Source organism: Rhinolophus hipposideros (assembly GCF_964194185.1).
Source record: "Rhinolophus hipposideros genome assembly, chromosome: 21".
Classification (NCBI taxonomy): Eukaryota; Metazoa; Chordata; class Mammalia; order Chiroptera; family Rhinolophidae; genus Rhinolophus; species Rhinolophus hipposideros.
The window spans coordinates 37,032,878-37,104,966 of NC_138067.1; the positions used below are offsets into that span (position 1 = coordinate 37,032,878).

A 72,089-nucleotide genomic window follows, 5' to 3' on the forward strand; every position below is an offset into this window, starting at 1 on the left:
ACAATCTTTTTTGAAATTTTAATATATGGCGGTCAAGATGCTGGAGTACGAAAACTCTGTGCTTGCCTCCTCCTACAACCACAACAGAATTACAACTAAACTACAAAACAACACCATTGAGAACTCCGTGAAAATGGGTTAAACAGAAGTACCACAACTGGGTGGGAGATCAGGGTAAGTGGGATCAAATATATGGTGATGGAAGGAGAACTGATTCTGGGTGGCGAACACACAATGGGATTTAAAGATGATTTAATACAGAATTGTACACCTGAAATCTATGTAATTTTACTAACAAATGTCACCCCAATAAATTTAAAAAAAAAGAAAGATAAAAGGGGAAAAAGATCTAACCCAAAACAAAGAAAAAAAAAGAAGTAGCACAACTAAGGATATGAAAAAAAAGCCACATCAAGACTGGTACAATGGAGGAGATGTATAATGGGATTGGTCCCATACCCACGCATGGTGGTTAAGAATCAGGAGGAATACCTCAGTGTGGAGGACCCCATGAGGAGAGAGTGGTCCCAGCCTCACACCAGACTTCACAGCCCAGGAATCCAGTACTGGGAAGAGAAATCCCCATAACTTCTGGCTGTGAAAAACGGTGGGGATTGTGACTGAGAGAGACAGAGGCCTGCTGAAGTCCCAGGCGGTCCTCTTAAACGGCCCGCGCGAGCACTAACTCACTGATGGACTCACTCATGCTGAGCTGAGCACTGCGGCAGCAGATTGAAAGGGGCCTGGGACATACAGGGAGGAAACGAAATGTCTAGCTTCAGGTGAGGTCAGAAGAGCATCTGCCAGGTGCCACTGTTCCTTCGTTGAGCCCTTGCCCCATACAGAGGGCACATGGACACCATTGTTCTTAGGTTGAGACTGTTATTGCCCTTTGGTTGAGCCTCTTCCAAACACAGCACGAAGGCATGGACACGGGACAAGTCTGCCTCTCCATCAACCGGGCTAATAAGTTCACCCCACCCTGTTGATTCCAAGACCACACCCCACCCTACCTGTTGGCCCACCAAAGGTGATTCCAGAGACTTTTCCATATAAACGGCCCCGTCACAACTTGTGCTGCAGACTTTCCTAAATTCTCTCAAAGGTCCACTTCATATGCCCTGTATTTCCTCCTAAGTGGCCCCAAGCCCAGCACTAGTGGCAGCCGGACAGTTTGTGCTTAGCCTCTCCCAAGCACCTCCAAGCCCAGCACAAACAGCAACCTTCTGCAGATCACTTTGTAGCTCTTACCACGTGGCACTGAGCTGAGCACAGGCAGCAGCTGTAATTGGTCTGCACCGGAGGTCCTTCCAAAAGGCCACAGAACAAAAACACCCTGAGCCCAGCTTCAGACCCCACCCGAGCACCACCCAACAACCTGAACAAATCACACACCCAAAGCATCAACTCAGCAGGCACCAGTGGCATACTAACGTAAAAACTATTCCATGGGGTCAGCTCCTGCACAACAGCTCACCTAATGTAGTTCCATCCATTCCACACAGCCTTAGGGTCAATTCCTCCCACTGATGTGCCAGAGCATTCAAGACTCAGCAATAGTGGAGCACAAACTATCCACACAAGGGAAACACTTAGAGCACCAGGGTCAGATGACCAGAGAGACTATGTGACTGGTTCCAAGAGGACAACTCCTACATGAGCCCACTCTACCAACACCAGGAGACGTACCAGATCACCTAATACATAGAATCAAACACAGCAAGATAGCCAAAACAAGGAAACAAAGAAATATATCCAGATGAAATCACAAGACGAAACTCCAGAAAAAGAACTAGGGAAAAAAAACTAGAAAGCAATCTACAAGATAAAAGTTCAGAACAATGGTGACGAGGATGCTCAATGAACTTACGGGAAGAGTAGATGAATTCAGTGAGAACTTTAAAAAAGAGACAGGAAACCTAAAAATGGACATAGAACATATTAAAAAGAACCAGCCAGAAATGAACAATGTAAATGAAATTAAGAATACATTAGAGAGAATCAAGAGTAGATTAGAAAAAGCAGAGGAATGATTTGGCCATTTAGAAGTGAGGTTAGCAGAAAACACCCACCCAACCAGAATAGGAAAAAGAATCCGAAAAACTGAGAAAAGTTTCAGGGGCCTCTGGTACAACATCGAGAATACCAACATTCGCATCAGAGGTACCAAAAGTAGAAGAGAGAGAACAAAAATTAAAAACCTATTTCAAGAAATAATGATGGAAAACTTCTCTAACGTGGAAAAGGAAACAGACATACGAGCCCAGAAAATGCAGACAGTCCCAAACAAGCTGAACCCAAAGAGGCCCACACCAATACAAATAATCATCAAAATTACAAAGGTGAAAGACAGAGAGAATCTTACAAGCAGCAAGAGAAAAGCAGTTACCTTCAAGGGAGCTCCCATAAGACTGTCAGCTGATTTCTCAACAGAACCTTTGCAGGCCAGTAGGGAATGGCATGGAATATTCAAAGTGAAGAAAAGCAAGGATCTACAACCAAGATTACTCTACAGGCAAAGCTATCACTTAGAATTGAAGGAAGAAAAAGAGGTTTCCAGACAAGAGAAAGCTTCCTTTGGCAAAAGAGTTCATCACCACCAAACCAGTATTACAAGAAACGTTACAGGGCCAGAGTGGGAGAGGGAGAGAGAAGAGGAGGAACAGGAGAACTAAGATCAAATAAATGAATAATAAAAGGATAACAACTACATACCTATAACCAATTACTTTCAATGTAAAAGAATTAACTTCTTCAATCAATAGAAATAGGGAAGCTGAATGGATAAGAAAACAAGACCCATACATATACTGCTTCCAATAGACCTATTCCACATGAAAAGACACACACACTGAAAGTAAAGGGATGGAAAAGATATTTCATTGAAATACAAACAAACAAACAACAAAACAGCTGGGATAGCAATGTTTTTATCAGACAAAAGGACTTTAAACAAAGGATATAAAAAGAGACAAGGCACCAGCAATTCCACTTCTCGGTATTTATCTGAAGAAATCCTGGATGGAGAAAATGGAGAGAAGGCACTGGGACAGAGGAGAACTATTCTAACGAGGTAACCATGACCATCATTAGATGAGGAAAGAAACAAGTAGTTGAAAAAAAGCTTGCTAAGCAGAAACATCAGAAGAAGAGAATTAAAGTTTTGCAGTTCTAAATCCACGGATTTTAGGAGGAAAAGTGGACTCAGCCTGTCACCCGGGATAGGTTTACCTGAGAAGCAGCCATTTTGTCCTCCCTCCACCTCCTTTGAGTAGTTCTCTCAGGCGATGTTAAGTTGAGGAATCATATCTGCATCTCGAGAACGTGCCTTCAGAGGCACCAGCGCAGCACCTTCATCTGCTTCATTCACAACCACAGGCAGAAGGGCCTTGAAATGCTGAAAAGGCCACTGTCTCCTGTCCTGCAGGAGTGATGCGTGAACAATGAGCTCCACCAAACTGTGTTTTTTCTTTTTCTGCTTCCCATATTCTCTGCTCCAACAGATTTGCACAGATTTCACTACAGCAATGAGAATGGAGGGTCCTCTCCTGCCCCTCCCAAACCCAACAGACCAAAGCCTGCTCTCAACTCTCACAAATGTGTCCTCCAGTCCTCCTGCTAATCCTGGCTGGTCTCACCTTAGAATAGTCTGGACCATTTAATTAAAACAATGATTCTCCGCCCACACACTTGACCAACTCTGTGGGGCAGGGCGCAGGTGATGCCGTTATTTCTGAAAACTCCTCACATGATCCTAATAGGAAACCAGATGGGAACCACTTGGCTCAGCACTCCTTCTGAAGCTTTAATGTGCGTGTAGTTCCCTTGGGAAGTTATGGTTCTGCAGGTCTGCAGCAGGGCCCATTAAGTGCCCTTTTTAACTGGTTCCCTGGTAGTGCTGACCTTGATTCCTGTTTTCCGTGGCACTGGCCTAGATACCAGACTCAGCACTCCAGAGATCTTGGAGTAGTGTGAGGTGGTAGACTGGGAACTCATAGCTTAGGAACATTAGCTTAAGTCACTGAACTAGGTTCTGTTTAAGCTCATAGGTGTTCGTACCAAGTGCTCACAGACATATCACAATATTGTTTACTAAGTACCAGTGGATGTTTCAGCATATGATAAAGAGTAGAAAGAATGCACAGCTTACAAGGTTTTTCTCACAAAATATGGTGAATGATTAAACAAAAAATATCTCTTATGGTAAAACACATTTTGCCATCTATCCCCCTTGAAATACTCCCCCTCGCTTCAAACACACTTACCCCATCGTTCTTGCCACTTTCTGAAGCAGTTCTGGAAGTTCTCTTTCCTGAGTGTCTTTACTTCATCCTCTATCATGACAAAACTGTTTCACAAATTGCTTCTGGTATGGCAATTTCTGTCAAATAAAAACGTTACGGTGTGTCCTCGTCCACCTGATTCACCGTACCTGGCACCGGGAGACTTCTGACTCTTCCCCAAAGTCAACATGACCATGAAAAGGAAAAAGTTTTGAATCGATTCAGGACATCGAGGCAGACACAACAGCATAGCTAAAGACACTCATGAGAGAGGACTTCCAGAACTGCTTAAGGAAGTGGCAAGAAGATGGGTTAAGTGTGTTGGAAGTGAGAGGGAATATTCTCAGAGAGGTTAACAGCAATGTGTCTTTTACTATAATACATTTTTCTTAGTTTAAACATTCACTGTATTTTGTGGACTCACCTCCTACAATCTAAACTAGACACCATATATTTAAACAGGAAAACAATTTGGGATTTTTAAAAATCTAATGACTTCTACAAAGTATTTAAAAAGATTTAGACTACTTCATATTTAGAAAAGAATCGTAAGAGCTGGTTATGAGATGCCATCAAAGTTTATTTCAGAAGTCAATGATTCTTTACAAAAAGCAGAAATCCAATAGACTAGAATTTATCTAAATATGCTTTCTTAAAAAAACAATGAATTAAATGGAAAAGAGGTACTAGAAAACAAGTAAATCCATTTAAAAGGACAAATGAACACAACCTTTTAAACAATCCTTGAAAACACAGCAGGTAGTGACAGACTCAGTCTTTTTTTGTCCCAATCCACCAAACTTAGTCCATCCCAAGAAATGAGAACAGACCCAGAACTGAGAGACAAGTCTCTCCCACATAGCTTAATAAGGGTAGCAAATGAAAGCAATCTGCTCATACAAATAATTACAAAATGCACAAGCCTTAGAAAGTTTTGCGCTTTTTCATATCCGTGTGACTGAGACAATTTTAAATTAAATAGATATAAAGCCACAAGGCAATATATCACAACTTAATCATCCCCACCCTATAAACTCTCCACTCTTCCTGACCTGGGTTCCCCTTCTTCCTCCACTACCGTGTATTTCTGATTATCAATCTGTTTATGTCACTCTTGCTTGTTTCTCTCAACTGTTGTCCTTTCCAGTTTCCCCCTCTCCTCCCCTGCCCTTTCTTCCTTTTTCTCTATTCCTTTCCCTACACCTGTCCCAAGAAACTCTTGAGACCTATTTCACCTTCAGTTGCACTTCTCTCTCTTCCTTCTGATTGATCTCCATCACCATACTTTTCTGGTTCTTTCTTCCCCCATGCCTTTGTCCTGCCTGGTCGGGGATACTTCTTTCCTCTTCCACTGCCTGCCTGTGCTCACTGGCACCCCCAGCTGGCTAAGCTCTCAGTGCTGTTTCTCCCTCTGCTCTGTCATCCCTATTCCCCCTTTCTGTTGCAGCATTTGCCTCCCAGGCCTCTTTTTCCCCTAATTACTCTCTTCACCGAAACTGCCTGCCCTTTGTTGTCCCCACTTCTGCTGACCAAGGGACCCTCTCCCTTAGTCACGTTCTGACCAAGTCCCTTGACAGATTCTGCTCTCTGTCAGATCTCTGGATGGCCTCCCTTTTCCCTTACCTATTTTTCTTTTGTCTTCTTTCTTGAGGAGGCATGGAAGGGGGGTGAGGGTGGGGAGTGGGGCAGATTATAATGGTGGCATCTTATCTTCTATTAATATTTTGAGATTTAGAGCTCTGGTATGATTCGACTTAACAAGTGTAATTTAGCTTGGGACTTTTTGAAAGCTTTCTTTTCTTTCTTTTCGTCGCCTCCTTTCTGGCAAACCTTAATGAGTGTTTACAGTACCGGTACCTTTGCTATGCAGTTGCAATGGTTCTGTTTACTTCCGCCAGGCAGTCCCCGTGACTTGGCAGACGTTTTGCTCTCTGGAATCCACCCTTGGCTCCCACTTAAGTCTACATTCACATATGCAAAGTTGCAATAACCAATTTCACCAATTTAAGCTTCCCCCACCCCAACGGACAAAACCAAGCTGAATACAAAATTCCACTACAGACAACAGCAATTTACATCCTGCTGAAAAAACAGAAAAAGGCAGATGAAACACGCAGTGGTTTCCGGCAGCCTCTGCCTTCAGTGTTTGTACCTGTCCCGTGAATTCTTCCCCCACCGACGCGAGCAGCCACAACACGCTTCCCGGGTATCGGGGCTCCTATTAAATGGGGAGCTAGGGAGGGGGTCTCAGGAGCGCAGAAGCGAGGGCGTCCGCGGAATCCCAGGCCAGGGCGGAATCCCGGTCTCTGCGGAGCGAGTGGGAAGCGGAGGGAGGGGCACAAAGGGTTTGAGTCCATCTCCCAAGTCTTACATGGCGCAGGGCGGGAAGGCTGGCCAATGGAGGGTTCTAAGCACGAAAACGCGGCAGGCGTGGTCTAATGGTCCCAGAGCAGAAGGACACAGGCCAGGCGGCCTCAGAAAGATTTTCACCGGAAACGCAAGGGCCCCAACTCGCGGCTGCAGAGAAGCGGTCAGGCTCGGACCTCTCACCAAGAGGCGGTGACTCACCGGTTCCGGGCGCGGGTGTGGAAATGTCGAGGGGTGTGGGGATTTCAACTTCCGTAGCGACCGCCAAGCTTCCCGTGTGGACGACTGCGGACTGAGACGCTCACGTTTAAACCAGAAAGACCGAAAGTCACGGACGCCGCCGCGACAGCCACTCGGCCACACGCGCTTCCGGGTCTACGGGAAAATGTGCTAAGGCGCCGGGAAAAGATGGAGCGCAAGGGGCCTGGGCGGAGCACTTTGCGCGATGGGCGGGCGGTGAACGGTGGCGAGAGCAGGAAAGAGACCGCGGCAGGGCGGGCAGGGCCCGAGCTGGGCGGGAGGAGGCGGTTCCTGGGGCGGGGCTAATAAATCGGGAGCCGGACGGTCTTGGGGGCGGGGCAGCGAGGGAGCGGAGCCTGGGCTCCCTGCTGTCCGGCTCTGAGGTTGCTGCTGTGCTCCTGGTTTTGAGTCCGTTGAACGTTTCGTGTCCATTGAAGCTGGGCTGTTCTCGCCTATTTTAAGTCGATGGTTAAAATTGTAACAGTTTAAAATACAAGCTTAGAGTTGTGTGGGCCGTTTAAGTTGAAAACGGAGATGTCTGTGTTTTAATAGGTTGAAAACGGTGTAGACAAAACTTTTTGCAAAAGTGTTGACTCGTGCCTCCCAGGAAAGGGGACTTTCGTGTGGAGTCGATGTGGGACAGGGTTGGATCCAGCAACGTCTCCTGCAATTCGAATTTAACTCAAGCAATTTCATGAAGAAACGAGTGCAGTTGTCTGTGTAAAGAATGCAAATTTGAATGTGAAATTCTACACTAGCCCAGGCATTGAAGGGCACCAACCATTCCATTAAAAAAAAGTAATAACTTTCAAAAAGTAGATTTAAATTGCCTTGTTCTTTATACTTTTCATTCCACTCGTGAGGTAAATGATAAACGCAGAAACCTTCAAGATGAAGTTCTGTGACATTATTCGTCAAAAATTTTTAATACATTTTCCAAATCGCTTTAAATTTATCCAGGGGTAACATAGCATTTCATTTAAAATTGCTATTACAGTTTACTTTTATTAAGTTTTGTTTTTCCATTACAGTTCAAATTCAATATTATGTTAGTTTCAGGTGTAGAGTGTGATGGTTAGACATTAATATAACATAGGAAGTGATTTCCCTAAAAGTCTAGAACTCACCTGGCACAATACATGTTTATTATATTATCGACTATATTCCCTATGCTGTATTTCATTACCCTGACTCTTTTGTAACTGCCACTTGTGTATCTTAATCCCTTCACCTTTTTTTACCAAGCCCCCAACCCCCCCCCAATCTGGCAACCATAAGTTTGTTCTGTATATCTATACATTTGTTTCTGTTTTGATTGTTCATTTATTTTGTATTTTAGATTTCACATATAAGTGAAATCATATGGTATTTGTCTTTTTCTGCCTGACTTACTTCACTTAGCATAATACCCTCTAGGTCCATCCATGTTGTTGCAAATGTTAAGATTTCATTTTTATTTTTATGGCTGAGTAATATTGCATTGTATAAATGTACCACATCTTTATCCAATGGTCTGTCAACAGTCACTTAGGCTGCTTCCATATCTTGGCTATTGTATATGAAATGTCCTTCTTTAAGTCTTGTTATAGCCTTTGTTTTAAAGTCTTTTTGTCTAATGTAAGTATTGTTACCCCAGCTTTTTTTCTTTTTTCAATTTGCCTGAAACAAACATCTTTTTCCATCTTTTTGCTTTCAGTCCGTGTCTTTCAATCTGAAGTGGGTCTCTTGTCGGCAGCATATGTATGGGTCTTGCTTTCCTCTCCATTCAGCTACATTGTGTCTTGATTGGAGCATTTAATCCATTTACATCTAAATTATTGATAGGTAGGTAGTATTGCCTTTTTATTATTCCTATTTCTCTTCCTCCTCCTCCTCCTCTTCCTCCTCCTCCTTCTCCTTCAGGAAGTCCCTTCAACATTTCTTGTAATACTGGTTTGGTGGTGATGGACTCCTTTAGCTTTTTCTTGTCTGGGAAGCTCTTTATCTGTTCTTCAATTCTAAATGATAGCTTTGCTGGGTAATCTTAGTTGTATGTCCTTCCTTTTCATCACTTTGAATATTTCATGCCAATCCCTTCTGGTCTGCAAAGTTTCTGTTGAGAAATCAGCTTATAGTCTTATGGGAGCTCCCTTGTAGGTAACTATGTTTTTCTTGCTGCTTTTAAGACTCTTTTTGTCTTTAAATGCTGGCATTTTAATTATGATGTGTTTTATATTGGCCTGCTTGGATTCATGTTATTTGGGACTCTCTGCACTTCCTGGGCTTATATATTTCCTTTGCCAGGTTAGGGAAATTTTTCATCATTCTTTCTTCAAATAGGTCTTCAATTCCTTGCTCTCTCTCTTCTTCTGGTACCTTTACAGTGTGAATGTTGGTATGCTTGCTGTTGTCCCAGAGGACCCTAAAATTCTCCTAATTTTTTTTTATTCCTTTTTCTTTTTGCTGTTCTGTTTCCTGCTACCTGATCTTCTAAATCACTGATTTGATCCTCTGCTTTATCTAATCTATTACTGGTTCCCTGTAATGTGTTCTTTATTTGTTATTGTATTCTTTATTTCTGACTGGGTCTTTTTATGTTTTCTATCTCCATTCTATGTTTCCTATCTTTGTTGAAGTTCTCCTTGAGATCATCGAGCATCCTTCTAACCAGTGTTTTGAACTCTGCATCGGTAGATTACTTGTCTCCATTTTGTTTAGTTCTTTTTCTGGAGTTTTATTCTGTTCTTTCATTTGGGACATGTTTCTTTGTTTCCCCATTTTGGCTGCCTCCCTGTGTTTGTTTCTATGTAGTAAGCAGAGCTTCTATGTCTCCTGGTCTTCGTAGAGTGGCCTTATGTAGTAGATGTGCTGTGGGGCTCACCTGACCTGTGTGCTCCAGGTGTGTTCCTCGCGTGGGTTGTGTGTGCCCTCCTGTTGTGATTAAGCCTTGGTTGCTGTTTGCATGTCATTTGGAGGGAATGACCCTCTGGCTGATTGGTTGTGAGGACTGGCCATGACTACAGTGGAGCAGTTGTGGTACAGGGGCTGACTCTACAGAGCAAAATCTGCCTCAGCAGGGTTTGGTGCCTGCCCAATTCACCCCTTTGGTGTGTTGTCCTTGGAGACAGCTAGGTGATGCTCCAGCTTATTTTGAAGCTGGCCACTGGGTGCATCAGACCCAGGACCACCGGGGAGGGGACCCACTGCAGGTCAAGTGCAGCCACAGCCTGTGCTCTACCCAGGGCCATCCAGCAGGAGCAACAAAGGAATTGGCAGATGGCTGCTGCCTACACTGTGCTTGGAAGTGCTTTGAGAAGCCAATCCACAAACCATGGCTGGCTGCCGCTAATACCAGGCTTAGGGCTGCTCAGCCAGAGGTATGGGACACACTGAATCCAGATGCTACTTGTCTGGATTCTGCAAACCTTTGAGAGACTTAGAAAAGTCTGCAGTATGACCCAAAGCAGGCAATTTGTATGAAAAGCCACTGGAAGAGGCTTGGGTGTACCCCAAAATTGAGTGGGGTGGGGTTTCAGGGAATCGGGGTGAATGAGTGGTGTCAGCCAGCTTAATGGAGACTCAGATATGGCAGCCACCTGTGTCTGCATATAGAAGCAGGGAGGGCTCAACAAAGACAGGGTCTTATAATTTTTGCTCCAAAAGACGCATTAGAGCTTACTGTCTGGCGAGGTCTTATTTTCAAGGAAACACAGTACCTCTCTTGTAGTAACTTTCTTTAGCATTCTGGAGATCAAGGCTCTTTCATTTTCAGTACTGAGTAATTCTGGGGCACACTTCCATTGTTTATTCATGCATTTCCTTAATCCTGGTGTGCATAGAGCTGATGGAGCATCCAGATGGGACCTAAACATGAAATGTTCTTCACTGATAGCCCAGGACTTGACAACACCCCACTCCAATGGGTCTCTTGGATATTAATGGCTTCCCCTCTTGATGTCACAAAAGGACATTTCCAATAGTTACAGGACATTAGTTCATGGTGAGAATCATTCACACTGTATAGCAAGCCAGAATGGAGAGAGTGAACAGTAACTCTGGGACCCAGGAAAGAAGTATTCTAAAGAGCTGACCTTGACTGTCATAAGAAGAAAAAAAGTAGTTGGAAACATATTAGGTAGGAACATCAGAAGTAGTGAAGTAACAAGTATGTTCTAAATAAATGTCATTTCAGGAGAGAAAAAGGACACAGCTCCTGTCATGAGATTTGGCACTTACTTGAGAAACTGTCATTTCTTCCTCTTGAGAAGAAACTGTCATTTCTTCCTCTTCCTCCTCCATCTCTACTTATGTTGAGAGGTCATGAGAATATGGGAAAGGCATCAGCAGAGCCTCTTTACCTGCTACCACCACACCCACAGGCAGAAGGACCTTGAATTGCAGAAAAGGCCACCCATTCTATCCTGTCACAGGAGATGCAGGAACAATGAGCTCATACATGGAGACCAACTTGTTTCTTTTCCCTCTCCTCAAGGGCCCTCCCAAAGAACACCCACAAATTCTGGTACAGCATGAGGACTGTGGGCCACACTGACCTACTCCTTCCAAATCCACAGAGTAGTAGATCCTGTTACCTCCTCTTGGACCAGAGTCTACACTCAATTCTCACAAATTATAAAACAGCCCTCGTGCTTAACCCTGGGCTCACCTTAGAATGATTTGCAGCACTGATTTAAACACTGATGCTCTACCCAGACCAATAGAGAAACTGTGGGGGAGGGCACATGTGATGATGTTTCTTAAAACACAAAGGATCCTAATAGGAAACCTGAGCTAAGAACCATTTATCTAAGCCTTACTTCTCAAGCTATAATGTGCATGTAAATTATCTGATGTTCCAAACCACTGTCAAATAAATTGATTCTACAGGTTTGAAGTGGGACCCGTGAATTGGCATCTTTAACAAGTTCCGTTAAGTGCTGATGTTGCAAACCCTGGACCCCATTACCTGTAGCACCACACCAGAGAAAGCAGATCTGAGCCTTTACACCACCTTATCCCAACACAAATACTGTCGATTCCCAGTGAAGTCCACCAGTCATTGCTTTGAAAGATCATATTTTTTGCTGGCCCTTTAAAGTTTACAGAAGGATAGAGAAGGCAGTGATATCTGAGCACTTTACCTTTCCTTCTGAAGGTATGTTCAAATATACTCACACCTTCCTCCTTAGTTATCTCACTCCTAAATTATATATTTAACTAAATATATTTATGTAGTGCATTCAGTGTATATCAAAACAATGAAAATCAGTTATGTAGGCTCAGAAGAATGGCATGTGAAAAGTATAGGATGAAAACGTTTTAGATAGTGATTCAAAATTCCAAAAGTATGGCCTGTAATTATACTTTGGACTTTAATTTACCTTTTGTTAAGCAGAGTCCCCTCATGTTGGATGGTGAGCAGCAGTTAGAGAAAAGACCACAAGCGAAACTTAAATAGACAAGTTTATTATTCACAGGCCCTGGAGGAAGTGCACAGCACACCTCAGGGGGCTACACAGGGAGGCCAAGGCAGGATGCAGGCAGAGTGGCAGGACCCAGGGCACATGCATTTATTAGGATCCATAGGAAGACTGCTTTGGTGTTCTTGAGCTTAGTCCAAACCAGTCAATTCAAACCAAAAAGAAAAAAGTTTTGGTAAGCTCTGCAGCAATCTTATCTAAGGAACATACAAGGTGAAGGCCTTGAGGTACTACTGCTCACAGAGGCTTCCGGAGAAGTCATATTAGGCATTTCTATTTCCTTGTGACTCTGTCCAGTGTATGTACTAGTGGGAGATGGGAGTGTCAGACAGTGTATCTAAGTCTCCTTAGATACATAAAGTAAATGCCAAGGAAGCAATATTATAATGTATTTTAGCTAAACTGTTAAAAATACTCTTATATCATCTGTATTGTAACTATCACAATATCCCAGTAGGTACAATAAAAAGACAAAATATATAAAGAATGAAGAAAATCTTTTCACATTATGTAAGGTTTAAGGCCTCTGGGGAAAGAGATTGCTAACAATGTCATTCCACTGCATTACCAAATGATATATCGTTACCTACAACCTTGAATAAGGTGGGATATTTTGATTTTGGTGGCAGGATAACACCACATTCATTACACAACTGTATAAACATTCAAATTCATTCAGCTTTATTAATTAAAATATATTATGGTCACACACAACTCTATCTAAATAAAGCATTGCAACCCCACTGGTTACACTGGTCATAATACACACTACAAGCATTTAAGAAGCATTTCTATACTTTTTTTTTCTTTTTTTTTTCTTTTTAATTGGGGAACAGTGTGTTTTCCCAGGACCTATCAGCTCCAAGTCAAGTTGTTGTTTTCTATCTAGTTGTGGAGGGCGCAGCTCACTGGCCCATGTGGGAATTGAACTGGGGATCTTGGTGTTATGAGCGCTGCGCTCTAACCAACTGAGCCAACCAGCCGGCCCCATTCCTATTCTTCTGATAGAATGATCTGAGAACTATGCTTCCTATGGTTTTCAAGGCTAATTGTTTAGTGACGATAGATATTCAAGAATTTTATGTACCTAAGGATGACTTATCTATACTTTTCTCAAATATTTGTGAACACTTCTTTATTTCAACCACATCAAATAATATTCATGACTTTTATCTATAGCCACAATGAAGATACATCAGGATTGTAATGAACTGTCATGTTTTATTCCTCAAAGAGAAATTGATAAAACTATTGGAAATTCAAAATATTCCTATCTTACATTAATGCAAAGAAAGATGCCCTGAACACCTACTGCATGGTGACTTACATCAATGTTCTAAGTCAACCACAAACAGCATCTTCATTTAAAGTTTCTTCATACATGTGTCTTACATTGTCCTCAATCTTCCATGGAAAAGCAGATATGAGTGAATCCCACCTGACACACAAGGGCTCTCAGAACTCTGAGGCAGCAAGAATCAAACCCATGACTCACATACACAGTAGAAACACAGGCACAGCATGAAGTGATTTGAGAGTTGAATCACATTAATATTTTCTTTTCAAAAAATCTCAAATATAAAGATACATTGTAAGTAATTATACCTATTCCCTGATACTTTGAAGTACACTAACAAGTGAGTTATCTAAATTTTTAAACTTTGGATTATTCTCTATAATAAGTATTCTGCTTTAAAGTAATATCTAAGAAGTGTTATTGACTTACTGCTTTTGACTGTGAATTCTGATATTTTAGATTTTGTTTTCTATTTAATACTTTCCCACATTTTTTAATATCTTTAAAGTCACTTTCCAGCATGAACTCTGGGAGGTTTCTCTGAAGTGTATATTTTGAACAAAGGGCTTTCATTATTTATTGCAAATGTAGAATTTCTCTCTAGTATACATTCTCTCACATTGAGTAAGGCTGTAAATCCAGCTAAAGGGTTTCCCGCATTCTTTACAATTTTAAACTTTCTGTCCAATATGAATTTTAATATGTCGATGAAGATGTGAATGTTGAATAAAGGCTTTGTCACATTCTCTACATTTATAAGGTTTCTCTCCAGTATGAATTCTCTCATGTTGAGTAAGTTTTGAGCACCGGTTAAAAGCTTTGCCACATTCCTTACATTTGTAAGGTTTCTCTCCAGTATGGATTCTCTGATGTCGAGTAAGGATTGAGCTCTGGTTAAAGGCTTTGCCACATTCTCTACATTTGTAAGGCTTCTCTCCAGTATGGATTCTCTGATGTCGAACAACATTTGAGCTCTTCTTAAAGGCTTTGCCACATTCTCTACATTTGTAAGGCTTCTCTGTGGTATGAATTCTCTGATGTTTAGTAAGATATGAATGCCAGTTAAAGGTTTTACCACATTCTTTACATTTATAAGATTCCTCTTCATTACAGATTCTCTCTTTGAGATTGTATACTAGACTGAAAACTCTCACACACTGATTACATTGGCAAGGTTCCTCCCTAGTATAAATATTCTGATATTCAGTAAGATTTAAAGATTGATTCAAAGATTTGCCACCTTCACGACATTTATCTGTCTTCTCTACAATATGAATATTCTGATGTATAAGAAGATTTGAGCTTTGAACAAACAGTTTCCCACATTTATAATGGTTCTCTGGAAGCTGAATCCTCTGATGTTTATGAGGATTTGATCCTTGGTTAAATTTTTTCCAAGATTCACTGAATTGATAACTTCTTTCTCCATTGTGTGTACTCTAGTAATCATGGAAGATAGAATGGCCTTTAGTGAGGGCTCTCATTACACATGGAAAGTTGTTCCCCGTGAACTATTCTGTGATACCTACTGAAGCATAATGGTTGCATAGAAACCCTCCCGGGTTTATGAAAATTACAGATTTTGGAACGAGGAGGAATTATTTCTCAGTGGAACAATAATGAAGCCTTGGTTAAGGGCTTCTCAAACTTATTACATTTAGAATTTATATCTTCATTTTTAAATCTCTATTAGAAATGTTTGCTTAAATGTTTAATTGAATTCTATATTTTAAATAATTTAAATCATTATTCTCACAATGGACTAAGTCACATCCCAACTTCCTTTCTAACACTATCTTTAAAAAATTGTTTTTCATCTTTATTTTCAGAAACAGATTATTCTGAAAACATAACTGATTTAAACTGGGAGTTTTCCAAAGATGTTTTATATCCTTGTTCTCTTTTGGCAACACTGATTTTATCATGGGGAATTTCCCATCATAACGGTCTTTCTGCCCTTCACACTCCCCTTCATATTCCCAGTCTTTCACTAAGTGTAAATTCTCAAGGTCACACCTTCCATATCTTACCAGTAGCATTTGGTGAAATGAATCTTCTATGCCTGGCTTTGGCAACAAGCCCAGGGTGTCATGAGGAGACATATCTGAAAGATACCAAATAAATTATCACGGTTACTAAATTCGGGTAAATATACTTTAAATTCTAATGTACAAAATTAATATTGATAAGAAGACTTCAGCAAAATGGCAGAAGAGAAAGCACCAAAACTTCACTTATCCATAGAGATGTGAACTTATCAACAATTACTAACCCAACTGTCTTTTTGAGTATTCTAGATGCCAGTTAAGAGATCACAGCAACCCCAGGAAAGCATAAAATGAGGAAGAATCACATCAAATAAAGAAGAAAAGTTGCTTACATTTTCCCCACAATAGCTGCTCACCCTTCCTAGCATACATAAAATGACTGAGAGAAAACTCCCAACTCCCAGTTTCTTCTCAGGAGGGAAATAGATGAGTGTACTGTGCATCCAATGATCTGGCTTTTTCAACTCCCTGAGGGACTTTTTAGGTTTTGCATGATACAGAGTGCTAAGAGAATGGCAGTACACTGTGAATACATTGTGGTGGCTACTATGAAAAAAGGTTAGTAATTGTTCAAACATCAGCGACTAAATACTAAAGGCAGATATCGAGGACAGGGCAATATCATGGGCTCTGAAGAAGAAACAGAAAACATTTTAAGGGAAATTACACAGAGAGAGAGAGAGAGAGAGAGAGAGAGAGACAGAGAGACAGAGAGACAGAGAGACAGAGAGACAGAGAGATAGAGAATATACACTCCTGGGACAGATTTGACAGGCTTTAGAATTTCTAGCACAGTTGATTATTATTTGTGTTATCCTGTGCAAAGTAAGCTTATAAAGCCTATGACCAGTAGCTGTAAAATTCCCAAATCTAAACAAAAGATTGCTAGACATATTCACTTGAAATTCATAAAAAACAAATTGGGTGGCTGGTTTGCTCAGTGGTTAGAGTGCAGTGCTCATAACACCAAGGTCACCGGTTCAATTCCCACATGGGCCAGTGAGCTGCACCCTCCAGAACTAGATTGAAAACAACAACTTGACATGGTGCTGATGGGTCCTGGGAAAAACACACTGTTCCCCAATATTCCCTAATAAAAATAATTAATTAATTATTAAAAAGATAACGGCATATAAAGAAACAAAAACATGGTCCAATCAGAGGAACAAAATAAATCTCCAGAAATTGGCCCTAACTTAATGGAGATCTATCAATTACCTGACCAACAATTCAAAAATAACCATCTTAAAGGTGCTCAATTGGGAAACAGAGAAAATAGATAAACAACTAAATAATATCAGGAAAATCATGTGTGACCAAAATGAAAATGCAAGGAGACAGAAAATACAAAAAAAGAACCACATAAATTAGGAGCTGAAAAATAAAATACCTGAATTTAAAAATACACTACAAATGTCAACAACAGACTTTATCAAGCAGAAGAAAGCATCAGACAACTTGAACACAGTTCACTTTCATTTATCAATTTAGGGAAGCAAGAATAATGTGGAAAAGTGAAGACAACATAAGGGACTCATGGTAAACCAACAAGTGGACCAATAAACACATTAAGTGGACCCCATAAGGAGAGGAGAGTGAAAAGAAGCAGAAAGCTTATATAAAAAATTAATGGCGGGTGGGGGGAGGGAGATGAGGGTAAGGGGGATCAAATATATGGTGATGGAAGGAGAACTGACTCTGGGTGGTGAACACACAATGGGATATATAGATGATGTAATACAGAATAGTACACCTGAAATTATGTAATTTCATTAACAATTGTCACCCCAATAAATTTTTTAAAAAAAAGAAAAAAAAGAAAGAAAAAAAATTAATGGCTTAAAATTCCCACAATTGATGAAGAAACACATACTAATTCAAGCACTTTCCTTAATTCTAAGTAGGATGAATATAAAAGTATCAACAGACACATTATAATCAAACTATAATGATCACAAACAAAAAGTGAATCTTGAAAGCAGAAAAAACAGCTCCTCTAAGATTATCAGTGTGTTTCTCAGAAGAAACCTTGTACAAAGAAAAGCATGGAATAAAATACCGAAAGTGCTGAAAGAACAAAAGCTATCAACCCAGAATACTTTATCTGGCAAAAATGCCCTTCAATAGGGAGTATAAAGACTTTCCCAGATGAAAAACCCTAAGAAGTTTCTCACTGTTAGACCTGGCCTAGGATAAGTGATAAAGAAAGTCCTTCTAGTGTAAATAAAGGTATTCTAAACAACACAAAGCCATGTGAAAATATAAAGTTCTCTGGTAAATGTATATACACATATACATATACACATACACACTCGTGTGTGTGTATGTATGTAGCCACAGGATGCGGAGTATATCATAGTGAAGATAATCAATGGTATTGTAACAGCTATATATGATGTCACAGGGGTAGTAGATTGGGGGATTATCACTTTGTGAGGGGTGTAAATGTCTAACTATTGTGTTGTTTTGTACACCTGAAACTATTATCATAACTAAAGAGGGGAGAAAAGAAAGTTTAAAAAGCAAACAAACAAAACCATTGAGCATTAACCAAGAAAAAACACTAAACCAGTCATTAAACAAAGTAGGGGTAAAATGATACAAATATGCACATAATTTTAATGGCAAAAGGCACATGGCTGGTTCGTATTTAAATTAAAACCCCCATGGGTTGAGAACTGTCATGCACTTTCTTATAGATAAGTAAACACCAAAAACGCAATTAAGTAAGTTTGGGGAACCTATCATAAAAAAGGAAACACAGTATTATGGAATTACAAAACAAGAATAATAGAAAATTTATCCCCAAGAATTCGGAGTACTATGTAGATGTGCTATTAAAAAAGACCCCTTCTGGGGTGGCTCGTTAGCTCAGTTGGTTAGAGCGTAGTGCTGATAACACCAAGGTTGCCTGTTGGGCCACTGTGAGCTATGCCCTCCTTTAAAAAGAAAAAAGAACTCTTCTATAAAACTCTAATTTCCAACGGTGACTGTGCTCCCACGAAGAGCAAGCATTTTGAATCACTGGCATGTGCCGCACAGCAGGAAAATTTCACAAAAAAGGCACAAGACTCATTCATAAATAGCTCTAATAAAAATGTTTAATAAATATTTAAATAACACTAGAAAAATTTATTACATTATTAACATATTTCTGCTATTCTTACACAAAGTGTAGGCTGTAATGCATCCCACAGAAAAAAACCCCACTCATTTCTAAATAAAGGAACAAGAAAGTTGTAAACTATGAAGAGAATCACTGATCTATAAAATTAACCTTTGAGATTAAAATATGCCACCATTAAGATACATGTTGAGGAAAGTAGATGAAAAACCTATTACTTTTACCTGAAGTAAACTTACATTTATGAACTCAACGTGTTAATAAGTATGGGTGGCAACTAATTATCTAACTCACTTACAAAAGGTGTACACTTGAGCATGTTAACATCAAAATTTTTTAACCTAAAATCATACATGAGGGGCAGCCGGTTAGCTCAGTTGTTTAGAGCACGGTGCTCATAACACTAAGGTTGCTGGTTCGATCCCTGCATGGGCCACTGTGAGCTGCGCCCTCCACAGCTAGATTGAAACAACTACTTGACTTGGAGCTGATGAGTCCTGGAAAAACACTTAAAATAAATAAAATGGTTTTTTGTTGTTGTTGTGGTTGAGAGCCCACTGGCCCATGTGGGAATCGAACCCGCAGCCTTCGGAGTTAGGAGCATGGAGCTCTAACCGCCTGCGCCACCAGGCCGGCCCCAAATGTTTTTTTTTTTTAAATAAATAAAACCATAGATGAATTTTACATAAAACTAATCAGAAAGTAAAAACATATAGGCCCAAAAAACTTCATATTAAGACAAAATTATAAACTGATACTTATTAAGAAATAAGTTAACAATTGAGATTTTACATTAGGTTGGCCAATGTTCCAAGCTCCCGTATAGAATTAAGATTTCTATGATGTAAATAGATATATTAAATTATTTTACCATTGAGGAATTGGAGCATGACATTTGAGTTGACATTCTAATGTTAGTTCAACCAAGGAAAAGGGAAATTTTGAAGTGAAATAGATTAGATTTTCTAATATTAGGGAGATGCTTTGCATTGTGATAAAATTACTGGGTTTGAATTTAGTAGGGTTATGTTTGAAGGCTCCATACGGTTATAAATAATAAAGCTAAAAACATGTGACATTTGTCCCCAATGTTCCTGGGATTTCTGAACCAAATCCCAATTATTTCCACCACTTCCCTCACATACTGCTGACATGAGGCAAAAACAAAACTTTAAAAATGGTTTAACAGAATTCCTCAGCAATGTGCAGACGTTCCCAGGCCCATAAAGCAATGGAACAGTAGCCAGATTGTGCCGGCCCTCACAGTCCATGGGGAGGACTTTGGTTCTCACTGCAACTGTGATGGGAGATCCCTGGGGCAGAAGGAGAATCCTTAGAGGATGGAAGAGCACAGTAAGTGTTGGAGAGGAGCTGTCACTCTGTCAGTAACAGAACTAAACCGGAGCGTCTCAGAAATCATTTTCATTGAAGCTGAGCTTCCCAGTGCACAGTTTCAGGTCTGGCTTCCGACTTGACCTTTGGATCTTTCACCTTTGTCATCTACTTTATTCATTCCCACCTACCTGGGTGGATGGCTGTCTCCTTTATCTTCACTCCCCAGGCCTCCTGCTTTTGCTCCAAAAAGGTGACCAGGTCTGGCTTAGCTACAGCAAGACCTGTTTATTAGAAAAGAGAAGTATTAGTTTTGCTGGAGATTCTCCCATTTCCAATCCAGTATTGTGTTCAGTAGAAAAGAGAGGACATTGTAGATTCTAGAAAATCATTTCCCTCAAGACTGTTTCCTGACAGCCCCTTTAACACGTAGGAGGGATTTTCAATGTTCAGATCTTGAGCTCCACTTCCAAGTACTGATGATACAAAAATAAGGGGTGGAAATTAGTTTAAGATGTGGTCAATACCATTTTACACTATTCAATTTCTAGAATTACCACTAACCTAGAGTGAAGGATGCACATTACCTCAAGAAAGAGGAAGGTTAAAGTCAAGATGAAACATTCTGAAGATTTTATTCTCTATACCAACAAACCCCTACTTATTTCCCTTCCATAGAAATCTGAATGCCAGTCATGCAAGAAAGAATCTTTTAAAAGACATTTTTCAAAGGAAGGAAACAAAACCCTGAATGTGGTTTGACAATTCTGGAAGGAAGTCATTCTCACCCAGGGAGACCAGGTTCCTGTAGTTCTCCAACATCACGTATATGTACAGTTTCTGCTGAGCGGGGTCCAGGCATTCCCACTCCTCCTGAGAGAATTCTATGAACACATCGCGAAATGTCAACAGTCCCTGAATTGAAAGACACATTTAACATGTGGCCGTGGGCAGAGTTCGTAATTTTACCTAAGATAAAAAGATGAGAAAACTTGTTCTGACTTTGGTGAGTTTCCTGTTTTAATCCAGTGCGATAATTTTCAATACAATAGTACACGTATGTTCTAATATATTCTCGGAGATAAGAGTATTACATATGATCCACAAAACCACTATAAACACCATATATTTCTCAAAATTATAAATACAGTCATCAACATAGTCATACACATTTTTGAGTGCTATATTTATAGCACAACTTATAGTATAAGTTGTGTATATTTCTTAGAGGGACGGTTTTGGTGAATTAGAAATGTACTTATCACATTCTAATGTGTAGAATTTCATAATGGTGAAGTGAAGAACTTGTTAAAATGCAGATTTTGATTCAGGAGTTCTGGGGTGGGATCTGAGTCTGCATTTCTAAATAAGACATTAGCCCATAGGCCAAAGAAAACATTTTTGTATAACAAAGAGGTCAAACTCCAAGGGAAAATATTTTGGATGACTTTGAACTTAAAGTTTTAAGGCAATTACAGATTCTAATGTAATGTGAAGAGTGGCAACATGAATCCAATTTGAACATTTACTAGTTCCTAGATATCATTCTAACAGTTTTTCATAAATTAATGTAAAAAAAACCAAAATCTATGAGACCAAACATACTATTCCTCCTCTTTTATGAGACTATTTTCTCAAACACCAAGTAAATGGTAGAGATTAGGTTTTAACCCAGGTCATCTGACCTACTGTTTTTCTAAAATGACACACAGGTCTATATACAGAGATTACTCTAAAGCAGTGTTCATAGCAGATTTCAAAACTGCTAAGAGTAATGGAAATAAGTTTAAAAGATAGCAACACAAACTTGATCTAATAACTTTTACATTTTATGCCAAGACCCATACATTCAAAAAGTAATCATGTACACGTTAAAATTGACAGAGTAGAAAATAATCATAGTAACTGAAATTAAGAAATATTTTCAATGGCATAAAACATAAATTTATTTATGGATGATGCTTCTTCTGACTTTTAATCACACTATAAGGACAAACACATACAATGATATAAAATAGCTATTGTTTCTGAGCCTTGCATTTCATTGAAAAGTTTTGTTTCAATTATTATTTATATTGTTATATTTTAGAATTTTAAGACACTTTAAGATTATATGATTCTTGTTTTCTTTTTCTGAAAATACAAAGAAGTGAACAGAAGAGTATGTCTATGACATGACTATGGAATAAAATGAAAATTTACGAGGCCCGACTGATTCAGAACCTTCACTTGCAAAAAAGTCAATATCTCCAGTAGGCAAAAAGTGAGAGCCTTCATTTTGTAAAGCAAACTACAAGCAAAGAGAAACCAGGAAGAAAGGGAAATTTCCAAATCAAATGTGGTGGTTTCTGCACATCTTTCAGTAAATCTGTCTAATATCCTTATGAATGAAAATATTAACATTTTAGTGCAGAAATGTGGCAGACAGCACCTGAACCAAGTTAACATCAGCTGTAAATGGGACAAATTGATATCAGGTGCCTGGTGCACACAGGACAGGATCGCTGCTGTGGCATTGTTGTCAAATGAAAGTAAATCAGAATATGAAATCAATTATGAGAATTATGAGAAAACAGCAGTTTTATGCAGATTTCAAGCCACATATAGCTCCCACGTCTTATAATCTTTAGTGTATTTTAAATAGCAGGATTTTCATCAGCATTCTAGGGAGCAAGGCCCTATCATTTTCAGAACTTTCTAAGTAATTCCAGGCCATACATCCATCCTGTTGCATTTTCTTAATCTTGGTTTACATAGAGCTGATGGAACATCCTGATGGGACCTAAACATGAAATGTTCTCCTTCTTCACTGTTAGTCCAGGACTCGACCCCACCCGCAATGAGAATCTTGGATATTTCACCTTCCACTCTTGAGCTGTCACAAAGGAACATTTTCAATAATAGGTTATTCATTCAAGGTGAGAATTCTCTAGCCCATAGGAAGCCTGAATGGCAAAAATGGAGACAGAAGGCTCTGGGGTACAGGGGAGAATTATTCTAAACCTTGAGCATCGTTTAAAAAATAAATAAAAAATAGAAAAACTTTTAAAAGTAGGTGAAACCCCTTGTAAGACAGAAACATCAAAAGTAGAGAAATACATTTTGCAAAGTCTAATGCTTGGCCTTTCAGGAGGAAAAGAAGACCCAGAACATGACACTTACCTGAAAACCTGCCATTTCTTCCTCTTCTTTCTCCTTCTCCAATTTTTTTTCTGATTATGTGAAGAAATCACACCTGCATTTTGAGACTACACCTTTAAGTTCACCAGCAGATCCTCATGGCCTAACACTTCATCCACAGGCAGGACTTTGAAATGCAGAAAAAGCCCAATTTCCTAGTCCTTTGTCACAGGAGCAATGATTCCCAGAGAAGGAGCTCCGACATGGAGACCAACTTGTGAATTTCTTCTTCCCTGTCTTCAGGGGCACTGGCCTCCCACAGATGCCCACAAATTCTGCTACAGATGGTAAATGAGGGCTGCACTGACCTACTCCTTCCAAACCCACATAAAGCAGACCTTATCCCCTATCTTGGTCTAAAGGCTGCACTCAACTCTCATAAATTATCAGGGAGCCCTTGTGCTTGACCCTGACTGCACCTTAGAATTACTGAGGCACCTAATTAAAACAACACTGATGCTCCCACCAGAACCAACACACAGATTATATGAGGGAAGGGCACAGGTGATGATCCTTCTTAAAACTTCACATGTGATCCTACTGGGAAACTTGGGTCGAGAACCACATGCAATATCTAAGCCTTGCTTTTCAAGCTTTAATATCCATATACATGCATACCTTCGAGATACAGGCATACCTTCTGGGGCTTGGTTCCAGACCACCATAATAAAGCAAATATTGCAATAAAGAGAGTCACACGATTTTTTTTTTTTTGGTTTCCCAGTGCAAAAAAGTTATGTTTATACTATACTGTAGCCTGTTAAGGGTGCAATAGTATTGTCTAAAAAAACTGTACATACCCCAATTTAAAAAAATACTTTCTGGCTAAAAACTGATAACCATCATCGGAGCCGTCAGCAAGTCATAATTTTATTGCTGATAGAGGGTTTGTCATGGGGGGTGTCGTGGGGGTCTCAGCTCCTGCTCCCCAAATAAAAACGCAGGATATGGTGAAGCCAAAAAGGAACACCCATAGAGGAGTCATACCACTATAGTCTCGCTAGCGGCTGGGTTGGAGACCCAGGAAGCAGGAGCCCGCAACCCTCTGTCCTTTTCTTTCTGCCAACCGACTTCCCTTGTTAACTGCAATCCAGCTCTCTGCAATCCGCAAACTACATTCCGCCACTTGCTAGCTTAGCCACGCCAGTTCTATCAGTGGTTAATGGCTAACCTGTAACAGCTGATGGCCAACTAGTCACAGCTGATGACCATCTACTACCCAAGCCAGCACCTTTCCATGTGAGGCTGAGAGCTTGGAAACTGCTCTCTAGGACTCAGTCCCCTCAGGGTCTTGCCTCAATGTTGATGAAAAACTATCTGTGAACTGTCTGTGAACAATAAAACAAGTTATGCCTGTAAATCATTAAGTGTTCTGGGACCCACTCAAAGAAATTGTGATTCTGCAGCTTTGGAGTGGGGCCCATGAAGTGGAATCTTAACAAGTTACATGTACGTACTGATGTTGCTCCCCCTGGGCCCCATTACCTGTAGCAGTACAGCAGAGAAAGACACAGCACACCTGAGCCCTTACACCATCTTCTCTCAGCACAGAAAACCAAAAATCATTGTCCTGAAAGATCACATTCTTTCCTGCCCCTTTAAAGATTGCAGAAGGCTAGAGAAGGAAGTAATGTCTGAGGAAGGGAAGAACAAAATACACCACCGGCAAAATATGCCCCTGGAAGATTGATTACTTTAAGATGGTTACTTTTAAGAAACAGCAAGAATAAGAGAAGCTCTGAAAACCAAGTAGTTGTTACCCTTCGGCAAGAAAACATTTACATTCATAAGGGAAATCTCCATTTGTAAGGGTGTTTCCCTCACTGTACCAGGAAGTGGGAAATGACTATCTCTAGAAACTCTTGTCAATGGATAAGGCAGAAGTTAAATCTGCATAACAACCTTACTCTTGATTACTGTGATTTTTCTCCCATAACTGCCTACCCACCCCAAACATATTCTTTTGTCTTTAGCTGAAGATGGTATTTTAAGGTGATGCCTCTGGCTATTTGGGCAAGTCATTCCATTTTCCTGGGTCTCTCCCTTGTATACAGGAGGTATACATGTTATTAAACATTTGTTTGTTTTTCTCTTGGTAATCTGTCTATGTCAATTTAATTCTTAGACAAGCCAAAAAACCTAGAAGGGAAGACGGATAATTTTTCCACCCCTACACAAGTCTGTGTTTGGAAAATAACAGATACATCATTACTGCAGTGTTTATTGAGCATTTATTATGTGCTTACAAGTAGGTGCACGGTGCTGGGAACCTCACATACATTTATGTGAGTCAATTCTCGTAATACTTTAAAAGTTGTGTAGTAGGTGTCTCATATTTCTTTTGAGAATGTAGATGCTGGGTTCTGACATTCTGTTTCTTCTTCCCTAACACTGATTGTAAATAAATGCTTGTATAGAATAGGAGGTGAATATAGGTGGACGGAGGAACATAGAAAGGAAACTTGGGGTAGTACTTCAGAGGAATTTCTCATTGTTTTCTTTTAATTTTTACTTTTATTTTTTGGTAATAGTGTAGTGTGGGGAAGGGAAAATATACCCCTCTACATTCCTGACTGAGAACCCCCACACCTGTCATGAAAGATCAACAGGAGGAAAACAAACAGAAGTTCAATAACATGAATACTTCCTGCATACAGGTGAGAGACCCAGAAAAACTAAGTAACTGCCCAAATGGCTCAAGCCACCACTTCAAATACCATCTCTAGCTAAAGACAAAGGATGTTGGTGGAAGGGGAAGTACAGTTAATGAGATTAGCAGGCAAAGTACAGTAATCCAGGGTAAGGCTGCTTTGCAGATTCCAGTCTCTGCCTGCTCCATTAATAAGAATTTCTTGAGATTTGGTTGTCCTCTTCTAGCTACAGGGAGGGAAACACCCTTAAACAAATGGAGATTTCCTGTAAGAATGTAAATATGTCTTATAAAAGGGAAACTTCTATGCAGTTTTCAGATTTTCCTGTCTGCCATTTCTTTAAAATACTGTATTTCTCCCGAAAACAAGACCCAGCTGGACAATCAGCTCTAAACCGTCTTTTGGAGCAAAAATTAATATAAGACCATGTATATTACATTATATTATATTACATTAGATTAGATTAGATTGGATTAGGTTAAATTGACCCGTCTTATAGTAAAATAAGACTGGGTCTTATATTAAATTTTGCTCCAAAAGACGCATTAGAGCTGATTGTCTGGCTGGGTCTTATTTTCGGGGAAATAGGGAAACCAGCCTAAAATAATCCTCATGCCAAACAAGACTACTTTGGGGTGACAAATTCTGCTCCCCTACTGTAGGTGAACATTTAATTTATAAATAACTACCAAACAGTTGTCCAAAGTGAATGTACTTTTTACTCCTATCAGTGAAACCTAAGGGCAACCAATCCAGGGCTCGCACTGCTTGCACGGCTCAGCCAATAGACTGACACAGGAGTTGGGTGGTAGAATAAGCGTTTATTATCAGAGCACTGGAGATCTGCGAAGGCAGCGGGTTAACACCTTCACAAACTGCCTTAACATTTTCAGATTGGCTTGGGTATTTAAGGGAAAATCTGGGCGTTCCTCCAGAGGGAGCACTACAGGTTCCTGGAGTCTGCAAGAATTCCCTCTAAAAACGTGGTTCTTTAGTGGCATCAGTAACGCAGAAACAATGATGGGAGTAGCCTGGAGAGAATGCTAGACCATAGGGATTGTGATCAATAATCCTAAGGGTATTAATCATAAGTCTCAGGCTAATTTTCTAAAACAGGGAACTGGGACAGGGGACATTCCAAGCTCAAGCTGCAGGGGGATAATCGATTACTAAGCTATAGGTCAAGGAAAGGTGAGGCCAGGAATGTGGCAAGGCCTCTCCTATGAGGGGTGCCCACCGGGCCCTGCTTCATCAGGAGTATATGAAAATTCTAATTCCTAAACATTCAAGGTTCATGTGCTCAGTGCTTCAATGTCCAGTATTCAAAATGTCAGTCTGGAACAAGGACAGGTTTATTGACCAAGAAGGCACTAGTTCAAGAAGATGGGTGGCTTCAAGACTTCTGCAAATCCATCTTAAGAGCACTCCACACCGACATGCGACATGCGCGGGACGACTCCGCGGGAGCAGGACGGAGGCTGAGACACTTCCTGACGCCCGGCCCCGGCCAGTGAGGAGACCTAGGGAGCCCGCTCGGCCTGGTGTTTCCGTTCTAATTCACTGCGTGCCTCTGGGGGGACGACCCCCACGTAGTTTCATGCGCTTATCTTCCCTGCGAGCCTCACAGGTGTTCTATCAGATGTTCCACCGTAATAATGCTAGAGTTAAGAGGTCTCCATTCATTTGCTCCTAACCAGAGGACTTTGTTTCCTGCATATGGAGTAGGAGTAATGTTGGTTAGAAACTGACTGGTGTTTAAAACTGAAGATTGCCCTGACTGTTAGAACTTTATGGTGAAGTAAGATTGTGTTGGAAATACTAAGTTGGGGTAACCCAAATCTGTTTCTGGAACCATGAAAATTTTGCTGGTTTTTGACTTTGACAATACAATCATAGATGACAACAGTGACACCTGGATTGTACAATGTGCTCCAGAGAAAAAGCTTCCTATTGAACTAAAAGATTCTTATAAAAAATGATTTTGGACAGAAATTATGGGTAGAGTCTTCAATTACTTGGGAGATGAAGGTGTGAGAGAAGATGAAATGAAAAGAGCAGTAACATCAATGCCTTTCACTTCAAAAATGGTGGAGCTTTTAAACTTTATAAGAAAGAACAAAGATAAGTTTGATTGCATCATTATTTCGGATTCAAATTCAGTCTTCATAGATTGGGTTTTAGAAGCAACCAATTTTCATGATGTATTTGATAAAGTGTTTACAAATCCACCAGCTTTTGATGGCAGTTGTCATCTCACTGTGGAAAATTATCATGCTCATTCTTACTATAGGTGTCCCAAAAATCTTTGCAAAAATGTAGTTTTGGTAGAATTTGTAGATAAACAATTACAACAGGGAGTGAATTATACGCGAATTGTTTATATTGTTGATGGTGTAAATGATCTTTGTCCAGTAACCTTTTTAAAGAAGAATGATGTTGCGATGCCACGGAAAGGATATACTTTACAGAAAACTCTTTCCAGAATGTCTCAAAATCTTGAGCCTATGGAATATTGTGTTGTAGCTTGGTCTTCAGGTGTTGAAGTAATTTCTCATTTACAATTTCTAATACAGGAGTAATATGCCAAAAAAAAAAAGAGCACTCCAAATTCATGCATCTGTTATGTAAAGGGAAGGGAGGAGGGGTGCAACAAGAGGTGGGTGAGGGCTGTAGACACCTACGTGCCCACAGGGATCCAATAAAGAGCATGAAATCTCTAAATCTCTTTGTTCCCAGTTGGTCCCTTGATGCCTGCTGATCTGAGTCTTGTTATACTCTACTGAGCACAATACCCTCCAGGTCCATCCATACCGGCGCAGAAGGCGAGAACCCGTTCCCTTCCATGGCTAAACAATATTCCCTTGTATATATGTACCATCTGCTCTTCATCCATTCTTCCATAGACAGACACCCAGGCTGCCTCCACTACTTGGCCATAGTAAACAAAGTTGCAATGAACATATGGATGCATGCCTCCCCTCGAAGTAGAGCTTTGGGTTTCTTCAGATAAATACCCAGAAGTGGGATTACTGGGTCATTCTTTGTCTCTTGTTATAGCCTTTGTTTTAAAGTCTATTTTGCCTAGTTTAAGTATGGCTACTCCAGCTTTCTTTTTTCCATGAAATATCTTTTTCCAGCTTTTTACTTTCCATCCATGTGTGCGTCTTTTAATCTGAAGTAATTCTCTTGTAGGCAGCATATGTAAGGGTTTTGTTTTCTTATCCATTCAGCCCACCTATATCTTTTGATTGGAGCCTTTAATCCATTTACATTAAAAATAATTGTTGATAGATATGTAGCTATTGCCACTTTATTATTCGTAATTTTGGGTTTTTTTTTCTGTCTTAAAGAAGTCCCTTTAACATTCCTTGTAATACTGGTTTAGTGGTGATTCACTACTTTAGCTTTTTCATGTCTGGGAAGATCTTTATCTGTCCTTTGATTTTAAGTGTCCCTTCTGTGGGTTGTGTGTGCTCTCCTGTTATAGTTGAGCCTTGATTGCTATTGGCATGTTAGTGCATGGGACTGACCCTCAGGCTGAGTGGCTGTGGGGTTTGGCCATATCCACAACTTATGGGCTGCTGCGGGGGAGGCTTATCCCACTGAGTGGAATTTTCCCCAGTGGGCTCTGGTGCCTGTTGAGACCACCCTTTGTCTGTGCCACTTCTGCGGCTAATTGGGTGGTGCTCTGCTGTGGACTCTGATGTTGGTTCTGGGGCCTTTTGGGAGGTGCTCCATTCAGCCACTGCCTGTGACTGGCCGAGGGCTAGCTGGTAGGAGTTACAAAGCCATCTGCAGTTGTTTGCTGTCTGTGCAAAATCTGGAGGGGCATGGGAGAGGCCACTCTGCAAACCAAGTACAGCTTCCACCAATACCAGGTTTGGGGTAACTCCAGAAAAAGCGAGAACACCTAGAGGCCTGTTGCCACCTGCTGACTCCCTTAAGGTGCAGTTGCTGATAAAGCCTCGTGTTGTATGCAAGTTTGGTGAAGCAGAGTCTCAGGGAATCACTAGAGTGGGAAGAGCTGTGGTCAATAGGTTAATGTAGACTCTGGTTTGGTGCCAGTGCTGAGACTGGAGTGACACAGAAAAGTCTCAGAGCTCACCAAGGCTAGTTGCTGCCTGCGTGGGGCCTGTGGACTCTGATAGTTTTCCAACAGAGTGCAATGTGGAGGGGCTGGCAGCTTGTGGAAAAGTGCTTCCAGCAGTCCCAGCTGAGTCAGCAGCGTGGAGCTGTGGAGCTCACCAGGCCAATCAGATTCAGGTTTGGCCTGTGGGGTTAGGCTCAACACAGGAAATGTGGCATCTGGCTGCCTTCTGCATGGGAGAAGGACCCCTCACTGGGAAAATGCTGACTGTCCTCCAGTCCTCCCCCTATAGCTATACACCTCAGTTTCTCCCCTGCCCCCGTATATCTCCAAGGTTGCCCAGGGTCACCGTCCCTCCACTGGAGCCCAAGGTGAGTGCCTGCAAGTGAGTAAGTCTGTGCACAGGCAGTGTAAGAGGACATCTGGGTTTACTGCAGCTTTCTGAACCACCTGAACAGTTGGAATCCCCAGTGTTTTACACAGCCAGATGCTGTGGGGGCTCCTCTTCCTGACAGCAGTACTCCGGGCTGGTATGCTGTGGTTTTTATAAAATTCAAATCTACCTCTTCATTCATATGAGAATAAAGGATATAAATGAGTCTAAACATTTTTTTCTTTGTTTTTAAATTAAGATTTTTTTCTCAATAACAGCTGACACACTGGGGAACAGTGTGTACTTTCAGGATTTTTTCCAAGTCAAGTTGTCCTTTCAATGATAGCTGTGGAGGGCGAAGCTCAGCTCCAGGTCCAGTTGCTGTTGTTAGTTGCAGGGGGTGTAGTCCACCATCTGTTTCGGGACTCAAGGATTTGAACCAGCAACCTTGTAGTTGTAATCATGAAATAGGTGAGGTGACAGGAAGCAAGATAAAAAAGATTTAGGATTCAATGCTGTTTAATTAAAAAAAAAATTGGGGTTGTCTCTGGTTTTGGAGGCAAGCTCTCCTCTACCTATGGAGTAGACAGTTACTGGAGAAACTGCTTTCACTTTGCAAAAAAATAAATAATTAAAAAATTTGGCAGGGATCCCAGTTTTTCGTGGTTAACTACTCAACTCTTGAAATTTCCTTAGTGATTGGAGTGTCTTTACTATTCCTGGAGGGCCCTGATAATTTAGGCTAACAAGTTGATTTATCCTGGGCCTCTAGCTTATTAATGATAATGGAATGACTCAAGCTGGGAGGCTAGCCATTTCAGTGATGAGAAGTCTGGAGCTTTGAGCCAGGTGGTATCACCTGACTCTGAGGAGAACACTGGAGAGACTCCGTTCAATCACACTTACTAAATGAAACCCCAATACAAGCTCTGGACTTGAAAGCTTGAGTGAGCTTCTTTGGATGGTAATACTCTGCATATTGTCACACATTGATGTGCAAAAAGGGTAATGTGTCCCTTAGGATGAAAATTTTCTCCATTTGAAACCCTCTCAGACCTTGCCCTGTGTCACTCTGTCCTTGGGTGGTTTTGATTTGTATCCTTTTGCAATAATAAAATTGTAATCATAAGTATAGTACTTTCCTGAGTTCTGGAAGTCATGGTAGTGAGATATTGACTCTTAGGGTCATGAAAATCCCTGAATGTGTAGCCAGCTCATCAGAGGGAGGGGTGGCCTGAGGACCCGGCCCACTTGGCTGGTGTGTGAAATAAGGACTATGACTTAATCTGTGAAGTTTGGCACAACCCTGAGTGACTGCAAAAAATTACAAACTGTATAAGACAAAGTACATACAAAGAATTAAGCTACAGAATACAACTTGTTAGAAATCTACCAAATAAAATACCATCAAAATATGAAAATTCAGTTTGCATTTCTACAAAAAATGAAATTTACACAGTTGCAATGGAAATACACAGTTGTCATTTTTCTCAGAGTGTCATCCAGGGTGCCATGCAGGTTATCTAGTCCTGCGCTCCACGTAATAATGCAGGATATGATGAGGCCAAAAAGGAACACCCACGGAACCATAGAGACTGGAGTCATACCACTATATTCTCACTAGTGGCTGGGTTGGACACAGAGGAAGCAGGAGCCACACTATCCGCAACCTGCGGTCCACTTCTCTGCAATCTACAACCCACACTATGCCATGCTAACTGCAATCCGCGCTTGCCAGTCACCATCTTCTTGCTAGCCCCCGTTTTCTTCTAGCGTAGCCATGGCAGTTATATTAGTGGCCAATGGCTCACTGTTCCCAGCTGCCGGCCAAATAGCCACAGCTGATGGCCATCCAATCAGAGTTGATGGCCATTTACTAACTGAGCCAGCACCTTTCCACCTGAGGCCTAGAGCCTGGAAACTGCACTCTTGGCTCTGTCCCCACACAGATTTTCAAAATACATAAAGTATTATGGGATCAAGTTTTGGTTAAATCTTGGGAAAACTCACATGTTATTGGTTGGAAGGGTATGTGTGCAGCTTCGGGGAAGGGTATCTTGCCAGAATCTATCAAAACATGAACGGTACCGTCTTTGACACAGTAGTCACACTTCAAGTTGCCCAACACAGAGGAACCCTCAACTTGTGCAGGGAAGTCGACCTGCTCAGAGGCAGCCACTGCAGCATTCTTTCCAGGAGCAAAAAAATGAAAAGGTCCCACGTGTCTTCATTCAAATGTAATGAACATAGAAAGGTTATAACTAATGCTTCAATCTTGTGTCATCATAAATGAACATCATAAATGTACATAGCAGTGAACATAACATCATAAATGTATATAGCAGTCAAACCTACAGTTAATACGTGAAAAAGCCTGTTCAAAATGCTCTTATATGAAAAAATTCTTACTGAAGGGAAGTCTTCCACATGGAGGCATTTGAGACACAGATTTCATGGTGGATATTAACACATGATATTTTCTTAAAGATCGCTGAAAGTATAAAGGAGACATTTGGACATTTGATAATCTAGCTTTGCTTTTGTTAGGGCTGATAGAGAATAGACTTCTCTATCAAATGCCTCTAGAAATATTGCAAAAGTATTCTCAGGTGAAAGCAAAATTAGTCGTTTTCTAAGGAGTATACACAGGATTTATTGTCCACACCTGACAGAACATCAGAAGTAGAAGACAAAACATTTAAAATATAAAAATCTTTTATATAAAAACGGTCTTTCTTGTTACCCTTGGATAAATGTAAAGCGATTTGGAAACTGTATTTAGAAATTTTTGACGAATAATGTCACAGAACTTCATCTTGAAGGTTTCTGCGTTTATCATTCACCTCACGAGTGGAATGAAAAGTATAAAGAACAAGGCAATTTAAATCTACTTTTTGAAAGTTATTACTTTTTTTTAATGGAATGGTTGGTGCCCTTCAATGCCTGGGCTAGTGTTGAATTTCACATTCAAATTTGCATTCTTTACACAGACAACTGCACTCGTTTCTTCATGAAATTGCTTGAGTTAAATTCGAATTGCAGGAGACGTTGCTGGATCCAACCCTGTCCCACATCGACTCCTCACGGAGGTCCCCTTTCCTGGGAGGCACAAGTCAACACTTTTGCAAAAAGTTTTGTCTACACCGTTTTCAACCTATTATAACACAGACATCTCCGTTTTCAACTTAAACGGCCCACACAACTCTAAGCTTGTATTTTAAACTGTTACAATTTTAACCATCGACTTAAAATAGGCGAGAACAGCCCAGCTTCAATGGACACGAAACGTTCAACGGACTCAAAACCAGGAGCACAGCAGCAACCTCAGAGCCAGACAGCAGGGAGCCCAGGCTCCGCTCCCTCGCTGCCCCGCCCCGCCCAGGCCGTCCGGCTCCCGATTTATTAGCCCCGCCCCAGGAACCGCCTCCTCCCGCCCAGCTCGGGCCCTGCCCGCCCTGCCGCGGTCTCTTTCCTGCTCTCGCCACCGTTCACCGCCCGCCCATCGCGCAAAGTGCTCCGCCCAGGCCCCCTTGCGCTCCATCTTTTCCCGGCGCCTTAGCACATTTTCCCGTAGACCCGGAAGCGCGTGTGGCCGAATGGCTGTCGCGGCGGCGTCCGTGACTTTCGGTCTTTGTGGTTTAAACGTGAGCGTCTCAGTCCGCACTCGTCCACACGGGAAGCTTGGCGGTCGCTAGGGAAGTTGAAATCCCCACACCCCTTGACATTTCCACACCCGCGCCCGGAACCGGTGAGTCACCGCCTTTGGTGAGAGGTCCGAGCCTGACCGCTTCTCTGCAGCCGCGAGTTGGGGCCCTTGCGTTTCCGGTGAAAATCTTTCTGAGGCCGCCTGGCCTGTGTCCTTCTGCTCTGGGACCATTAGACCACGCCTGCCGCGTTTTCGTGCTTAGAACCCTCCATTGGCCAGCCTTCCCGCCCTGCGCCATGTAAGACTTGGGAGATGGACTCAAACCCTTTGTGCCCCTCCCTCCGCTTCCCACTCGCTCCGCAGAGACCGGGATTCCGCCCTGGCCTGGGATTCCGCGGACGCCGTCGCTTCTGCGCTCCTGAGACCCCCTCCCTAGCTCCCCATTTAATAGGAGCCCCGATACCCGGGAAGCGTGTTGTGGCTGCTCGCGTCGGTGGGGGAAGAATTCACGGGACAGGTACAAACACTGAAGGCAGAGGCTGCCGGAAACCACTGCGTCAGTTTCATCTGCCTTTTTCCGTTTTTTCAGCAGGATGTAAATTGCTGTTGTCTGTAGTGGAATTTTGTATTCAGCTTGGTTTTGTCCGTTGGGGTGGGGGAGGCTTAAATTGGTGAAATTGGTTATTGCAACTGCATATGTGAATGTAGACTTAAGTGGGAGCCAAGGGTGGATCCCAGAGAGCAAAACCTCTGCCAAGTCACAGGGACTGCCTGGCGGAAGTAAACAGAACCATTGCAACTGCATAGCAAAGGTACCGGTACTGCAAACACTCATTAAGGTTTGCCAGAAAGGAGGCGACAAAAGAAAGAAAAGAAAGCTTTCAAAAAGTCCCAAGCTAAATTACACTTGTTAAGTCGAATCATACCAGAGCTCTAAATCTCAAAATATTAATAGAAGATAAGATGCCACCATTATAATCTGCCCCACTCCCCGCCCTCACCCCCCTCCATGCCTCCTCAATAAAGAAGACAAAAAAAAAAAAAACATGTAAGGGAAAAGGGAGGCGATCCAGAGTTATGACAGACAGCACAATCTGTCAAGGGACTTGGTCAGAACCTGACTAAGGGAGAGGGTCCCTTGGTCAGCAGAAGTGGGGAGAACAAAGGGCAGGCACTTTCGGTGAAGAGAGTAATTAGGGGAAAAAGAGGCCTGGGAGGCAAATGCTGCAACAGAAAGGGGGAATAGGGATGCAGAGTAGAGAGAGAAACAGCACTGAGAGCTTAGCCAGCTGGGGGTGCCAGTGAGCTCGGGCAGAGGCCTTGGAAGAGGAAAGAAGTATCCCCAACCAGGCAGGACACAGGGATGGGGGAAGAAAGAAGCAGAAAAGTATGGTGATGGAGAGCAATCAGAAGGAAGAGAGAGAAGTGCAACTGAAGGTGAAATAGGTCTCAAGAGTTTCTTGGGACAGGTGTAGGGAAAGGAATAGAGAAAAAGGAAGAAAGGGCAGGGGAGGAGAGGGGGAAACGGGAAAGGACAACAGTTGAGAGAAACAGGCAAGGGAGACATAAACAGATTGATAATCAGAAATACACGGTAGTGGAGGAAGAAGGGGAACCCAGGTCAGGAAGAGTGGAGAGTTGATCTGGTGGAGATGATTAAGGTGTGATATATTGCTTGTGGCTTTATATCTATTTAAATTAAAATTCACTCAGTGATACGGATAAAAATGAGAATTGCAAAACTTTCTAAGTCTTGTGCATTTTATAATTATTTGTATGAGCAAATTGCTTTCATTTGCTACCCTTATTAAGCTGTGTGGGAGAGACTTGTCTCTGTCACTTCTGGGTCTGTTCTCATTTCCTGGGATGGCATAAGTGAGGTGAACTGGGACAAAAAAATGACTCAGTCTGTCCGTACCTGCTGCGTTTTCAAGGATTATTTAAAAGGTTGTGTTCTTTTTTCCTTTTCAATGGATTTACTTGTTTCCTCGTACCTCTTTTCCATTTAATTCATTGTTTTTTTTAAGAAAGCATATTTAGTTAAATTCTAGTCTATTGGATTTCTGCTTTTTGTAAAGAATCATTGACTTCTGAAATAAACTTTGATGGCATCTCATAACCAGCTCTTACCATTCTTTTCTAAATATGAAGCAGTCTAAATTGTTTTTAAAACTTTGTAGAAGTCATTAGATTTTTAAAAATCCCAAATTGTTTTCCTGTTTAAATATATGGTGTCTAGTTTAGCTTGTAGGACGTGAGTCCAAAACATACAGTGAAGGTTTAAACTAAGAAAAACCCGTTGCCAGATTTGGTGAATCAGGTGGAGGAGGACACACCGTATCGTTTTTATTTGACAGAAATTGCCATACCAGAAGCAATTTGTGAAACAGTTTTGTCATGATAGAGGATGAAGTAAAGACACTCAGGAAGGAGACCTTCCAGAAGTGCTTCAGAAAGTGGCAAGAACTATGGGATAAGTGTGTTTGAAGCGAGGGGGAGTATTTCAAGGGGGATTGATGGCAATATGTGTTTTACCATAAGAGATATTTTTTGTTTAAACATTCACCATATTTTGTGAGAAAAACCTTGTAAGCTCTGCATTCTTTCTACTCCTTATCATATGCTGAAACATCCACTGGTACTTAGTAAACAATATTGTGATATGTCTGTGAGCACTTGGTACGAACACCTATGCGCTTAAACAGAACCTAGTTCAGTGACTTAATCTAATGTTCCTAAGCTATGAGTTCCCAGTCTACCACCTCACACTACTCCAAGATCTCTGGAGTGCTGAGTCTGGTATCTAGGCCAGTGCCACGGAAAACAGGAATCACGGTCAGCACCACCAGGGAACCAGTTAAAGAGGGCATTTAATGGGCCCTGCTGCAGACCTGCAGAACCATAACTTCCCAAGGGATCTGCACGCACATTAAAGCTTCAGAAGGAGTGCTGAGCCAAGTGGTTCCCATCTGGTTTCCTATTAGGATCATGTGAGGAGTTTTCAGAAATAACGGCATCACCTGCGCCCTGCCCCACAGAGGTGGTCAAGTGTGTGGGCGGAGCATCATTGTTTTAATTAAATGGTCCCCACTATTCTGAGGTGAGACCAGCCAGGATTAGCAGGAGGACTGGAGGACACATTTGTGAGAGTTGAGAGCAGGCTTTGGTCTGTTGGGTTTGGGAGGGGCAGGAGAGGACCCTCCATTCTCATTGCTGTAGTGAAATCTGTGCAAGTCTGTTGCAGCGGAGAGTATGGGAAGCAGAAAAAGAAAAAACAGTTTGGTGGAGCTCATTGTTCACGCATCACTCCTGCAGGACAGGAGACGGTGGCCTTTTCAGCATTTCAAGGCCCTTCTGCCTGTGGCTGTGAATGAAGCAGATGAAGGTGCTGCGCTGGTGCCTCTGAAGGCACGTTCTCGAGATGCAGATATGATTCCTCAACTTAACATCGCCTGAGAGAACGACTCAAAGGAGGTGGAGGGAGGACAAAATGGCTGCTTCTCAGGTAAACCTATCCCGGGTGACAGGCTGAGTCCACTTTTCCTCCTAAAATCCGTGGGTTTAGAACTGCAAAACTTTAATTCTCTTCTTCTGATGTTTCTGCTTAGCAAGCTTGTTTTCAACTACTTGTTTCTTTCCTCATCTAATGATGGTCATGGTTACCTCGTTAGAATAGTTCTCCTCTGTCCCAGTGCCTTCTCTCCATTTTCTCCATCCAGGATTTCTTCAGATAAATACCGAGAAGTGGAATTGCTGGTGCCTTGTCTCTTTTTATATCCTTTGTTTAAAGTCCTTTTTCTCTAATAAAAACATTGCTATCCCAGCTGTCTTGTTGTTTGTTTGTTTCTATTTCAATGAAATATCTTTTCCGTCCCTTTACTTTCAATGTGTGTGTCTTTTCATGTGGAGTAGGTCTATTGGAAGCTTTATATGTATGGGTCTTGTTTTCTTATCCATTCAGCTACCCTATTTCTATTGATTGAAGAAGTTAATTCTTTTACATTGAAAGTAATTAGTTATAGGTATGTAGTTGTTATCCTTTTATTATTCATTTATTTCATCTTTGTTCTCCCGTTTCTCCTCTTCTCTCTCCCTCTCCCACTCTGGCCCTGTAACATTTCTTGTAATACTGGTTTGGTGGTGATGAACTCCTTTGCCAAAGGAAGCTTTCTCTTGTCTGGAAACCTCTTTTTCTGTCCTTCAATCCTAAGGGATAGCTTTGCCTGTAGAGTAATCTTGGTTGTAGGTCCTTGCTTTTCTTCACTTTGAATATTCCATGCCAATCCCTACTGCCCTGCAAAGGTTCTGTTGAGAAATCAGCTGACAGTCTTATGGGAGCTCCCTTGAAGGTAACTGCTTTTCTCTTGCTGCTTGTAAGATTCTGTCTTTCACCTTTGGCATTTTGATTATGATAATGTATTGGTGTGGGCCTCTTTGGGTTCATCTTGTTTGGGACTGTCTGCATTTTCTGGGCTCGTATGTCTGTTTCCTTTTCCACGTTAGAGAAATTTTCCATCATTATTTCTTGAAATAGGTTTTCAATTTTTGTTCTCTCTCTTCTACTTCTGGTACCTCTAATGTGAATGTTGGTACTCTCGATGTTGTACCAGAGGCCCCTGAAACTATTCTCATTTTTTTGGATTCTTTTTTCTATTCTGGTTGGGTGGGTGTTTTTTGCTAACCTCACTTCTAATTGGCCAAGTCATTCCTCTGCTTCTTCTAGTCTACTGTTGATTCTCTCTAATGTATTCTTAATTTCAGTTATATTGTTCATTTCTGGCTGGTTCTTTTTAATATTTTCTATGTCCATTTTGAGGTTTCCTGTCTCTTTTTTAAAGTTCTCACTGAATTCATCTACTCTTCCCGTAAGTTCATTGAGCATCCTTGTCACCATTGTTTTGAACTTTTGTCTTGTACATAGCTTTTCTACTTTTTTTATTTTTCAGTTCTTTTTCTGGAGTTTCGTCCTGTGATTTCATCTGGATATATTTCTTTGTTTCCTTATTTTGGCTGTCTTGCTGTGTTTGTTTCTATGTATTAGGTGATCTGGTACGTCTCCTGGTGTTGGTAGAGTGGGCTCATGTAGGAGTTGTCCTCTTGGAACCAGTCACATAGTCTCTCTGGTCATCTGACCCTGGTGCTCTAAGTGTTTCCCTTGTGTGGATAGTTTGTGCTCCCCTATTGCTGAGTCTTGAATGCTCTGGCACATCAGTGGGAGGAATTGACCCTAAGGCTGTGTGGAATGGATGGAACTACACTAGGTGAGCTGTTGTGCAGGGGCTGACCCCATGGAATAGTTTTTACCTTAGTATGCCACTGGTGCCTGCTGAGTTGATGCTTTGGGTGTGTCATTTGTTCAGGTTGTTGGGTGGTGCTCGGGTGGGGTGTGAAGCTGGGCTCAGGGTGTTTTTGTTCTGTGGCCTTTTGGAAGGACCTCTGGTGCAGACCAATTACAGATGATTCCTGTGCTCAGCTCAGTGCCACGTGGTAAGAGCTGAAAAGTGATCTGCAGAAGGTTGCTGTTTGTGCTGGGCTTGGAGGTGCTTGGGAGGGGCTAAGCACAAACTGTCCGGCTGCCACTAGTGCTGGGCTTGGGGCCACTTAGGAGGAAATACAGGGCATACGAAGTGGACCTTTGAGAGAATTTAGGAAAGTCTGCAGCACAAGTTGTGACGGGGCCGTTTATATGGAAAAGCCACTGGAAGCCCCTTGGGTGGGCCAACAGGTAGGGTGGGGTGTGGTCTTGGAATCAACAGGGTGGGGTGAACTTATTAGCCCGGTTGATGGAGAGGCAGACTTGTCCCGTGTCCATGTCTTCGCGCTGTGTGGTTGGAAGAGGCTCAACCAAAGAGCAATAACAGTCTCAACCTAAGAACAATCGTGTCCATGTGCCCTCTGTATGGGGCAACGGCTCAACGAAGGAACAGTGGCACCTGGCAGATGCTCTTCTGACCTCACCTGAAGCTAGACATTTCGTTTCCTCCCTGTATGTCCCAGGCGCCTTTCAATCTGCTGCCGCAGTGCTCAGCTCAGCATGAGTGAGTCCATCAGTGAGTTAGTGCTCGCGCGGGCCGTTTAAGAGGACCGCCTGGGACTTCAGCAGGCCTCTGTCTCTCTCAGTCACAATCCCCACTGTTTTTCACAGCCAGAAGTTATGGGAATTTCTCTTCCCAGTACTGGGTTCCTGGGCTGTGAAGTCTGGTGTGAGGCTGGGACCCCTCTCTCCTCATGGGGTCCTCCACACTGAGGTATTCCTCCTGATTCTTAACCACCAGGTGTGTTTAAGGGACCAGCCCATTATACATCTCCTCCATTGTACCAGTTATGATGTGGCTTTTTTTTCATATCCTTAGTTGTGGTACTTCGGTTTCACCCGTTTTCACGGAGTTCTCAATGGTGTTGTTCTGTAGTTTAGTTGTAATTCTGTTGTCGTTGTAGGAGGAGGGAAGCACAGAGTTTTCGTACTCCACCATCTTGACCGCCATATATTAAAATTTCAAAAAAGATTGTGCTTGCTCTGCCTAGTATTCCACGAGACCTGTAAATTCCCTAAAATTGTTTTGGTTTAGCATCCTGTGTGAAAACGTCCCTATGTTTTCCTGCTCTGTGATATTTAAGAATGTGGTTCGTGGACTAGAGACGTTCGTATCACTATTTAAACGTGAGGCCTGAATCAGTATCTGCATTTTTACAGAATTTCCAGTCTATTGGTACGTACATTAAGATTTGAGAAGTAATTTACTCTTCTAACTCACCATGACTTCTCTACCTGAGATATAGACATCCTTTATCTTTTATGATACAAATAACAATACTCCCAACTAGATATACCTTAGTTAATGCCTTAATTTTTACAATTTATCTTTCAGAAAAATAAAGTTACTACAGTGGTTTAGTGCATCATATGTCATCCTCTTATCTCAGAGTTAGAAAATACATTAGTGAATATTACTGTCAAAAATTATCTAATTGGATATTTCAGGATCATCTCCTAGGTCAAATCCATTTCTCTGAAGTCTCTGTTCTCATGTTGGGTCACAGTATCAACTCTGTCTATAACCTCCCAGTAAATGTGTCTTGTTTCAGGAACTGTTGACCTTCAGGGATGTGTTCATAGAATTCTCTCAGGAGGAGTGGGAATGCCTGGACCCGGCTCAGCGGAAACTGTACATGGATGTGATGTTGGAGAGCTATAGGAACATGGTCTCCCTGGGTGAGGATGATTTTCTTCCAGAGGTCCTACTCCACCAAAACAGTTGTATTTCCTTCATCAGTAGAATGTCTCCTGGGAGCTTGTGCTGTGTATGATAGAATTCCAGAGCCTTGCTATCAAGGAACAAATTGCGGGTTTGGTGGTGTAGGAAAGAAAGGCTTCCTGAAGTACTTCGAAGTAGAACTCAGGATCTGAACTACTTTAAATGTTTTGTAGTATAGTAATGGTGCTATCAGAAAACAATGTTGTGGGAAATAATTTTCTGGAATATTCTACTATTCTACAGCGTCCTCCTTTCTCATTTGAGCACAATACTGGATTGGAAATTGGAAAATCTCCATCACCAGACATGTTCCTTTTTCTGATCAACAGGACGTGCAGTCTTTAAACAAGACCTGGTCACCTTTTTAGAGGAAATGAAGAAGCACTGGAATTTGAAGAGAAAAAAGGCACTATCTATCCTCCCAGGTATGTGGGAATGAAGGAAGCGCACGACGACAGGTGACAGGTTCCGAAAGTCACAAAGGAAAACAGACCGTAGATTATGGTTTGAGAAGACCTTCGATGAAAATGAGTTTTGAGAATGCCAGGTTTATTTCTGTTGTTCTGTCTTCTAAGGATTTTCCTTTTGCTCGTATCACATTGGCACTGAAAGGCAAAGTCTTCCCCTTTGACTCTGTGGGCCAGCATGATGCAGATACTCTTCCATTGCTTTGCAGATCTGGGAATGTCTGTGTAAATTGCTGAGGAAATCTCTGAAGCCATAGTTTAAGTTCCGATTTTTTATCATTTTGAGTTTTGATGGACGTGTTGGAAATACTGGAAGTTGGTTCAGAAATCCCAGGAACACTGGGGACGAATGTCATATGTTCTGCTGTATAATTTCTAATCCTATAGAGGCTTCAATCTTGACCTTACAAAGCACAGACTCAGTAATGTCATCATAGCGCAATGCACCTTGCTTAAATGAGAAAATCTAATTCTCTGTTTCACTTCAAAATGTCCTTTTCGTTTGTGTGAAGTAGCATTAGTAATTTGAAGTCTGTATGCTTGAATTCCTTAATGTTGTAACAATTTCACGCTTTTTTGCCTCACAGGATTATTTTTCTTTATTAAAATTTTGAGGTGACATTGGTTAATAAACTTGCATAGTTTTCCAATGTAGAATTCTGTAATACATAATCTATGTATTGCACCGTATGTTCCCATCCAGAGTCAGTTCTCCTTCCATCACCATATATTTGACCCCATTTTCCCTCTTCTAACACCCCCTTCCTCTCCCTCTGGAAACCACTAAACTATTGTCTGTGTCCATGAGTTTTTATTTGTTTGTTTGTTGCTTTCAGTTGTATATCCCACATGAATCAAGTCATATTGTTCTTCACTTTTTTCTCTCTAAGTTCTTTCCTTTAGCATGATGATCTCAAGATCTATACATGTTTCCGCAAATGGCAGTATTTCTCTGGCTGAGTAGTATTCCATTGTGAATATGTACCACGTCTTTCTTTTTTCTTTCCAGAACACAAACCACGTTTATTACATGGACTAAGCTAGGAGGGAGGATGATTTATTTCCATTTCCGGGCCTTGATTTTCTCAGATAGAACTCCAGCTCCTTGCCCTCTAGCAAATAGCCATCTGCTCGGCCACGGTCTTGAAACAATGCATGTAAGAAGCTTGCCCTGCTGGAACTGCTCCTCTATAAGACTGCTGATGTTGGCATTCTTTTTTCTTTCATCATATTTCTTCTGAATTTTATTTCTTCATTTTTTGTTTAAAATCTCTTCCTCCTCAGGAGTCAGTGTAGCTCCCTTGCGGCCCAGGTGTAGTGCATTGTGGACTCGTGACACTGTCGGTACAGTGTGCTGTCAGTGAGCACTATACAGTTCTTGATGAGGGTCTTGGTGCAGACAAGTTCGTTGTTGGATGCGTTGTAGACAATGTCAGTAATCTTTTTTTTTCGTATGTACAACACGCAGATCCCCAGGAGAAGTTCCTCTCATCCATCCTCAATGTACCTCTTTGCTTCCACACACATGGACTGTGTGTATGTGGCGGGGACCTATCTTAGTGTTGGCAGCAGGGTGTCCCAGCTCATATTTTTGCTTCTTGTAGTAAGGCTTTTTCTGGTCCCAGGTCTGAGGCGCTTGGGCCAGTTGTTTCTAGAGATGTGCACGTCTCGGTGCCAATTGTAAAGAGTCCACATCTTCTTTATCCAGTCATGTATTGAAGGACACTTTGGTTGTTTCCATGTCTTGGCCATTATGAATAATGCTGCAGTGAACATAGGGGTACGTATATCTTTATGGATAAATGTTTTGAGAGTTTGGGGGTCGATACCCAGAAGAGGGATTTTTGGGTTGTATGGTGATTCTGTTTTGAATTTTTTAGGAATCTCTGTACTGTTTTCTGTAGGGGCTGTACCAATTTACATTCCCATCAACAGTGTATGAGTGTATTTCTTGGCCATTTGTGTTTCTTTGGAGATGTGTCTGTTCAGGTCCTCTGCCCATTTTTTAATTGGATTTTTTTGTTGTCAAGTTGTATCAGTTCTTTATATATTTTGGATATTAGCCCCATATCGGAGGCATTGTTTACAAATATCTTCTCCAATAAAATTGGTTGCCTCTGTTTGGTTGATGGTTTCTTTTGCTGTGTAGAAGGTTTTTTTAGCTTGTTATTGTGCCATTCATTTACTTGTGCCTTTACTTCCCTTGGCTTTGAAGTCAAATTCATAAAATCTTCTCTGAACCCAAGGTCCATATATTTAGTATCTATGCTTTCTTTTATACAATTGATATTTTTATGTCTTACTGTTAGGTCTGTGATCCATTTTGAATTAATTTTGTTAGATGGTGACAGAAAGCACTCTCGTTTCATTCTTTTGCATGTGGCTTTCCAATTTTCCCAGCACCTTTTCTTCCATTGTATGTTTTTGGCTCCTTTGTTGAAAATTGTCTGCCCCTATATATGTGGGTTTGTGTCGGAGTTTTCAATTCCATTCCAGTAGTCTTGTGTGTTTTTGTGCCAATACCATGCTTTTTTTATTACGCTTTGCATTGTAAATTGAAGTCAGGAGTGTGATACCTATAATCTTGTCCTTTTTTCTCTTAGGCTTGCTTTGTCCAATTGGGGTCTCTTGTGATACCATAGAAATATGATGATTTTTTGTGTAGTGTTTCTTGAAAAAACGCCATTGAGAGTTTGTTAGGGATGGTGTTTAATCTGTATATTACTTTTGATAATATGGCCGTATTAAGTATATTGATTCTTGCAATCCGTGAACACAGAATATCTATATCCTGTGTCTTCTTCATTTTATTTATTTATTTAATTTTTACAGTAAAGAATTTTTATACATAGAATTAACCAGATTGATTCAGTTTAGATGATCCCCATTTTTTGCCAACATTCAAAACATCATAGTCATGAGCCAGTCGAACATATGCCTTCTCTCCATCAGGCCTGATCAGGCTGTTTGTTTGACCTCGGCCATGTCAATGTCATAGAGCTTCTCACAGTCAATTTCATCAACTTTTTAAAAAAATTCCCTTTTTTTTTCATCACCTGAAAGAACTTTAGAAACAATGTCCTCACTTTACTGAGTAGCTATAAATGGCTGACGCACCATTTCCAACACTAGATTATAGCATCGTGGTATGATTTCAGTATCAAAGTAAAATTACTTAAATTTGGTATGTGTCTTTAGTCCTTCTTATAAACCCTCAGTTTATAAGAAGCTGGTTCTCTTGCTGAAAAGGCAAGTATGCATTAAACTTTTGGATTCCATTTTGGTTTTCCCTAAGCACAATGTTACTAAAAAGAAATGGATTTCACTGAAATGTGACCAATTGCATTTCCTAATTCCAATTAGTAGCTCTACAACAGGTGTGACACAGGGTTAGACCTGAAGAGGACTGCAGGCTTGTTCCCAAAGTGGCATGGGCATGAGTTCACACACGTGTGTATTCAGCCTATGCTGAGGCTGTTGACTGTCTTGAGGGTACCAGGTGGAAATTTACCAGGCAGATAGCAGGGAAGTGCACACAAGGACCACTCATCAAAAAGAGACCTATGTTTCCTGTATATCTGTCATAAAGATCTTAAAATAAAATATTTACAAACATGTAAAATCTGAGAAACACACAACTCATTTTTATATGTTGCTATTTTATCTGCATTTTGGTACATTTCTTTGGATTTGTGAGTGTTTGTCAATGTGGATTCTTTAGGGTTTTCTAATATAAAATTCTGTCATCTGTCAACAGATATTTTACTTTTTGTATGTGGTTATAATTAGGGTTACTTACAATATTTATATACATATAAATATATACATATATTTATATATAGTTATAATACTATATTTTCGTCTCTGTCGATTGCTAAAACTTTACTGATTACCTTATCTATCCCTGTATGGAATTACATTAATTATTGCTGTCATGTTGTATCTTTTATGTGGTGTATATGATAACATTGATATAAGATTTTATTGCTTTTATTTTTTTAAATTCTGTAGGAGAAATAAAAGTGATCTGTGTTTATTATACTACAGGTTTCTATATTTGTGTACACATTTGTATTTTGTAGAGAGCTTTATATTGTCGTGGTTTTGTTTATTTAGAATCCTTTTGTTTCCTCTGCAAAGACTTTTGTTATCATTTTTCTAAGGGCAGGTGTAATAATGAGAAACTTTTTGGGGTTTTTCATCTGGAAAAGTCTTTATTTCTCCATTGTTGAAAGACAGTTTTGCCACAGATAGTATTGTTGGTTGATAGTTTTATTTTTAAGCCCTTTTAATATTTTATTTGATAGTCTTCTGCCTATAAGTTTTCTGCAGAGAAACTCAATGATAATCTTAGAGCAGCTGCCTTTCACATGACAAGTTGCTTTTCCTTTGTTGCTTTCAAAATTTAGTTTCTGTCTGTGATTCACGAATGTTTGATTATCATGTATATGTTGGTATTTTTACATTCATCCTACTTAGAATTCAGTGATCTGCTTCAATTTGTATGTCTGTTTCTTTCTTCAAATGTGGGAATTTTCAGCGATCTTTCATATAAGCTATCTCCCCTTTTTCACTCTCCTTTTCTTATAGGTCCATTAATGTGTATATTGGTCCTCTTGATATCCTATGAGTCCCTTAGGCTGTATTCACTTTTTGACATTTCTTTGCTTCCTTAAATGCACTATTTAAAATAGTTTTCAAATTGTCTGACCCTTTATTCTGTTTGATCAAGTCTGTTGGTGATTCTTTGTATTTTAAAACACAGGCATTGTGTTCCCCAGCTCCCAATTTTTGTGGTTCTTTTTCTGTACTTTCTGTCTCTTTGCAGTTTCATTTTCGTCATGCCCAGTGTTTCTTACATTTAGTTGTCTGTGGTCTTCTCTCTTCCCCAATTGAGCTCCTTTAAGATGTTTATTTTGAAAGCTATATCAGGTAATTAATAGGTGTTTATTAGGGTCACTTTTGGAGATTTATTTTATTCCTCTGTACAATGTTTTTCTGTTTCTTTGTATACCTTGTGACCTGGTTTTGTGATTATGGCGTTTAAGAAACAGTTATAGTTCCCAGGCTTTATGAACTTTCTTTATATCGGAGAACACAAATCAGTATCAGCTGTGCTTGAAATTTTAAGGGGTCCCAAACCTCTGCTGCGGATGTTTGTTCTCTGTGTTTTCTGTATATAATTTTCCAGTTTTAAATGTTCAGTTTCTTCTTTAGAGCCCGTGATATTTTTTTTTTTTTTAATTGGGAAAGGGGAACAGGACTTTATTGAAGAACAGTCTGTACTCCCGGGACTCCTTTCCAAATCAAGTTGTTGTCCTTTCAATCTTAGTTGTGGAGGGTGCTGTTCAGCTTCAAGTTGTTGTTCATTCAGTCTTAGTTGTGGAGGGTGCAGCCCAGCTTTAGGTCCAGTTCCCGTTGCTAGCTGCAGGGGGCACAGCCCACCATCCCTTGCGGGAGTAGAGGAGTCGAATTGGCCACCTCGTGGTTGAGAGTCCACGCTCCAACCAACTGAGCCATCTGGCACTGGCCCATGTGGGAATCGAACCTGCAGCCTTTAGGCATTAAGAGCATGGAGCTCCAACCGTGTGAGCCACCGCGCCGGCCCCCGTGATATTTTTTTATCCCTGGTGTACGTCCTCACTACAGCAGTTGCGCTGGTGTTTGAGCAAACACTAATTTTTTTTTCTTAGCCCGAATGCATTCACAGTGTACTACCATTTCCTTAGCAGTCTTTGTCATACAAAACAGAAACAAGTCCCTCAGGCAGCTGCAAAAAAATCAGATCATCAGATACAAAATGGACTCCTTTATTTCTCTCAAGAGAAGAAACTGGGATTTGAGAGTTTTCCCACAATCATTTTATAGGGCGAGAAAATGTAAGCAATTTTTCTTCCCTCATTGATGTGACTCTTTCTCACTTTGTGCTTTTCTGGGGTGGTGTGATTTCTGATCTGGCTTCTGGTGTACTTGAAAAGGCATTGGGTCAGTAATTCTTGGTAATTGTGGCAGTAATTGTTCACATCTCCATGGAAGAGTGAACTTTTGGTGCTTCCTTCTGCCACCTTGCTTAAGTCCTCTGATCAGTATTAATTCTGTACGTTAGAATTTAAAGTATATTCATGTGAGTGTAGTAAGTATGATAATTTGTTATGTTTCAGCTATATCTTCTCAAGAAACCCAGGATTTGTTGTCAGAGCCAGTCATAGAAGATTCATTCCACAAAATGCTCCTGGTAAGATTTGAAAAGTGTCGCAGCCTTGGGAATTTACACTTAAGAAAGGCTGGGAATGTGAGGAGGAGTGTGAAGGGGAAAAAGGCTGTTATGATAGACAGAACCAAACTGGGGTAAGTACTCTTAATGAAATCCTTGTCAAGACATCCAGGGTATAAAACATATTGGGGAAACTCCCACTTTAAGTCATTTACATTTGTAGAACATGGTGTATTGGAACATAAAGACTGAAAACAATTTTTTAAAAGCACGTATTCTCTGAAAGGAGTACTTCATAATGGAAATTATCATTTGAATCTTTTAATATATTGGGTGTGTAAGAAACACGCAGAGCTCCCAGGCTTTAAGAATGCAAATAATCAGCTGTGCGGGAAATTCTTAGGCCTGCCAAACCTGTCAGGGGCTGTGTATTGGATTAAACATTTGATGTGGCATTTCTTACAATAACATTTAAAAGTAAGAAATTCCAAATGTGATGAATTTGAAAATCCCTTAACCAAGGATTCCTTATTCCATAGAGACATAATTTCTTCTTATTTCACAGTCTCAAATTTTATAAACTTGGTCTATATACAACCGTCATGGTTCAGTAAGTATCAGATTGTTTAGTAGGGAGCAACTTTAGGTATTTAATTAAATGAGAGCTCTCATTGAACGCTTTTTCTATTTTCATTCATTACCAGAGTACATATAATGGAGAGTTAAGTTTTCAGTGCCCTGAATCTTGGGAAAACGTTAACCACAGGTCAAATCCTGATAACTGTCACAGAACTGAGTTTCCACAGAACCATTATAAATGCCAGACAGCCTTCAATGAAAGCTCAAATATTATACGTCAGAATGTTCAAACTGTAGAGATGACAGGCAAATGCAGTGAACTGACCAAATCTTTGAACAGAACTTTAAATCTTCAGAATATTCATACTGGAGAGGAACCTTATAAATATAATCAGTGTGGAAGAGTGTTTAGTCAATTATCTAACCAACATACCCATAAGAGATTTCATACTGGAGAGAAGCCTCATAAATGTAGACAATGTGGGAAAGCCTATAAGTGGCGTTCACATCTTGCTCAACATCAGAGAATTCATACTGGAGAGAAGCCTTACAAATGTAGAGAATGTAGCAAAGCCTTTAACCATTCTTCAAGCTTCATTGAACATCAGAGAATTCATACTGGAGACAACCCTTACAAATGTAGTGAATGTGGCAAAGCCTTTAAGCAGCATTCCTCTCTTATTCAACATCAGAGAGTTCATACTGGAGAGAAGCCTTACAAATGTAGAGAATGTGGCAAAGCCTTTAAACAGCATTCATATTTAACTGTACATCAGAGAATTCATACTGGTGAGAAACCTTATAAGTGTATGGAGTGTGGTAAAGACTTTAACTCCTCTTCAAGCCTTACTCGACATCAGAGAATTCATACTGGAGAGAAGCCTTACACATGTAGAGAATGTGGCAAAGCCTTTAAACTCTGTGCAAGCCTTACTCTACATCAGAGAATTCATACTGGTGAGAAACCTTATAAGTGTATGGAGTGTGGTAAAGACTTTAACTCCTCTTCAAGCCTTACTCGACATCAGAGAATTCATACTGGAGAGAAGCCTTACACATGTAGAGAATGTGGCAAAGCCTTTAAACTCTGTGCAAGCCTTACTCTACATCAGAGAATTCATACTGGTGAGAAACCTTACAAGTGTATGGAGTGTGGTAAAGACTTTAACCAGTCTTCAGGCCTTACTGAACATCAGAGAATTCATACTGGAGAGAAGCCTTATAAATGTAGAGAATGTGGCAAAGCCTTTATCTCGAACTCTGCACTCACTCAACATCAGAGAATTCATACTGGAGAGAAGCCTTACAAATGTACAGAATGTGGCAAAGCCTTTATCTCGAACTCTGCACTCACTCAACATCAGAGAATTCATACTGGAGAGAAGCCTTACAAATGTAGAGAATGTGGCAAATCCTTTAAACACTGTTCAACCCTTACTCGACATCTGAGAATTCATACTGGAGAGAAGCCTTACAAATGTAGAGAATGTGGCAAAGCCTTTACCAATTGTTCAAGCCTTACTCACCATCAGAGAATTCATACTGGAGAGAAGCCTTACAAATGTAGAGAATGTGGCAAAGCCTATAAGGAGCATTCCACTCTTATTCAACATCAGAGAATTCATACTGGAGAGAAGCCTTACAAATGTAGAGAATGTGGCAAAGCCTTTAGACGTTGTTCAAGCCTTACTCCACATCAGAGAATTCATACTGGAGAGAAGCCTTACAAATGTAGAGAATGTGGCAAAGCCTTTAAGCAGCATTCCCCTCTTATTCGACATCAGAGAATTCATACTGGAGAGAAGCCTTTTAAATGTAGAGAATGTGGCAAAGCCTTTAGACATTGTTCAAGCCTTACTCAACATCAGAGAATTCATACTGGTGAGAAAACTTACAAGTGTAGGGAGTGTGGTAAAGACTTTAAGCACTCTTCAAGCCTTACTAAACATCAGAGAATTCATACTGGAGAGAAGCCTTATAAATGTAGAGAATGTGGCAAAGCCTTTAAACACCGTTCAAGCCTTCCTCGACATCAGAGAATTCACACTGGAGAGAAGCCTTACAAATGTAGAGAATGTGGCAAAGCCTTCAAGGAGCATTCCCCTCTTATTCAACATCAGAGAATTCATACTGTAGAGAAGCCTTACAAATGTAGAGAATGTTTCAAAGCCTTTAGACATTGTTCAAGCCTTACTCAACATCAGAGAATTCATACTGGAGAGAAACCTTACAAGTGTATGGAGTGTGGTAAAGACTTTAACCGCTCTTCAAGCCTTACTGAACATCAGAGAATTCATACTGGAGAGAAGCCTTACAAATGTAGAGAATGTGGCAAAGCCTTTAAACGCTGTTCAAGCCTTACTCGACATCAGAGAATTCATTCTGGAGAGAAGCCTTACAAATGTAGAGAATATGGCAAAGCCTTTAAGGAGCATTCCCATCTTATTGGACATCAGAGAATTCATACTGGAGAGAAGCCTTACAATTGTAGAGAATGTGGCAAAGCCTTTAGCCATTGTTCAAGCCTTACTCAACATCAGAGAATTCATACTAGAGAGAGGCCTTACAAATGTAGAGAATGTGCCAAAGCCTTTAAGTGGAGTTTATATCTTACCCTACATCGGAGAATTCATACTGGAGAGAAGCCTTACAAATGTAGAGAAAGTGGGAAATAAGTGGAGTTCACATCTTATTCTACATCAGAGAATTCATACTGGAGAGAGAAGCCTTACATATGTAGAGAATGTGGCAAAGCCTTTATTATTAGTTTTTTTTAATTTTATTTCATTTTAAAAATAAATTTTCCTTCCCCCTCCCCCCCAATAAACCTCTGGTAACCGCTAAACTATTGTCTGTGTCTATCAGTTTTTGCTTGTCATTTGTTTGTCTTGTTCTTTGTTGTTTTTGGTTTATATACCACATATCAGTGAAATCATAACGTTCTCTGCTTTTTCTGTCTGACTTATTTCGCTTAGAATTATACTCTCAAGATTCATCCATGTTGTCAGAAATGTTCCTATATCTTTTCTTACCACCGAATAGTATTCCATAGTGTATATATACCACAACGTCTTTATTCCTCTATCGAAGGACATTTTGGTTCTTTCCATGTCTTGGCCACTGTAAACAAAACTGTAATGAACATTGGAGCACACGTGTCTTTATGTATAAAAGTTTTCAATTTCTTTGGGTACATACCCAGGAGAGGGATTGCTGGCTTTTTTGGAAAGGTGTAAAATATGATCAATACATACGGAACTGCAAAGGGTCCTGAATAGTAAAGACAATATTGAAAAAGATGGGAAAGATACAAAATAGATAAATCCATCAATACAATGCAGACTGGCAGTTTCTAGGGACTGAAGACGGAAGGAATTGTGAAGAAACTGCTTAAGTGGTAATGGATGGTAATTTGGATTGATGAAAATGTTGTGGAACTACTTGTATATAAAGGTGGTAGTTGCATAACTGGTTAATGCCATAATGCCACTGAACTGTTCACTTTCAAATGGTTAGTTTTATGTTAATTCCACTTTAATAAAATGTTTTTTAAATAACTAACAGTCTAAGTGATTAATTTCACAACAAATTTTAAAATAGATATTTGTCAGTTGTGATATGTAAAAATTTTGAGGCTAAATCTTTTTATACTATATAAAAAAATAGTGTCTCTTTTGCTGGCCTCCTCTAATTATTAGAAATTGTATCAATGGATCTCTTAATACAATCCTTCACCTGAAACAGACATGGTGTCTAGCTCTCTTCCAGTAATTATGAATCAAAAGCACAGGAGTTGAACAAGGAAATCAGAAATTTCAAAGTTTTGCACCGACTTTTTGGGGCTTTTCAACTTCTAGAACACTTACTAACCTAGCATGAAGTGGGAACACCATCTGAAGAAAGGGGAAGTTTGAAATCCAGATACTGCATTATAAAGCTTTTCATTTCTGAATCAACATGGCTTCAAATTAGTCAAGCAAGGCAGGGGTTCCCAAGAGACTCACAAGAGAAAATGCAAAGGTACACGTCGGCAGATCCCAATTTCTAGAGAAAACTATCCTCACGCAGGGAGAGCAAGTTCCTATAGTTCTGTGACATCACGTCCATGTACAATTTCTGCTCATCTGGATCCAGGCATTCCCACTCCTCCTGAGAGAATTCTGTGGCCACATCCCTGAAGGTCAACAGTCCCTGAAAAGAAACACATTTTACCAAGAACCGATCAGGAGAGTACTTATCTCCACACAAAATGACAGAAAGAGGAAAGTGTAAGGGTCAATCAGGTAGAAATGAGTGGTTTTAGATAGAACCACAAAAGTTAATTTTGAGCAAGTCATATATATCCTTAATTTTGCTTTATTACACTTTTGTAACAGTATGATATCGCTAAGTTACTGATGATTTTACAATTTTGTGCAAGATGAAAGAAACATACAAACTTAAAACTTCAACAAAAGGTTTATATACAAGTACTAGATATTATACACCAAATGATAGCTAATTTCTAGATGAATTAAAGTATAACATCTTCAGGAAGGCTGAAATCCACAGTAGCTTTAATAAAGGTGAGAACTAAAGAAATGGCATGCTACTTACAGTAAAAACTAAAAGCTTGGGATACTTCCCATATGATAAGCATTACTCTGAATGCTTTAGAAAGATTAACTCATACAACAACACAGCAACCCGTCAGATTTCTTCCCACCTTACAAAGGACCCCACTTTGTCACAGAGACTGGCCTTAGGTCAAACAGTTAATAAATGGTAGAGCTGCACCTGAACCACGTGGTTCAGCTTTAAAACGGAACCTACAGTATCACACAGTTAAGTAACAGACAATATTAAAAGTATGTTGACAAAGTTGTTTCCTAACTGAGAAAACCTGAAACTTCAAGGGTGAAAACATGCAACCGACTGAAAGGTCAATATATATAAAGGCTTATACACGTATACACAAAATGACTTACTAGTCTTATTCCTGTTAGCTCATTAACATGGTAGTGTAGAAAAAAGTTGAAGGCCATGGAAAACGTGAGACATACTTTCAAAGGTTACAGCAACTTATTTATGAAATGATGAGTTTTATATACACCACGGGCTCCTGCTCACATACATGAGTGTGCACACAACATACACAATGATATGAACTGAAAGTAAAGTAGTAGTCTTCAAGTGACGTGTTTTTGGATAAATCTTCATTATCATCTGTCACTCATGCATTTTTCATACACTGAACGTATATAAATTGTAGCTAATGTAAATAAGATTGTCAACATTCTATATTAACCTAGTTACAAAAAAAAAGATCTGCATAAAATGAAAAATATATATAACACATTTAACTTCAATCTTCATTAAATTCATATATGTAAAAATATGAGACATATCTAGAGACTGAGGTAAGGCCCTGGGGTGAATGCAAACAAATGCGTCAGGAGGACACTTCAGAGTGAGAGATTATCAAGTCCAAATGCTATTTCAGGACAGAGACAACAGAACAGTATGAATGAAAATATAACTTCACCTGAGAAAGAATCATGTCTGGACTCATTGTTCTCTACGTCCTCCACTGTGCTTCTTCCCCAGACAAGATGAGTCTTGAGACATCAGTTCTGAATGTGGAAAATATGCTACTTAATCTTTCGAGTCAACATACCCGTTTCTGTGCCTCAAGCACATATACAGGGAAGACCTCAAAATGTAGAAAATATGGTCCTGTGTTGCCTGCTGCCACAGGATGGATTCAGGCACAGAAACTACTACACAGAAATCAACAAGGGATGTTTGTAACCCCTTTTTTCACAGCTAGCTCGCTCGCCTCCTGGGGAAGCCCTCACACAAACTGCAGCTGTGGGGATCTGGGCTGGAATTACCCTCTCCTCAAGTCACAGACCTATCCTGGCTGAACCCCACTGCAGAGGGCAACCTCCTCCCCCTCACCCACCCCAGCATTTGGGGCTAGATTCAGTTCTTAGGAATGGATGAGCTAGAACCTTGGCTGTAGATTGGGACCACCTGTGGTGGCACTTTAAACACCACTGAGGCTGGGCCTCATTTAGCCTTGACCATAAGAAGGGAAGTTCTGGGGATTGGGCACAACAGGCATCTACAAACGTCTCAGCAATCCAACATGAAGACAGGACTGAGCACCAACCACTCAGAGGAGGCAATCCCAGGACACCTCCCACCTGTGGCCCGGCTCACTCCTGGGGCCCTGCCCCCAGTATCCCAACAATGGAAGGGAGAGGAGCAGAGAAACATGAACAGCAGGCAATACAGGTCAGAGCTGAGAGGAGTATGCATGGAATGCTGAAGGGGTGTCAGAGAAGGCCACACTGAGAAGGGGGTGTGAGAGCAGAACAAAGGCCTGGGGAAGAATTCACCATGTTCATTTCAGGAGACAGAGTTCTAGGCAGAGGGGCTGTGGTGGGAAAGTCCTGACATACTATTGACCCTGGACCCCTGAGCAAAGATATTTGTGTGGCTCAATCCCAGGGAGGAAGGACGGGACAAGCAGGCGAGGCGGTCACAGAGGTACAGGGGAGCAAGATCAGGAATGGACATGGTGTTCAGTTTTTTCCACCACCCAAGTGATTTTGGAAATCGTGTATCCCCTCACCCGTATTAATATCTAAGTCTTTTAAAAATTTACCTTAAATAAAGCATGTAGAAACAATATAATAATCTGTATTGTAAAACATGCCGAGATGGTCACAGAGGTCACAGGAAGTATGACATTTCTCTTAGGTGGAATTTGGAGAACTGCAGGTCGACACAATTAGGGAGTTCCGGAGAGCAGGTTTGGACATTTTAAGGTGGAGGTGCCTATTAGATGTCAGGAATATAGGGGACTGTTAGCATAATTCTGGAGTTCAGGGGTGACGAATGAGCTGGAGATGGGAAATTGGAAGATGGCAAGGGGTTTGAAGACATGAGACAGGATGATATGGAAAGTCACTGGGTATAGACAGAGAAGAGAAGGGGTCTGAGGGAGGAGAGAAGTAAACTGAGACAGATAAATGATAATGATTTTTCAATAGTGGGATATCTTGAAAACCATGGGAAAAAGTGTTTCAAGGAACAGGGAGTGACCAATTGTTCCACATGCTGTTGGTAGGATGAGGCCTGTGAATAGAAACGGCAGGACATGACAGCCACTGACGAGGAGAGATCAGTAGCATGGCACATGGGAAAACGACTCGATAGGGTTCAAGCAACAATTGGAGACACTGTGCCCTACCTTTTTCCTTTTCCTTTTCATCACTGTTGTTGGGCTGGAACCTATTTACAAGGTCTAATCAAAAAATACGGTGAATGTTTAAGTTTTAAAAAATGTATTACAGTAAAAGACACATTGCTGTTAATCTCCCTCAAAATACTCCCCCTCACTTCAAAAACACTTATTCCATCATTCTTCCCACTTGCTGAAGCAGTTCTGGAAGTCCTTTTTCCTGAATGTCTGTAGTTGTGCTCTCATGGCTGCCTCGATGTCCTGAATCAATTCAAAACATTTACCTTTCAAGGTCTTCATGTTTGACATTGGGGAAGAGCCACAGGTGCCAGAACCAGCATATAAGGTAGATGAGGACCACCGTAATGTTTTTATTTGACAGAAGTGGCCATACCAGAAGTAATGTGTAACATAAAGCATTGTCATGATGGAGGATGAAACCATTTGCCCATGTCTCAAACTGTTTTCTATGCACATCGTTTCTTAAACGCTCTAATAAGCCCTTACAATATTCAGAGTTCACGGTAGTATTCCTGGGTACAAACTCGGCTCCCACAATTCCATCAAAGTCAAAAAACAATTAACATCACCTTGATGTTATGAGCAGCAGCATTCACCAGAGGTTTCATCCTCCATCATGACAATGCTGGTACAGCAATTTCTGTCAAAAAAAAAAATTACATTGTGTCCTCATCCATCTTATTCACCATATCTGGCACTGGGCGACTTCTGGCTCTTCCCCAAAGTCAAAATAACCATGAAAGGAAAATGTTTTGAATTGATTCAGGACATCGAGGCACCCATGACAGTGCAACTAAAGACACTCACGAAAGAAGACCCAGAACTGCGTCAGAAAGTGGCAAGAACGATGGGATAAGTGTGTTTGAAGTGAGGGGGAGTATTTTGAGGGGGTAATGGCAATGTATCTTTCACTGTAATAATTTTTTAAATTTAAACATTCACAATATTTTTTTATCAGACATCGTAAGACTCTACTTACAACTGTCACTCTTACAGAAAAAATCCACACACAGACACTTGTAATATTGTCATGTAATATTGTCAATCATTTCAGGGGTCACCGTCACTCAGATTTCCTGGTCTTGTTCATTTCCATGCTGCAGGTGGATTCACTGCAGCCCCAAAGAAGTCTTTTTCCAAGTTAACTAGAGAACGTCTGACTTGAGAACTGAGTGTACCTGTATTTGAAAGAGAGTCCTACATGAGGCAGTGGGCCGTGTGTCCATATCACCTCATCTCCTTTTTAACAATTCCAGTTTCATCTTTATTTTACCGAAGCAAAAGATACGTATCTTGTGGTTTTAATCACATCGATCCCAAGCATTTATTTCCTGTTTTCAATGAAACCATAGTGAAATATATTAAAAATATAAAACGATAAGGCCAAACTTTGGTGCTGAAATTTTAAAAAGGGGCTCAGCTATGGAAATAAACTGAACAAACCTCCTCAGGATGAAGAGATGAGCTTTGTTGGAACAAAGTTTCAAGTCAATCTAGTCCATCCTTCCATCCTTCGACACTGTTAGAGAATGGACAATATGGACTTGAGGGAAACATCTACTTTGTAGTTCACAGCTCACTAATTCAAGAAATCACAGAGGGAAGAAAAAAAGATGTGGAATATTAGACTAAGTCACTGAACGAGGTTCTGACTGTTAAGATCAGACACTTCCTTACCAAGTGCTCACTGATGTAGCCTCGTATTCTTTACTAAGTACCATGGATGCTTCCGACAGTGACAGAGGAAAAAGGGAATGCAGGGTTTATAATGCAAATGAGATACAATATACTTAAATGGGAAATCAGTTCGGGATTAAAAAAATCTAATGACTTTGTGAATCAAAGCTTTTAAACCAACTACCTCATATTTAGAAAATAAGAGCTGGTTGGTTATGAGACGTCACCAGAGATTATTTCAGGGGTTAATGATTACTGACAAAAAGGCAAAAATTCAATATATTAAGAATTATCTCAATATGTTTTTAAACAATGAATTAAATGTAAGAGAGGTACCCCCCAAAAAGCAAATCTACTTAGAAGAAGAAAAAAAACAGACCAACACGTTTAATATTCCTTGAAAAAGCAGCACGTAGTGACAGACTCAGTCATTTCTTATCCCAGTTCACCTCCCTCATCCCCTCCCAGGAAATGAGAAGGGTTCCAGAACTGAGTGAGACAAGCCTCTCACCTCTGATCGCCCTCACACCCGGGTTCTGCCGCTGTCCTGCCTCCCACTGTGCAGTCACCGCTGCCACAAACGCCCTCCCCCTGGGGGGGAGGTCATGTGTTCCTGTGACACCTCTGTTCTTCCCCAAATCCCACCCCACCGAAAAGAGTGCTCCTCCTGGGCATCGCACCTCTTATTAAATACTGGAGGGCGCGGGGTTGGTGGGGAGGTGGTCTGCAGAATCCCAGGCCAGGGAGGAATCCGGGCCTCTCCGGAGCGACAGTGGCCAGGCTCGGGGGAGGGGCGCAAAGGACTTGAATCCACCTCCCAGAACTACAAATGGCGCGGGGTGGGAGGGCTGGCCAGTGAAGGGTTTTCAGCTGGCAAACGACGCGACAGACGGTGTCTACAGGCCCGAAGGCGGAAAGACCACAGGCAGGACGGCCTACGAAAGAGGTTAGTCTACACAGAAGTGTTAGATATTATATTCTACACACTGAGTGATAGTCAATATCCCGCTGAGCTAGAGAATGAATGTCTTCAGAGTAGACAAAGTCCACAGTGGCTTTTAAAAAATTCAGACTCTTATATTGTGATGAGGATAGTACCAGCAATGAATACGTTTTGGAACACACCCTATGTGCTAATCTTTACTCCAAATGCTTTACATGTATTAACTTGTTATCAACCTCAAAGCTCATTAGAGAATTATCTTTCCCATCTGACGGAGAAAACGTCACAGACATTCTAAGCAACTTACCTCAGGTCAAAATCTAAGATCTGACAGGGCAAACATCTGAACTCAGGTGGTGGGGTTTAAAATTGAATCTAAAGAATCAAATGGTTATGTAACAGACGCATCCTAAACAGTATATTGACAGAAAGATACCTAAGCATATCTCTGAGAAAACTTGAAACAAGTTCAAGATTAACAACGTTGAACGGAACAAAAGGTCATTACATTTGTACACACACACGCACACAATATGTTACTCTTCTTACTACTATTTAACTCATTTATCATTTGTACCATTTAAAATGGCACAAACTGAAAAGAGTATAGAGTACTTTTTCTCCAATCTCTATAAAATACCATTTTAAACACCATTCAAAAATACAAATACAATTTTACCCATTTACATTTCGATATATAGGTATTTTTAAAAAGCCAAATAGTTTATTCATTAATTGCACTCATGAAACAGTGACTCAAGATTAGAAAAGTTAGTAGGGATATACATTAATTTAACCGACTAAGATTTTAAAAATTATCACAGTCATAGATACTTGAAAAAATTGTTGGATAATTGCAAATCACAACAAAATGAAACTGGGGATAAAAACTGTCATAAAGCATGAATATTTTGATCATCGGAAAACACTGCATTGTATTTCCTTTGAAATTACAGTGAAGAAAGGGGGGTGACCAGAGCTGTTGTCGAAATAGAGACTGGTAGGAGAGGGAAAATGAGGAAAAAGTAGATTGAGTGAGACAGAGAATCAAAGAGCTGGAGTTGTTAAAATTCACAAATGTAAGGCTAGCAGTTGGCTAAAAATAAAAGGAAGAAAAAACCTTTCCCAGGCCAACCATATCTTAAAGAGAACTGGGATGGGTATATTATATTACACAAAACAGACTATAAGATAAAAACTGTCATAAAACACAAAGGACAGTTTAATGACAAAGGCATAACAACGATAAATGTATGTGCATCTAATAATAGAACTCTCAAATATATGAGGTAAATATTGACAGAAATGACAGAAATAGGCAGCAGCACAGTAATCATGTGAGATTTCAATACCCCAGATTTAGTTATAGATACAAAAACCAAACAGAAGATCAATAGAGCAGCCGAAGACTTGAAAAACTCTATAGACTGATTGAACCTAACACACATATACACAACACTCCCCCTAATTCCTGCAGAAATCACATTCTTTTGAAGCACACATGAACATTCTTCCGGATATAACACATGTTGGCCACAAAACCAATGTAAACAAACTTTATAAAACTGAAATTACAAAAAGTATCTTTTCGAACTACAATGCAATGAAACCAGAAACAAATAGGAGGAAAAGAGAAAAGTCCCCAAAATGTGTAAATTAAACAACCCCATTCTTGGGTCTGCCCAAGGGATCAGGCGGTTGGAGCTCCATGCTCCCAACTCCAAAGGCTGCCGGTTCGATTCCCACATGGGCCAGTGGGCTCTCAGCCACAAGGTTGCTGGGTTCAACTCCTCACCCCGCAGTCCCGCAAAGGATGGTGGGTTGCACCCCCTGTAACTAGAAACGGCAACTGGACCTGGAGCTGAGTTGTGCCCTCCACAACTAACACTGAAAGGACAACAACTTGAAGCTGAACGGCACCCTCCACAACTAAGATTGAAGGGTCAACAACTTGACTTGGAAAAAAGTCCTGGAAGTACACACCATTCACCAAAAAAGTCCTGTTCCCCCTGCCCAATAAAATCTTTAAAACAAAGAAGAAAAATAAACCCCATTCTGAAACAACCAATAGGTCAGAGATAAAAATCATAGGAGAATTTTTTGAAAATCTAGATGAAAATAAAATTGGAAATACAGTATAACAGAGTTTACAGAACACAGTGATAGCAGCACTAAGATGGAGTTTGTCGCGTCCTGAGCAACATGGGCAGTGAGGGTATGAGAAGGGGCGGCTTTGGGTTAAGTCTTTAAGAAGGAAACATACAGAGACTTAATGTAGTCAAATCTCAGAAGGCCAGGGGTCTCCCAGTTCTGAAAGACTAGAGCCCAGATTTGAGCCGACTGGAGGTTTTTATTGATAAGTATGCAAGGAAGTAGCAGAGTTTTGGGCACTGTGGTCTGTGAGACTCACTTATCACGTTATAGAAACAACCCAAACCAATTATGCTGATCTTTAAACAGCCGAAGCAGGAAGTCCTGGAGGTGAGGTATGCAACTCCTTTAAGGGACATATATATATAACATGTTGAAATTATTTCACAGAGCTGAGCAGACAGAGCTTAATCTTATCACTCTCAAGACGTTTCTCTCAATTAGGTGAGAGGGAAAAGTCAGAGCCAGCAGCCACTTTTCCCAGGCAGGGGGAAGGGGAGACAAGGCCCCTTCCCAGATCTTTCTAAGGCAGCTAATGGGGGTCACCATGGGGTTCCGCCTGGCTTGAGTTGTCCCCCTCACCCCCGGGGGGAATCTTACTCGTCATTGGATGGAAACCCTCTTTTGGAGACTAAATAGAGAGAAATGTACAGTCCCAGAGATGCAGTCTCACAGACTATTCTTTCCTTAAGGAAAAACACCTGGGGGGGTGGGGGTGGGGGCGGGGCAGTCTGCTAGGCCTTTCTCTGACAACATGTCCCCCTTTCTGTTTTTGAAGCATGAGAAACACAGACCGTGCAGTTTCTTCATTTAAGGCTCTCAGGATGGTGGCTTGTCTAGATTTGAGGACAGAGCAAAATAAACAAAGAGCAATAAACAGAATAAGAATGGCACCAGCAAACCCAGCACCCAATGTCTTTATCCATTTGACAGGAGTTAAAGCAGAAAGTCCTTCTGTAGCCACGGAAAGTGTATCCTCTCCAGGGAGAAGCTGTAGCTTGGCACTAGACATCTGATTAACTTCTTGTTGTAATTGTATAATGTTCACAGTGAGATTAGGCAAATGGCCATGAAGATGAGCTCTTACATCAGACCAAGGAGTACGAGTTTAATGATAAGAAAATGGGGTTACACAAAAGGTGGATACATTCCAATCACATTTGAGAGTAATTATTGCACGAAGATTTTCTGTTTGATCACCAAGAAACACAAGAGTGGTTTCCAAATCAATTAATCTAACAATAATCTCTTGATCTAGCTTAACCTGTTGATTCCAGTTTTTACTAGCATTTTCATGCCATTTTTGTAGAAATTCAGTGTTCTGAACACTGGTGTAAAGCAACAACTGAAACAGCAGCTACAGTGGTTCCAGCAATTACTCCATAATAGCAGCAATTAGCAAGGCAATCAACCTTTTAGATCTATGTAAAATCTTAGGAAGCAGTTGAAGAACAATATAAACAGTGGGAAAACCATCTCACACTCCAGGGATTTGGACAGGAACCCATAGACCCCATCTTTTTCGCAAAATCTAGATCTTATCTTGGGTAGAATTATATATCGAAGGATTTAAGCAAGTGAATAAGCGACACTGAGAACATTCAACTACCTTTAAACTTGAGTCAATCGTAAATTTGCCAACCAGAAAAACAAAACGAGTTTTAAGACACACTTGTAAATTGAACATTTGTGTTTTTTCAGACCTAAATCTGGATTGTTTTTTTATTATCTTTATTATTATAATTTCCATTTCAAAGCTTATTTGGACCTAGACCTAAAGCTATTTTCCATAAGGTCTTTTGTACTGCACCCTGGATAGGAATAATCATTCTTTTTTTTTTTATAAACATAAACATATTTTAAACACTTCTTTATTTCCCAATTTTACAGATGTATGACAAGGTCTGGTTACTGAAGCTCATACTTGGACCTCAATTGATTTCAGGAACAAAAGAGCAAAAACACAGATGGATGACTGCTCTCTGGTGAAGGACCCCAGCTCCAAGTATTGAAAGTCCCAATGTCTTCCATGGTGAACAGGATTATCTCTGCAGGAGAGTACCCAGAAGGCAACAATCTTAGTCCCAGAGACATAATCACAGAGACGTGGGATCTCTTCTCCTACAATGCGAGTGTAATTCAGTGGTGTGCTGGTAAACCGGCTCACTGATTCCCTTCTGTCCATGTCTGACCTTTCATTCACGTCTCATTTCTTCTATGAAGCCCGGAATAATCATTCTTAATTGAGGTGGGGCCAAAGCTTTATCTATCCAAAAATTAGAAATATTATATGGGGATTTAATAACTTTAGGGAAATTTTCTTCTAACATTTGTCCTTTTAAGGATTGAGGCTCAGAGCATTTTTTGTGAGAACATGCATGTATAGCCATTCCATAAGGTCCCCAATCAACCATAGTACCAAGAGAAGGACGGACTAACAATCGATCTAAACTTCCCCTGCATTCTTCCCAATGAATGGGGGAGTGAGTGTTAACCCATTTATCTTGAGGACATGGTTGGAGAGAAGGAGGAAAAAGATGAGTACTTTACTCTTGGGGTTGGATCCTTTACTTGAGAGCATAAACAATTCTTTATAAGTGTTACTTGCTTTTCCCTTGGGAATCACCCAAACTTGATCAGAGAGAGGAATACACGAGGGATAGGACGAAAGCAAAGAGGAGGATACACATAACCTAAGGCTGTATGGCCAGAATGTATAAATTTTCGAACTTCTTCAGGAAATTGTGGACCTCTCTGATCCTCAGGTCCTGGAAACCAGGAGCTATCATTTATATAGACTAAAAAGGGTTGTTGTCGCAAACAGCCTAACCAAATGTCCCTTCATGCCTTTCCTTAAGGAAAGAAGAGTTTGTGAAATTGTGCCTTTCTGGGATTCTGTTCCATCCTTTGTTTACACCTTATGTCTCTTTGTCTGGCCCCCAAAAGATGGTTTGCAGCCAAAGACGGGTAAGATATCTCACGGGAGATACAACCTAAGCCAGGCGGAACCGAGTGGGGACCCCAAATGAGTTGCCTTGGACAGGTATGGGAAGGGGCCTTGCCACCCCATCCCCCTGCTTGGGAAAGTCTATTGCCGGCTCTGGCTTTCCCCTTGCACCTGGTTCCACTTCTCTCAACAGAGTTGTTACAATGTGAAAGACTTGATCCTGAAAAGGTACATACTTTAGGTAAAAACATCCTGGGACCTTGTGCTTCCCCTGTTAAAAGACAAAGGGTAATTGGAATAAACATTTTTCTCTTAGGAAGTCTGAGCCTCACAGACCGTGTAAGAAATAATGTTGCTTTCTTGTAGTTGTAGACCTCTCAATAAAAACCTCCAGCCAGCTTTATTCTGGGCTTCAGCCCTCTGAGACTGAGAGACCCCTGGCCTTCGGAGAGATTTAACTGCATTAAGTCTCTGGTTGTTTCCTGCTTAAAAACTTAACCCAAACCGCCCCTTCTCGCCTCCTCACTGCCCTTGTTGGGCAGGAGGCAACAAAGGGTCATCATTCCAAGTCATAGCTGTCAGCAACGGAGGATTGGGAAGATAAGCCCAATAAATGAAATTATCAGCATGGACACTCAAAGGAAGACACCTTCCACCAGAGAGTATAGCCATCATGGACACCAAATGTTAGTATCTGTTTTGGGGAATTTTTGTTTTATTCAATTTTTCTCAGCCTCATGGGACAACTTTCCACGTTGTCTCCAAGTAGGAAGTGCAGTAGCACTTGACTCAGGAGCCTTGGCTGAGGATGACGCAGAAGACCCAAGAGCAGGTGGGCGGGAGGCACCACGTCATTCCTCATCAGGTGATGGCAGTGGAGGCCTGCAGGGCTGATGGGACATCTGGGGAACCGGTGGCCGGTAATGAGGCCCCATGAAATGGTGCAGGCAGCGATACTGATCCCTAGGCGGTGTCATCCAGCGTGTGACATACACACAGTGGTGATCGGGGGTGATTTTGTCCGGCGAGTGATTATCACACTGGACTGGGGTGCGGGATCCATGGTATGGCTTGAAGCACTGACTAGGCACCCACAAAGGACATTCTTTTAGTCCTGGAAAAACACAGCAAAACGTCGTCCTGCCGGACACCCCACACGACAGATAGTATAAAGACAGTCTTGTAAATCTATTACTACTAATGACCAATCTTTGGGAATCATGGAAAGGTGGGGGAGTCCAGGTTGTAATGGACCCATAGGTTCATTTAAGGCATTAACTGTTTGTAAATCAGTAAGCATTCTCCATTTTCCAGATCTCTCTTTTGCAACAAAAACAGGAGAATTCCAAGGCCTAGTTGAAGGTTCTGTATGATCTTGTTCTAATTGAATTTGTACTAACTCTGTTAAAGCCTCTAATTTCTCTTTGGAAAGGGGCCCATGTTCAATCCAATGAGGCTTATTATTATTCCATTTGAGAGCTAGAGGAGTTTTTAGCTCAGTGACAGTGGCCCCTAATAAAAAGACTTTTGATCTTGTGAGTTAAATCCCAACCCTTTGTGTCCAGTCTGAGACACTGGCTGAATAGGCTGAGTAATGCCTTGATTAAATTTTCCTAAACCTTGTCCTGGCTGGTATTCCACCTTATTCATCATCTTTTGGCTTGTGGACTGTACTGTCTGGCAGGTATCCAGATCTCTGCTCCCAACTGAGAAAGCAGATCTCGACCCCAGGAACTGATAGGAATGTCAGGAAAGTAAAGCTGTAAAAATCCCTTTTGTCCTTCTGGCCCGAGGCAAGGGAGAATGCAAGCACTTTGGAGCAGCCCTGAGGCTTCGCCTATCCCAACAGCGTTAATATTAGATTGTTGTCCTTGCCAATTAGCTGGCCAATCTTGAGAACATATTATAGAGATGTCAATTCCCGTGTCCATAAGTCCTAAGAATCTTTTATTATGAATTTTAACTTGACAGAGTGGGCGGATATTAGAAATCTTTTCTGCTAGAAAAGTACCTGCTGAGCCTATACTTCGAAATCCTCCAGATCTTTTTTGAGTTGCTTTTATGTTAGGGGTATATAAGGAATAAAAAGAAGCTGAGCAACTCGCTCTCCCATTTTGGCAGACCAAGGAACTGAGGAGGACAGAACAATTTGAATTTCTCCCTTGAAATTTGGATCTATTATTCCAGTGTGGACTATAGCTCCTTTTGATGTTAAGCTTGAGCGACCAAGGGGAAGTCGAACTGTATTTTGAGGGACTGGTCCAATTATGCCTGTGGGCACACGAAGGGGGGCTTCCCCTGGAAGCAGCAGTATATCCTGAGCTGAATTAACATCAACTGCAGCACTCCCTTCACTGGCAGGAGTTATTTGTTGCATAGTTTTGAGGAGGAGGCACCTTCTGGTTATTTTGAGGTGTTGCTTGACTCACAAAAGCCCCGGTTACTCTCTGGGCCTGGGGCTGTCCCAGCTTCCCATTTCCCTGAAGCAGGGTCCCATCTTTATGATATGTTGATTTACATTCTGATGCCCAATGGTCTTTTTTACACCGAGGAGAAACCCCAGGTTGTTTAGCACCCCGGGGAGGCGAAGGACTTTGTGGCTGGGACCGCTTTTCTTTTTAACTCTGCAATTCTTTGTCCTGACTGGCCACAATTACAGCAAGTGCCAGAAACGTGTCTTTTTCCTGATTGCCCCTGTAATGGCATTAGCTAACAGAGCAGCTGTATGGGCTTCTGGCCCTACCTCTTGACTCAGCCTAAGATATCCCATAGGACCAGTTTTTCCTTTTGTGTGCCAATGGCACGTTTACAATCTTTGTTTGCGTTCTCAAAAGCCATAATTGGTAAAATGATATCTGCAGCAGCAGGATTGGTGACCTGTTTATGAATTGCCTCTTGCAAACAGGCAAGAAAATCTGAATAAGGTTCCTGTGGACCTTGTAAGATTTTTTGAAAAGAGAAGGGAGTTTTACCCTCTATCTCAATCTTTTCCCATGGTGTTAGACAAATTTGTTTTAATTGTCTGACAGCCAATTCTTCCATATCTAGCCAGTCACGTGTTTCAGTCCAAAGTCTTAGGATGAAAATTTTCCCCATTTGAAACCCTCTGAGACCTTGCCCTTTGCCACTCTGTCCTTGGGTGGATTTGATTTGTATCCTTTTGCAATAATAAAATGGTAATCATAAGTATAGTACTTTCCTAAGTTCTGGAAGTCATGGTAGTGAGTTATTGACTCTGAGGGTCATGAAAATCCCTGAATGTGTAGCCAGCTCATGAGAGGGAGGGGTGGCCTGGGGACCCCGGCCCATGTGGCTGGTGTGTGAAATAAGGAATATTTCTTAATCTTTGAAGTTGGCACAATTCTGAGTGACTGCAAAAAAATTACAAACTATAAAAGACAGTATATATAAACAATTAAGCTACAGAAAACAAGTTCTTAGAAATCTATCAAAGAAAATACCATCAAAATATGAAAATTCACTTTGCATTTCTACAAAAAATGGAATTTACACAGTTGCCATGAAATACACAGATGTCATTTTTCTCAGTTTGTCACGCAGGCTGTCATGCAGGGTCTCTAGTGCTGCTCCCCACATTGGAAAGCAGGATATGGTGAGGCCACAAAGGAACAGCCTGGAGCCATAGATAGGGGAGTCATACTACTATATTCTCGCTGGCGGCTGGGTTGGACACACAGGAAGCAGGAGCCACACTGTCCGCAACCTGCGGTCCACTTCTCTGCAATTTATAACCCACAGTCCTCCATGCTAACTGCAATCCGCGCTTGCCAGTCACCGTCTTCTTGCTAGCCCCCATTTTCTGCTAGCGTAGCCATGGCAGTTATATTAGTGGCCAATGACTCACTGGTCCCAGCTGCCGGCCAACTAGCCACAGCTGATGGCCATCCATCCAATCACAGTTGATGGCCATTTACTACCTGAGCCAGCACCATTCCACGTGAGGCTGAGAGCCTGGAAACTGCACTCTTGACTCTGTCCCCACACAGATTTTCAAAATACATAAAGTATATGGGATCAAGTTGTGGTTAAATCTTGGGAAAACTCACATGTTATTGGTTGGAAGGGTATGTGTGCAGCTTCGGGGAAGGGTATCTTGCCAGAATCTATCAAAACATGAACGGTACTGTCTTTGACACAGTAGTCACACTTCAAGTTGCCCAACCCAGAGGAACCCTCAACTTGTGCAGAGAAGTCGACCTGCTCAGAGGCAGCCACTGCAGCATTCTTTCCAAGAGCAAAAAAATGAAAAGGTCCCCCGTGTCTTCATTCAAATGTAATGAACATAGAAAGGTTAGAACTAATGCTTCAATCTGGTGTCATCATAAATGTACATCATAAATGTACATAGCAGTGAACATAACATCATAAATGTATATAGCAGCGAAACCTACAGTTAATACGTGAAAAAGGCTCTCACAATGCTCTTATCTCAAAAAATTCTTACTGAAGTGTGGTCTTCCACATGGAGGGATTTGAGAGACACAGATTTCATGGTGGATATTAAGGCATGGATATTTTCTTAAAGATCGTTGAAAGTATAAAGGAGAGATTTGGACATTTGATAATCTAGCTTTGCTTTTGTTAGGGCTGATAGAGAAGAGAATAGACTTCTCTATCAAATGCCTCTAGAAATATTGCAAAAGTATTCTCAGGTGAAAGCAAAATTAGTTGTTTTCTAAGAAGTATACACAGGATTTATTGTCCACACCTGACAGAACATCAGAAGTAGAAGACAAAACATTTAAAATATAAAAATCATTTATATAAAAACGGTCTTTCTTGTTACCCCTGGATAAATTTAAAGCGATTTGGAAAATGTATTAAAAATTTTTGACGAATAATGTCACAGAACTTCATCTTGAAGGTTTCTGCGTTTATCATTTACCTCACGAGTGGAATGAAAAGTATAAAGAACAAGGCAATTTAAATCTACTTTTTGAAAGTTATTACTTTTTTTTAATGGAATAGTTGGTGCCCTTCAATGCCTGGGCTAGTGTTGAATTTCACATTCAAATTTGCATTCTTTACACAGACAACTGCACTCGTTTCTTCATTAAATTGCTTGAGTTAAATTCGAATTACAGGAGACTTTGCTGGATCCAACCCTGTCCCACATCGACTCCACACGAAAGTCCCCTTTCCTGGGAGGCACGAGTCAACACTTTTGCAAAAAGTTTTGTCTACACCGTTTTCAACCTATTAAAACACAGACATCTCCGTTTTCCACTTAAACGACCCACACAACTCTAAGCTTGTATTTTAAACTGTTACAATTTTAACCATCGACTTAAAATAGGCGAGAACAGCCCAGCTTCAATGGACACGAAACGTTCAACGGACTCAAAACCAGGAGCACAGCAGCACCCTCAGAGCCGGACAGCAGGGAGCCCAGGCTCCGCTCCCTTGCTGCCCCGCCCCCCAGGCCGTCCGGCTCCCGATTTATTAGCCCCGCCCCAGGAACCGCCTCCTCCCGCCCAGCTCGGGCCCTGCCCGCCCTGCCGCGGTCTCTTTCCTGCTCTCGCCACCGTTCACCGCCCGCCCATCGCGCAAAGTGCTCCGCCCAGGCCCCCTGCGCTCCATCTTTTCCCGGCGCCTCAGCACGTTTTCCCGTAGACCCGGAAGCGCGTGTGGCCGAGTGGCTGTCGCGGCGGCGTCCGTGACTTTCGGTCTTTCTGGTTTAAACGTGAGCGTCTCAGTCCGCAGTCGTCCACACGGGAAGCTTGGCGGTCGCTAGGGAAGTTGAAATCCCCACACCCCTCGACATTTCCACACCCGCGCCCGGAACCGGTGAGTCACCGCCTTTGGTGAGAGGTCCGAGCCTGACCGCTTCTCTGCAGCCGCGAGTTGGGGCCCTTGCGTTTCCGGTGAAAATCTTTCTGAGGCCGCCTGGCCTGTGTCCTTCTGCTCTGGGACCATTAGACCACGCCTGCCGCGTTTTCGTGCTTAGAACCCTCCATTGGCCAGCCTTCCCGCCCTGCGCCATGTAAGACTTGGGAGATGGACTCAAACCCTTTGTGCCCCCCCCTCCGCTTCCCACTCGCTCCGCAGAGACCGGGATTCCGCCCTGGCCTGGGATTCCGCGGACGCCGTCGCTTCTGCGCTCCTGAGACCCCCTCCCTAGCTCCCCATTTAATAGGAGCCCCGATACCCGGGAAGCGTGTTGTGGCTGCTCGCGTCGTTGGGGGAAGAATTCACGGGACAGGTACAAACAGAAGGCAGAGGCTGCCGGAAACCACTGCGTCAGTTTCATCTGCCTTTTTCTGTTTTTTCAGCAGGATGTAAATTGCTGTTGTCTGTAGTGGACTTTTGTATTCAGGTTGGTTTTGTCCGTTGGGGTGGGGGAAGCTTAAATTGGTGAGATTGGTTATTGCAACTTTGCATATGTGAATGTAGACTTAAGTGGGAGCCAAGGGTGGATCCCAGACAGCAAAACCTCTGCCAAGTCACAGGGACTGCCTGGCGGAAGTAAACAGAACCATTGCAACTGCATAGTAAAGGTACCGGTACTGCAAACACTCATTAAGGTTTGCCAGAAAGGAGGCGACGAAAAGAAAGAAAAGAAAGCTTTCAAAAAGTCCCAAGCTAAATTACACTTGTTAAGTCGAATCATACCAGAGCTCTAAATCTCAAAATATTAATAGAAGATAAGATGCCACCATTATAATCTGCCCCACTCCCCGCCCTCACCCCCCTTCCATGCCTCCTCAAGAAAGAAGACAAAAGAAAAATAGGTAAGGGAAAAGGGAGGCCATCCAGAGATCTGACAGAGAGCAGAATCTGTCAAGGGACTTGGTCAGAACCTGACTAAGGGAGAGGGTCCCTTGGTCAGCAGAAGTGGGGACAACAAAGGATAGGCAGTTTCGGTGAAGAGAGTAATTAGGGGAAAAAGTGGTCTGGGAGGCAAATGCTGCAACAGAGAGGGATGCAGAGTAGAGAGAGAAACAGCACTGAGAGCTTAGCCAGCTGGGGGTGCCAGTGAGCTCGGGCAGAGGCCTTGTAAGAGGAAAGAAGTATCCCCGACCAGACAGGACAAAGGCATGGGGGAAGAAAGAACCAGAAATGATGGTGATGGAGAGCAATCAGAAGGAAGAGAGAGAAGTGCAACTGAAGGTACAATAGGTTTCAAGAGTTTCTTGGGACAGGTGTAGGGAAAGGAATAGAGAAAAAGGAAGACAGGGCAGGGGAGGAGAGGGGGAAACTGGAAAGGACAACAGTTGAGAGAAACAGGCAAGGGAGACATAAACAGATTGATAATCAGAAATACACGGTAGTGGAGGAAGAAGGGTAACCCAGGTCAGGAAGAGTGGAGAGTTGATCGGGTGGAGATGATTAAGTTGTGATATATTGCTTGTGGTTTTATATCTATTTAAATTAAAATTCACTCAGTGATACGGATAAAAATGAGAATTGCAAAACTTTCTGAGTTTTGTGCATTTTATAATTATTTGTATGAGCAAATTGCTTTCATTTGCTACCCTTATTAAGCTATGTGGGAGAGACTTGTCTCTGTCACTTCTGGGTCTGTTCTCATTTCCTGGGATGGCATAAGTGAGGTGAACTGGGACAAAAAAATGACTCAGTCTGTCCCTACCTGCTGCGTTTTCAAGGATTATTTAAAAGGTTGTGTTCTTTTTTCCTATTCAATGGATTTACTTTTTTCCTCGTACCTCTTTTCCATTTAATTCATTGTTTTTTTAAGAAAGCATATTTAGTTAAATTCTAGTCTATTGGATTTCTGCTTTTTGTAAAGAATCATTGACTTCTGAAATAAACTTTGATGGCATCTCATAACCAGCTCTTACCATTCTTTTCTAAATATGAAGCAGTCTAAATTGTTTTTAAAACTTTGTAGAAGTCATTAGATTTTTAAAAATCCCAAATTGTTTTCCTGTTTAAATATATGGTGTCTAGTTTAGCTTGTAGGACGTGAGTCCAAAACATACAGTGAAGGTTTAAACTAAGAAAAACCCGTTGCCAGATTTGGTGAATCAGGTGGAGGAGGACACACCGTATCGTTTTTATTTGACAGAAATTGCCATACCAGAAGCAATTTGTGAAACAGTTTTGTCATGATAGAGGATGAAGTAAAGACACTCAGGAAGGAGACCTTCCAGAAGTGCTTCAGAAAGTGGCAAGAACTATGGGATAAGTGTGTTTGAAGCGAGGGGGAGTATTTCAAGGGGGATTGATGGCAATATGTGTTTTACCATAAGAGATATTTTTTGTTTAAACATTCACCATATTTTGTGAGAAAAACCTTGTAAGCTCTGCATTCTTTCTACTCTTTATCATATGCTGAAACATCCACTGGTACTTAGTAAACAATATTGTGATATGTCTGTGAGCACTTGGTACGAACACCTATGAGCTTAAACAGAACCTAGTTCAGTGACTTAATCTAATGTTCCTAAGCTATGAGTTCCCAGTCTACCACCTCACACTACTCCAAGATCTCTGGAGTGCTGAGTCTGGTATCTAGGCCAGTGCCACAGAAA

At 41.2% G+C, this 72,089-nt stretch overlaps 2 protein-coding genes and 1 pseudogene across 3 annotated transcripts; 2 read left to right on the plus strand and 1 right to left on the minus strand.

Annotated features, from left to right (window-relative positions):
- Nucleotides 1-27,745: 27,745 nt before the first annotated feature.
- On the plus strand, nt 27,746-28,560 carry LOC308489723 (pyridoxal phosphate phosphatase PHOSPHO2-like; the record flags this gene model as incomplete). The annotated part of the gene is given in 2 exon segments (XM_081031267.1): nt 27,746-27,957; nt 27,961-28,560. Coding segments are annotated over 2 exon segments (723 nt in total). The 5' UTR covers nt 27,746-27,834.
- Nucleotides 28,561-34,135: 5,575 nt separating this feature from the next.
- On the plus strand, nt 34,136-51,278 carry LOC308489866 (zinc finger protein 732-like; the record flags this gene model as incomplete). The annotated part of the gene is made up of 7 exons (XM_081031495.1): nt 34,136-34,189; nt 37,403-37,592; nt 41,174-41,300; nt 41,673-41,768; nt 47,972-48,045; nt 48,729-49,099; nt 51,095-51,278. The coding sequence occupies exons 2-7, from the start codon at nt 37,578-37,580 to the stop codon at nt 51,276-51,278; spliced, it is 867 nt and encodes a 288-aa protein (XP_080887621.1). The 5' UTR covers nt 34,136-34,189; nt 37,403-37,577.
- Nucleotides 42,846-47,330, minus strand: LOC308489574 (small ribosomal subunit protein eS8-like; annotated as a pseudogene). The gene is made up of 2 exons: nt 47,256-47,330; nt 42,846-43,461 (listed from the first exon to the last, which is right to left on the minus strand). The product of its transcript is annotated as a small ribosomal subunit protein eS8-like (transcript).
- Nucleotides 51,279-72,089: the final 20,811 nt, after the last annotated feature.